Raw genomic sequence first — 72,089 nt, 5'->3', positions numbered from 1 at the left:
GGAGATGGTTTGTTAAAGAATGGTAGAAAGTGTAAGCAGAGTGAGCTGAAGACAGGAGGAGAAATGGAAGTGAATGAGGGCGAAGTATTGGAGGTGGGCGGTGTGAGGAAGTTATCGGAGACCAAGGTATGCACCGAGGGTCAGGAAAAAGATGAGTCTGTGACAGTAGGACTGAAGTTTAAGGAAAAAGTGGACTCTTGCCTTTTGGCTGATCCATTTGTGGTCTCACGGTGGGTGAAAAAAGAGTTGGGCAACATGGAATCGGTGAGGGTAACCAGAAGTGGTCGAGTGATAATTGTTTGTGTTTCTGTTGGTCAGAGGGAGAAGGTGCTTGGAATAAAACAAATAGGGGAAGGAGAGTAAATTGTTTCATTCTCAAGAAAAGGCAACCAATGAAATTAGTGATAACTGGGGTAGCAGTAAATATAAAAGTTGACCAGCTGAGGGGAAAGATTCCCGATGTTTGTGATGCTCGTCATTTGATGCGACGCAGGCATGGTGGTGAGAGTGGGGAAACAGAAGAGTCATTGTCTGTTTTTTTGAGTTTTGAAGTTGAGTCTTTGCCCGACAAAGTGAAGTTTGGATATATAAGTTATCCTGTATGAGTGTATGAGCCGAATACATTACGATGCTATAGGTGTCAGGTTTATGGGCATGTGGCAGCAGTGTGTAGAAGGGAGGTTCCTAGGTGTGAGAAGTGTGCAGAAGGGCATGAGACAAAGGAATGTGTAGCATTGGGGAAAGTAATGGTATGTGTTAATTGTAGAGGTGCCCATGGGACATGGGATCAGAAATGTCCCATGCAAGAGAGGCAGGTTGAGGTTTCCAGGGTTAGAGTAGTGCAGAAGTTGTCATATGCTGAGGCAGTGAAGAAAGTAGAGGAACATGGGTCAAGGGGGAGGAATCCTGAGAGGAGTGGTGTGAGTAGTAGATCTGTACCAGGAGAGGGATAGGCTAAAAAGTTATATAGGTTTCAGTAAGATTGGATTTTTAGCATTTATAGCAATGGTTATAAACTGTACTGCAGGGATGGAACGGAAGGTGCAGAAAAGTTTGAGGTAGTGGTGGCAGCTGGAAAAAGGTATTTTGGTGTGCAAGACTTGACAGAAGAATTACAGGGTGTGTTAAGTGGTGATGCCTCCCGGGTGGCGCAGTGGTTAAAGGTGCTGTACTGCAGAGCCAGCTGTGTCACCGGAGACTCTGGGTTCGCGCCCAGGCTCCCGAGCTTGTATGGGAGTTGTAGCGATGAGACAAGATAGTGGCTACTAAACATTTGGATACCATGAAATTGGGGAGAAAAAGGGCACAAAAAAAAGTTGATGATGGCTTGAAGTAGGAATAAATACAGTTAATTAGTGGAGCAATTTTGAAATTATAAAGTTAGATGATAGGGTATTTATTTCTCACATTTTTATTTTTCAAGCAAAGTATAAGGGAGTTGTACTGCAGTCTAGTAGGTGGCGGTAATGCAACAAATTGGATGTCAACCGCCGTTAAACTTCATAGAAGAAGAAGAAGTAAACGGAAGTGAACAGTGACCAGGAACAATTTCCACGTTAGCGTTTTTATTGTCGTTAATTATACGTTTATTAACACCATGGAACTCAAAATATGACTAATTGAACTTAACAGCATTACATACTCACCCCATGTAGTCTTTAATTCGCGTTGGAAAAGGGACTTGTTCGATTTACGTTATCTTGGTAACGCTAGCGGCTAACGTTAGCTAACAATGGCTAACTGTATGGTTTTTCACACTCAAATTGCCTCCATTATGGAGGTACTAGCGAATGCAGCCGTGGCAGATATATGTAAACTCGTAGATGACGACTATGCAGTGTTTCGTTTGGAAATAACTCAAAGCCAGAAAGAAAACAGGGCATTGCGGAGGAAACTACAGCTACTGGAACTGAAGACGGCACGGGAGCGCGCCGAGAGGACAATGCGAGAGCGCGTCGTCGCCAGTCGTCCCAGTAGTGTCAAGATCCTCGACCGATACAGAGGAATCGCAAGAGGTAAATCAGTGGAGGCTGCTGAGGGGAGGATGGCTCATTATAATGTCTGGAACGGTGCAAATGGAATGACATCAAACACATTGATACCGTTCTGCTAATTCTGCTCCTGCCATTACCACGAGCCCGTCCTCCCCAATTAAGCTGCCACCAACCTCCTGTGATGTTCATATATAACTTGGTACAGTAGCCCCATTCCCCTCTGTACATGTGTTCAGATGTGTTACCCAGAATTTGGTCTTGGTCAGTTTTTGGACAGTATGCAATAATTCCCCTGATTACTTATCCATCATATTCTAACCAGATTCTTGATTTACTTGTTAAAACTGTCAATAGTCTACAACATAGAGGTAAGCATTGACAGTACCCATTTTAACCACCTCTTTTCCCCCAATCACTCTATCAGGTGAAGGAAATCTCACTGGAGGCCACAGGAGCTTTGTGAAGCCAGCGGGACATAATACATGGAGAGATGACCGACCAATCACCGTTGATGAGGGGAGTGGAACCTCAACCCAGCACGTTATCATGATAGAGGTTAGTGTAATAGTATTACATCAAAATTAGAGTACATCAAATGTGGCCAGTTTATTTCAGAAAGGCTCCCCTCAGCTATTTATTTGCTTACATGTACATCCTAATTTATCTGCCATAGAGGAGCTTGTGAGACTTCCCTATGACATTGTTATCCAATAGCCTCCTCTCTTGTCAGTCTGCAGAGGCTGAAAGTCCTGGGGTCAAGCTGGATAGGTCTGAAGAAGAGGAAGACCCACGGCACAGCAGAGACATCAAGACTGGAGGGACTGGAGCGCTCCCTGTAGCCACGGAGGACCCCGCCCCAGCGCAGCCCAGGACCCGACACAGCATCACGGAGGTCAGTGGAACGCTGAACACCGTCCTCAAGTCAGAGACCAACACAGAGACTTTAACAGTAACACAAAGGCTTTTACACACAGGATCTGACCACAGGTCAGACTCGGAGAGACTGGGGCTTGGGGGACTGGGGTGTCCTCCTGCTCCAAGCTCAGAATATTTACTTTACAGTAACCCGAGCCCGAGGACGGTTCATTCCAATCCAGATTCAGGTGATGTGTTAAATGCTGACGATGATCCATGTTGTTCTTACACTACAGAGATGGACCCTGGCAACATATCCTTGGGTTTAGAGACACAGACTGATCTGTCTAGAGGAGACTGGAATCGGTACAGTAGTAGTGTGTACTCTGAAGGGTGCTTAGATAAGAAAAGGGAGGGTCTAGTTGTAGATGAAGTGACTGTGAAAGTGGAGGGCGACACTCCTCCCACATGGAATGCAGATAGTCACCTAGGCGATGGACACTCACAGGGCAGAGATTTCTTAGATTACAGGGAAAGCTTAGTGTCCACGTCGATGGGGCCTTCTGATTCACACGGGCGTATCCTTTTCGATCAGGTATTGAACTCAAACGACAGGGCTAGAGCCGAGACTCAGGGAGGGGGAGCCACATCAGGCAATAGTAAAGAGAAACGGTTCCTCTGCATGTTCTGTAACAAAGGCTTCAGCTGCGCCCAGAAGGTGGAGATCCACCAGAGGGTCCACACAGGAGAGAAACCATACAGCTGCCCCCAGTGTCACATGCGCTTCGCGCAGTCTGGCAGCCTGAAGAGGCACCAGAAGGTCCACACAGGGGAGAAACCCTTCAGCTGCCCTCAGTGTGATAAGAGGTTCTCCCGTCAGCACCTGCTGAAGACGCACCTGAAGGTCCACACAGGAGAGAGGCCGTTCGCCTGTACACATTGTGGGAAGAGGTTCTCAGAGAGGAGCTACCTCAAGATACACCAGAAGAAAAACCATTCCACTCTATAGCTTCTGAAGTGTTGATCACCTCCTGCATTAAAAACGACTATTAATTGTCATTGTTGTCAGCAGAAAAGATCCACAGATGCATTTGGATTAACAAGAGTAACAGATTTCAGTGTTGAATATTCCTGGGTAGAATATTCAACACTACGTAAAGGTAGACTCAGCGAGATGATGTAGATCTGGGTTCACCAACTGGCGGCTCGCGGTTCAGTTATCTAAGCAATTTAAAACGAATACATTCGTATTTGTTTTTATTGTTGGACATAAACACCAGCAAATCAGTTCCAATTGATTTTAATTTTGGAAATCTGTTCCTGAGTTTTCCCATGTTTAATAGAAAGATATGTGATCGTATACAAATTTAAGCAAGGTTTGAAATTATTATATTTTTGTCAAATATTATATCTGTTTGGGCTTCTTGCGGTCAATTTTCATTCTACAAATTATAATTATGTTCCGGCCCCTTGACCACCTGCAAGAAAGATATCGGCCCACAGCTGAATCAAGTTGATGATCTCTGACTTCGATGCACAAAGTAAACAGCAGTAGTGGGTCAATTTCCGCAATAACTAAGAGTGTTGAAGCATGAGGCTGAACAAGGAATAATGAGAGTAACAGATTTCAGTGTTGAATATTCCTTGGTAGAATATAGTATCCAGACATTGTGTGATATATAAGGCATATATAAGCCTAATGAGTCTGTTTCATATTGTGTTTGTACTGTACATTTGATGTTAAATCCATTACTTCCTTTCAACTACCCAAAAAATTCCCAATACACTTCTAATGAGAAAAGAAATGCAGTTAATCAAGTAAATACAGATTTGTTCCTGTGACATGTGTATGTGTGATTTTCATATGGTGTATTTAGAACTCGTTTATGTTTAATAAACACAAAATGTGACTTTTCATTCAAAGACTGTCATTGAAACTCTTTAGTATACATCACTTCTGATCTCACCATATTCTGCATAAACATGACGTTTTAATCAATATACATTTTGCACTTAATAAATATACCTACACATACCCACCACAGCAGGCTGCTGAGAGGAGAATGGCAAATGGAATGACGTCAAACACCTGGAAACCATGTGTTTGATGTATTTATACCATTCCACCTATTCCGCTCCAGTCATTAACACAAGCCCGTTTTCCCCAATTAAGGTGCCACCAACTTTCTGTGATACCCACACACCAACAAACACCTACTGTACACATCAGAATAGTTTTGTCAGGTTTGTCTGATGACTTTTGACTTATCATAGCTGACTTATTTTTACCCACATCATATTTATGTCCACCATGATGGGTTTAAGAACAATGAAGTCATTCTGTAACTACAGTATAGGACTCAAACTTAGTGGGGATGGGTAAACACTCCATGTTGAAAGTGTGTTTATTATCTGTGTGTACATACCTGAGGGAGTGTATGTCTGTGTAATCTGTATCACCTCTCATCCAGGAGGAGGAGGGTCCAGAAGTGCTGCTGGTGAAGGAGGAGGGGTGTGAGGAGGGTCTGGGGAACCTTGAGGGGACCATGGTCATGGAGGACAACCAGACTACACCTCCTCCTGAACCCACAGAGGAACCAGCTGAGCAGCACAGGACCACACACAGTCTCACTGAGGTGAGCCCACTGAACTACTGTCTGAATGGTTTTAGGTCAGCAGCATAGCCACAAAGCCACTCAGAGTATGAGTGCTGATCTAGGATCAGTTTAGTCTTTTAGAGCATAGTGAATAAGATTTATATGGAAGGATCCTAGATCAGCAATCCTACTCTGAGACTATGTGGATACAGGCCCAGGTTTTGATAATTGTGTCTTAAGTGTGGCACCATGCCTTTGAATTGTCAAACCATTAAAGAGTGTGTCATGGAAATTCTACACATGGGACACTCAAAGTCAATCTTAAATGAATCATTGTTTATTACCAGCATGCTGAGAGGTCAGTCAAACTTAGATGCATAAGGTATCAGTCTGAAGTGAGCTATACCGGGGCAGTCCCGTTAGTTGTCTTAAATATTTACGCAGGCAAGTTATATTTGCATGATTTAGCTTATTCATCATTCATAATTAATTCCTCATTAACGTTTGGTTCATTCATGTGACAGACAAATACCTCACGAGGCTTCTTCTGTACAAGCTGAGACCTTGAAACTGAGATATCCTTTCGTTCTCTAAACAAAGTTCTGAGTGTACTGCCAAATTGCAGATACTGATAGTGAGGATTTGTTCAGTCAGTCACTTGTATAAACACAGAAATTGGTTATTAGAAATGCACAAACATCTCTTCAGAGTGGGGCAGTCATCTAAGGCACTGCCTGGCAGTGCTAGCTGTACCACTAGAGATTCTGGGTTCGAGTCCAGGGTCTGTCGCAGTTGGCCGCGACCGGGAGACCCATGGGGCGGCGCACAATTGGCCCGGTGTCGTCCGGGTTAGGGGAGGGTTTGTCCAACAGGGATGTCCTTGTCCTGGCGACTCCTGTGGCGGACCAGGCAAAGTGCACGCTGACATGGTTGTCAGGTGCACAGTGTTTCCTCCGACACATTGGTGCGGCTGGCTTCCGGGTTAAGTGGGCATTGGGTCAAGAAGCAGTGCAGCTTGGTTGGGTTGTGTTTCGGAGGACACACGGCTCTCGACCTTCACCTCTCCCGTGTCCATAAGGGAGTTGCAGCAATGAGACAAGACTGTAACTACCAATTGGATACCACGAAATTTGGGTAAAAAAACTGTCAAGTAATCAAATTAACTAATGAGGTCTTGATGAATTTTGTCTTAAGTGTGGTACCATGCCTTTTAAATGAACAAACTGTTAAAGAGTGTCAAGTAATCAAATCAACTAACACGTTTCCATATTATCAAATAAATTTACCTGTTTGCATAGTACTCAGAGCAATCCCTAATTGCCCAATCAGAAAATGCTCCATAGCAGGGTGCTCATATCAGATTTCTTGATCCAACATCCTCACACTCTGTATCTCTTACAGTCAGTAGACATGGAGGATTGGAAGCCTGATCTGCTGCTGGTCAAAGAGGAGACAATAGAAGACGGACCAGATAGTATTGACCTGCCGAGTGGACTAAAGATGGGGGAGCAAGGTAAGGGTGAAATGCATATAGCCTACATACAGTAATAGATCTACACTGGGAATAGTGATGCACCTGGCTATTCTTTTTTTTCTTCATTCATAAATACAATTTATGTTTACATATAAAAACACACATTATAATGTATGATATATATAATGTATAACCAGGTGATTGACCAGGTAAAAAAACAACATACGTAAAGTTTTCTATGCCATGTAAAGTCTATTTTGTAACCTCTTCCTGCAGGTGGTTGGCTGGAGGCTAACAGAGGAGATTGGGCTCCCATCTTGGATTCCCAGACCCAGACCAGTGCAGTCAAGCTCCCAGGGAACAACATCACTGAGCAGGCCAGGACCAGAGGTGACATAGTGGAGGTCAGTGGATGGGACAGCGTCCTCAACTCTGGGCTGGGGAACAACACTGTTAACCAGAAACAGATAGTGGGACACAAAACAACAACCAATCTTAGTCTCCATGACAACAGACTGGCTGTGACCAGGGAGAGGCGTAGATTTGGTCTGCGGGGACGGGGAGGTGTCCATATGAGGCGGGAAAGAACAGACACAGACTCGGGTAGGGATGCTCCGCCCTGCTCCAATAGTTGTGATTCAGAGAGACTGATGCCTCAGGTTAACCCCCTAACAGGTACTGCCTTCAGCCTGCCTTCCATAGGATCTATCAACTGGAACATGGACCCTGCGACAACACAGACACCCCCTGGCCTTCATCCTCCTCACACTTTCCTAATGTTAAACCAGACCTCAGACAATGCCAGTGCCTCAAAACTAAATGGCAGCACCAGCCCATTGACAAATGACAGTAGTAGTGACGTTATCAGTAGATCCGGTGGCAAAGAGAAGCGCTTCCCGTGTTCATTCTGTGGGAAAGCCTTCAGTTTCCCCAAACAGGTGGAGATCCACCAGAGGATGCACACGGGGGAGAAACCATTCGGCTGCCAACTGTGTGAGAAGAGGTTCTCCCATCAGCACCACCTGAAGAGACACCAGAGGGTCCACACAGGGGAGAAACCTTTCAGCTGCCCTCAGTGTGAGAAGAGGTTCTCCCACCAGCACCAACTGAAGATGCACCTGAAGGTCCACACGGGAGAGAGGCCGTTTGCCTGTATGCACTGCGGGAAGAGGTTCTCTGAGAGGAGCTACCTTAGGATACATCAGCAGAAAATGCACATGGCCCATGTATAGAGGATAGTAACATGTTATGTACTAGCTAGTATGTTTGTAGTTAATTCTGTTGGTTTTGGATGTAGGAGGGAACTGGATGAGGTGAACTGAAGAAAGAATGAGTATGATGAGGCAGAGTAGATGATATGGTGATGGTTGGTGTGATGGTGTCTGTACAAATGCTTCACTGATGAAGAGTGACACATTTTCCCCCTTTAGGTTGATACTGGTGTTTTATAGTGAGATAACTATGGTGCCTTAATTAATGTTTACTTTATGTGAAGTTGTGTGTTATGTAATGTTGAGCCTTTTCCAATGTATTAAAAAAATTATAATATAAAGCGGGGTACCAGATTTACAGAAAAGGTCAAGTGTTACCATAGTGTAAAAGTTATTGTATTTGTCACATATCGTTTTGTGCAATAAAAGTACTATACTTCAAGTTGTCTTAGTGTATGATCATTTTGTGAAATTAAATACAAAATTGACTCTGTGCTGACTGACTTGGTTATTTTTGTATCATTGCAGGGACTGAGTTTCCCTTATCTCAGTCTAACCAGAACATTATACTTCATTATTGATTCAACACATACGGAATTGTTTTATAATAAACCCCAAAGGCTCCATATTGTTAGGTACTTCAATCACAGTGTTAGATATGGGCTTGACTGTGGTTAACATTTTATAATATCATGTTTCTGTGTGTACAGCAGAGTTTCTTATATAAACTTTTATGCTTTTCTGTACAATTTGTGTTTACAGTCTGCTGTCCATGAGGACCTGCTGATATCCGGTGTTGCTGGCTGGAGACACTGGACCTCTGAGGCGGCTGGGCACACACCCTGGCCCCGGATCAGTACCCTGGATCAGGAGCCGTCGCTCTTCCTTCCCGAGTTGGAACCAGGACCCAACCGTGAGGGACAGAGACTCCACCACCACACAGAGCACAACCAGTGGACAGGTGGATTGAATAACCTCAATCCTGGTGGTCATCAGAGAGACAGAGGCTCCAGTCAGGGATCCAGTCTGCAGCCCAGACCCTTCTCTTCACAGTCTCAGTGCAGGGATGGAGCAGGGCCTGGGGCTGATAGAGATAGACCCTCCTGTTCCTATGATACAAACACCACAGTGTCCATGATGAACAGAGAAGGTCACCCTGGGCTTCAGCCTTCACAAACAGTGGTGAGTGAACCCCTTGGAGGTAGTCTAACAGGAAGTCTGTCTTCTCCTTCAGGGTCTCATCTAATGCCTAATGACTGGGTTCATAGGAGGCCTGGGTCTAGCCTTCCTCAGTTACCTCCTGGTTACCCCACCAATACAGACAGGGTCAGGATGGGTGTTCACCACAAGAGGTACCTAGCCTATAACACGGCACCCAATCTCAACAACACCCAAACAATGGCTAGAGGTCAAGGAGGGAGCTCAAAGACTAACGACCTGAGTGTGGTGGCTCCTGCTTCTACCTCCTCTGGGTCACAACGTGGGAAGCAACGCATTAGGACGGACGCCGACAAACCGTATGCCTGCCCCACGTGTGGGAAGCGCTTCTCTGAGGCAAACTATGTGAAGCAACACCAGACCGTTCACACCAAGGAGAGGCCCTTCAAGTGTAAGCTGTGTTACAAGAGCTTCTCCTTCCTGAGTAACCTTATCAGGCATAGGGGTGTCCACAATGAGGAGGAACCCTTCAGCTGTACCCAGTGTCACATGCACTTTGCCCATGCTGGCAACCTGAAGAGGCACCAGAGAGTCCACACAAGGGAGAAATCCTCCAGCTGACCCCATTGTGAGAAGAGATTCTCCAGCCAGCACCAGCTGAAGATGCACCTCAAGGTCCACACGGGAGAGTGGCTGTTCGCCTGTACACACTGTGGGAAGAGATTCTCAGAGAGGAGCTACCTCAGGACACACCAATAGATAACCATTCCACTCTATAACATAGAAAGTAACCATACCACTCAAACCCTGAATTAAAGACAAACATGAAATGTCATTTTTGTCAGCTGATGCATTTGGAATAATGAGAGTAATAGTGTTGAATATTCCTGGGTAGAGTATTGCATCCAGACATTTATAAGCCTAAAAAGTCTGTTACATATTGTGTTTGTACTGCGTTGGATATATGATGTTCACAAATGCCATTCAACTACTTAATTTCTTTCCAAAGACACTTAATGAGAAAATAAATGTAGTTTATCATACAGATTTGTAGTTGAGACAGGTGTATGTTGGTGTATTTAACACTTGTTTATGTTTAATAAACACAAAATGGGACTTTTCATTCTAAGACTTTCATTGAGACTAGTATACATCACATCTGACCTCATCACACCAGTGGAGGTTCCTCAGAGGAAGGGGAGGACTTAAAAAAAAAAAAATTAAATAGTAAAACATTGAAAAAAGTTATCCTTTTTAGATAAGACTACTAAATATATTTACGCCATCAAATCATTGATTAAAACACACTGTTTTCTAATGGAATACAACTTGGCCGCTATGAAAGTGAACTGTGTTTACTGGTGATACGGGGTGTATTCATTCTGACCATTCTGTTGAAAAACGTTTCTTAAACGGAAGCAAATGGAACGAAACTGGGATAAACATACCTGAATTTGTCCAATGGAAACTCTCGTTTGCAACTGTTGGACGAATGATTACACATTAGATCAGCTAGATGCAGGGAAGAGTGTGCAAGGCGGTATTGAATGTGTCACTGTCTGTCCATGTGTAACTGTCTGTCACCTTAAATAATTCTGTCGACCTGTGTACACCTACTCTGTAAACTTTCATTCATAGGCTTGGTGGTAGCAACCTCATAATGGGTAAAGGGAAAATTTGAGTATCATGTAGTAGCCTAAACCTATCAATGTTACATTGAACTGGGTGAATGGAATATGAATGAAAGTCATCCAATATGCTGTAATAGAAATAAGGCCATGCTCATGAAGAAAAAAAAGACATTCTGAAGCCCACTCCCAACCCTAACCCTATAGTTCATATAGAAAATGCACTATTGGCTTCAGTCAAAGACTGCAGGGGATGCAGGGTTTTATTTTTTGTTGCCTGATATAGATATGTTTAAACTTATAACGTCCGACGTTTTGGTGTGCTATTAATCAACTTGTTTATAATTAGATACATTGTAGCTTTTCTTTTGCCATTATGTTGCCCTAGAATACTAACTATACCCTAGCTCAGTAGAATAACGTAATAGATCGATAGAATGAATGCTTCGATTTAGTTGACATTGGTGAAGACGTTTAGGTACTTGGGGAAAAAATTCATTAAATACATAACGGGACAGATTTTCTGTGTAAAATCTTCAAATTACATCAGTTTGACAGGTTGTCAGGAAAAATAAACCTGTGAAAACGGCCCAACGTGTTTCTGATAAGATTTCAGTTCGGCTTCGATGCATATTTGATGTGGTTAAAATACTATCAGTTTTTATGAGGCTTTTATGATGAAGACAGCGCCTCTACAGATGGTATCTAATTGAGCATTGCATTATCTCAAGATGCAGAAAGAAATTGCCTACGTTTGGTGTATCATTTTAGTGCAATACATACTTAATTCTGCAGGAGTTATTATGAAGGCTATAGCCCTATTCTCACGGGACTAGTATTACTAGAGAATCTCGGTTATGTATTTATTATTTATTTATGTCCGTTATCCCGGTGGACGATTCAGACGGGATTCGGTTTTTTTTGCCCCCTGTGATGCTTTCTTTTTTTTCTTCTATAAATTGACAGTTATGACGGAAGCCTATAGGTTTTTTTCTAGGCGTGAAGATTATTCAAGAAATCCAGGCGATGACAGGCTAGGCTGATAACTTGAGTTTGGTTCCCAAGTTTCTAAACCATACCAAACCATCTTTGGTAAAGTGTCGCCCTAATATTTGAATTGAGGAAGTGTGATCATAATCATTCGGATATTTTAGCTATCCGCAGTAGAATACGTCCTAAATGCCCCCAGCCTTTAGATGTCAGCTAAACAGATAATTTGCGCTTGACATACGTTTTTAGGCTATGGATGAGAAAGTGAATTTGTTCCAAAAGTTTAGCTCAGATGTATGCTACTTTGCGATCTATTAACAGCAAGTGTGGCATTAAATAGTCGCCATATTTTATATGATGGATTTGGTGATTTTCAATTCATTCGCACAAAACGTATAAACAAAGGCATTCACTGTAAAAGTCGATACATGTAGACCCTTCATATATAGGCCATGAGCAGCACTTTGCTCAATTTAACGAATCAGTTATTGTTTTCTTGCTCAAATCGCGAGAAACAACTGTCAAACTCAGACATTAAAAACACCGGGATGTTGATTCGCACGGGACGACCATTATTGGAGTTTGCAAAAAAACAGGTTGTTCTGGTTAGTCAATGTCCAGATTTTAGTTTCCATTTACAATTGAAGTCGTAAGTTTACAAACACCTTAGCCAAATACATTTAAACTTTGTTTTTCACAATTCCTGACATTTAATCCTCGTAAAAATTCCCTGTTTTAGGTCAGTTAGGATCACAACTTTATTTTAGGAATGTGAAATGTCAAAATAATAGTGTAGAGAGTGATTTATTTCAGCTTTTATTTATTTCATCACATTCCCAGTGGGTTAGAAGTTTACATATGTAACAGTACTCTTCTTGCGTTGTGTACAATCAGTCATCGACACGGAACTCCAATATGTAGCACCAGTCATGTAGCTTTATTCTGTTAGGAACGGCACAAAATTGCACGTCATGCAATGCACGTCTCACCATCCAACTCTGTACTCACGCACGCTGGTTTGGTGCTTGTTCACTGGGGCTAGTTACTAAAATAATACAATTACAATATACAATATAATATCTTTAACAATGTACCTGTTAGGAACGGCACAACATTGCACGTCTCACCATCCAAATCTGTACTCACGCACTGTATAAAATATTTTAAAAAACGCTGCATCTTTTATGTGAAGTTCGAATAACATTTACAAACAATTTTATATAAATTGTACATTTAAATCATCACTTGAGAGTATAAGAATCACTTTTGATGTACAGTGCTTGGCAACCAACAACTTACCGCTGGTTTGGTGCTTGTTCACTGGGACGATTCTAACTGGAACATCCCCCCTCGTAAGCAAGCTACGCAAACCAGCCAATAAGATGCCATGTTGAGAAGGTGAAAGCAAGACAAACTCAAACCAAAAACCCATTGGCTTAACAATAAAGTGGCCAAGGGGAATCACCAAATATTACCCTGTTACACATACACTCAATAGTATTTGGTAGCATTGCCTTTAAATGGTTTAACTTGGGTCAAACATTTCAGGTGGCCTTCCACAAGCTTCCCACATTAATAAATTGGGTGAATTTTGTCCCATTCCTCCTGACCGAGCTGGTGTAACTGAGTCAGGTTTGTAGGACTCCTTGCTCGCACATGCTTTTTCAGTTCTTGGCCACAAATTTTAGATGGGATTGAGGTCAGGGCTTGGCCACTCCAATACCTTGACTTTGTTGTCTTTAAGTCATTTTGCCACAACTTTGGAAGTATGCTTGGGGTCATTGTCCATTTGGAAGTCCCATTTGCGACCAAGCTTTAACTTCCTGACTGATGTCTTGAGATGTTGCTTCAATATATCCACATCATTTCCCCCCCTCATGATGCCATCTATTTTGTGACGTGCACCAGTCCCTCCTGCAGCAAAGCACCCCCACAACATGATGCTGCCACCCCGGTGCTTCACGGTTGGGATGGTGTTCTTCGGCTTGCAAGCCTCCCCCTTTTTCCTCCAAACATAACAATGGTCATTTTGGCTATTTTTGTTACATTTCTCCAAAAAGTACGATCTTTGTCCCCATGTGCAGTTGCAAACCGTAGTCTGGCTTTTTTATGGCGGGTATGGAGCAGTGGCTTCTTCCTTGCTGAGCGGCCTTTCAGGTTATGTCGATATAGGACTCGTTTTACTGTAGATATAGATCCTTTTTACCTGTTTCCTCCAACATCTTCACAAGGTCCTTTGCTGTTGTTCTGGGATTGATTTGCATTTTTCACACCAAAGTACGTTCATCTCTAGGAGACAGAAGGCGTCTCCTTCCTGAGCGGTATGACGGCTGCGTGGTCCTATGGTGTTTATACTTGCTTACTATTGTTTGTACAGATGAACGTGGTACCTTCAGGCATTTGGAAATTGCTCCCAAGGATGAACCAGACTAGTGGAGGTCTACAATTTTCATTCTGAGGTCTTGGCTGATTTCTTTTGATTTTCCCATGATGTCAAGCAAAGAGGCACTGAGTTTGAAGGTAGGCCTTGAAATAAATCCACAGGTACACCTCCAATTGACTCAAATGATGTCAATTAGCCGATCAGAAGCTTCTAAAGCCATTATATATTTTTCTGGAATTTTCCAAGCTGTTTAAAGGGACAGTCAACTTAATGTATGTAAACTTCTGATCCACTGGAATTGTGATATAGTGAATTATAAGTGAAATAATATGTCCCTAAACAATTGTTGGAAAAATTACTTGTCTCATGCACAAAGCAGATGTCCTAACCTATTTGGCAAAACTATAGTTTGTTAAATCAAGAAATGTGTGGAGTGGTTGAAAAACAAGTTTTAATGACTACAACCTAAGTGTAAACTTCCGACTTCAGCTGTAACTAATCTAAACAGTAGGCCACAGTTCCCTTGACATGCCATTGGCCTATTTGAAGTCCAGTTTTGTGACTGTCAGATTTGTATTCTTCACAATCATCACACGTAATATAGGTGACACTGCTATCATCCTCTTTTACCACTTCACCAAATATTTTCAGTATATTTTCACTTTTCTGGCCCTCCCATCTCTTTATTTTCAACTCTCCTTTCACAGCTTTTGTCTTCTTGAATTACACTTCGACAATGTCCTTTTTTCAACCCGCCCGCCACCCACCCAACAATATTTAATGACCCTAAATGATGTGCAGATTAGGAGTCAATCCACGCGTCACTAGTGGTTATGATATGAAGGTTTGTTTGGCTTGGAAATGTTTTTCTTGCCTGGTCACAGACAGCTGATGTGTTGTGCACTGAAGTCCACAAGCGGGAAAAGGTGAGAGGAGGAGAGCGTAGTGTTAAGTTGGCTGTATGTCCTTTGAGTGGTGGATCATTCTTGATACACATGGGAAACTGTTGAGTGTGAAAAACTCAGCAGCTTTGCAGTTCTTGACACACTCAAACAGATGCACCTGGCAACTACTACCATACCCTATTCAAAGGCACTTAAATCTTTTGTCTTGCCCATTCACCCTCTAAATGGCACACATACACAATCCATGTCTCAGGCTGAGTTCCTAATGTTTAGTACACTCAGTGTATGTATATACACTGCTCAAAAAAATAAAGGGAATACTTAAACAACATAATGTAACTACAAGTCAATCACACTTCTGTGAAATCAAACTGTCCACTTAGGAAGCAACACTGATTGACAATAAATTTCACATGCTGTTGTGCAAATGGAATAGACAACAGGTGGAAATTATAGGCAATTAGCAAGACACCCCCAATAATGGAGTGGTTCTGCAGGTGGTGACCACAGACCACTTCTCAGTTCCTATGCTTCCTGGCTGATGTTTTGGTCACTTTTGAATGCTGGCGGTGCTTTCACTCTAGTGGTAGCATGAGGCGGAGTCTACAACCCACACAAGTGGCTCAGGTAGTGCAGCTCATCCAGGATGGCACATCAATGCGAGCTGTGACAAGAAGGTTTGCTGTGTCTGTCAGCGTAGTGTCCAGAGCATGGAGGCGCTACCAGGAGACAGGCCAGTACATCAGGAAACGTGGAGGAGGCCGTAGGAGGGCAACAACCCAGCAGCAGGACCGCTACCTCTGCCTTTGTGCAAGGAGGAGCAGGAGGAGCACTGCCAGAGCCCTGCAAAATGACCTCCAGCAGGCGACAAATGTGCATGTGTCTGCTCAAACGGTCCGAAACAGACTCCTTGAGGGTGGTATGAGGGCCCGACGTCCACAGGTGGGGGTTGTGCTTACAGCCCAACACCGTGCAGGACGTTTGGCATTTGCCAGAGAACACCAAGATTGGCAAATTCGCCACTGGCGCCCTGTGCTCTTCACAGATGAAAGCAGGTTCACACTGAGCACATGAGACAGATGTGACAGAGTCTGGAGACGCCATGGAGAACGTTCTGCTGCCTGCAACATCCTCCAGCATGACCGGTTTGGCGGTGGGTCAGTCATGGTGTGGGGTGCTCTCCATAGGTAGCCTGACTGCCATTAGGTTGGGTTGTGCCGTGTGGGAGATCTTTGTGGGCTATACTCGGCCTCGGGGGGCTGTGCTTTGGCAAATTGGGTGGGGTTATATCCTTCCTATTTGGCCCTGTCCGGGGGTGTCCTCGGATGGGGCCACAGTGCCTCCTGACCCCTCCTGTCTCAGCCTCCAGTATTTATGCTGCAGTAGTTTATGTGTCGGGGGGCTAGGGTCAGTTTGTTATATCTGGAGTACTTCTCCTGTCCTATTCGGTGTCCTGTGTGAATTTAAGCGTGCTCTCTCTAATTCTCTCTTTCTCTCTTTCTTTCTCTCTCTCGGAGGACCTGAGCCCTAGGACCATGCCTCAGGACTACCTGACATGATGACTCCTTGCTGTCCCCAGTCCACCTGGCCGTGCTGCTGCTCCAGTTTCAACTGTTCTGCCTTATTATTATTTGACCATGCTGGTCATTTATGAACATTTGAACATCTTGGCCATGTTCTGTTATAATCTCCACCCGGCACAGCCAGAAGAGGACTGGCCACCCCACATAGCCTGGTTCCTCTCTAGGTTTCTTCCTAGGTTTTGGCCTTTCTAGGGAGTTTTTCCTAGCCACCGTGCTTCTACACCTGCATTGCTTGCTGTTTGGGGTTTTAGGCTGGGTTTCTGTACAGCACTTTGAGATATCAGCTGATGTACGAAGGGCTTTATAAATACATTTGATTTGATTTGATTCATTAGGTACCGAGATGAGATCCTCAGACTCCTTGTGAGACCATATGCTGGTGCGGTTGGCCCTGGGTTCCTCCTAATGCAAGACAATGCTAAACCTCATGTGGCTGGAGTGTGTCAGCAGTTCCTGCAAGAGGAAGGCATTGATGCTATGGAAGGCATTGATGCTAAGCATGAGGGTGGCAGCATCCTGTTGTGGGGGTGCTTTGCTGCAGGAGGGACTGGTGCACTTCACAAAATAGATGGCTTCATGAGAAAGGACAATTGCGTGGACATATTGAAGCAACATCTCAAGACATCAGTCAGGAAGATAAAGCTTGGTTGCAAATGGGTCTTCCAAATGGACAATGACCACAAGCATACTTCCAAAGTTGTGGCAAAATGGCTTAAGGACAATAAAGTCAAGGTATTGGAGTGGCCATCACAAAGCTGGCATCATTAAACTGAAGACTTATTTAGTTTATCAAATCAATTCTCTGTAATTATTATTATCAGGTAGATGTAATTAACTAGGAAGTCGGGGCACCAAGGAAAATATTCAGATTACAAAGTTATAATTTTCCTAATATAACTTTCAGATATTTTAATATCTGATCAATTAGTCTTCTAATTGGGGGACAAAATGGCGCCGTAGAGAGAACACTGTGTTTCAGCGAGCTCCTGTGGCATTCGTAAATTTATATTTTTACATTAATCTCCTAGCTTGAAAAAGTGGTAGATTTGGCTAAATAAGTTATCCTATAATGAGTCTTGACGGCTATTTCTCAAAAATTTCCGACAACATGCCCAACAGAACTACTAAGAACTCAACCAAAACCACCACCCCTGTAGATGTGCAGGAGGAGCTAGCTAACTTTAGTAAAGCTAACACCATTGCGGATCCAGGCACAATGGACCTGGTGATTCAAAAGATGACTGATAACATTACTAAAGTGATCGATGTTAAGACAAGAACGGTCTTGGAATCAATAGCAGGCCAATCAGCTGAACTACAGAGGGATGTGAAACGTTTTGATGAGGCGGAAGGAAGAATTGCTACAGTGGAAACTTCAACTACATCTATCTACATTTTTGATATTTTTTTTTATTTTGGACGCTAAGATAAAAGCACTTGAGAAACAGGTGCGCGAAATGAAGGAGCACATTAACGACTTGGATAATCGAGGACGCAGATGCAATATTCGTGTTGTGGGACTCCCGCAAAATTCTGAAGGGACACGTTCAGTAAAATTCTTTGAGGAATAGATCCCTGGCTACCTACAAATGGACACTAAGGCTGGTCGTGTGAAGCTGGACAGAGCCCATCATTCTCAAGCACCGAAACCCGGTCCCAACCAGCACCCACGACCAGTGGTAATAAAGTTCCACAACTTCACCGACAAGCAGCGCATCATGGATGCGGCTAGAATCATCGGCTCTGATGGTAGTCAACGTAAAGGTCCAAAGGTCTAATTCTTCAATGATTATTCCACAGCGGTTGTACGAAGACGCAAAGCAGGATTCAGTAGGATTCAGTCTAGATATTGAATGGTCAAGGTGCAATGGCAGGTAACAGACTGTGTGTATGTACATGGAACATTAGAGGGAGCCATAACCCCATTAAAAGGAAAAAGGTACTGTTTAAAAAAAAAATACAAAAAATATTGATATTGCCCTGTTGCAAGAAACTCATTTGGATGATAAGGAGCACCTGAAATTACAACAAGGGGGGTTTGGGCAAGTGTTTTTCTCATCATTTACATCCAGAAGTAGAGGTGTAGCAATTCTTGTGAAAAAGAACTTACCACTTATTAAGGTCTTGAATTGTGTGAAAGATACATTTGGTCGCTTTGTTATAATTAATGGTACTTTACAAGGGCAGAACATTTCCATAATGAATATTTACTTCCCCCCTGCCCACCCCTCTGATTTCCGCACTAAGATATTTCTAGACTTTTCAGAATTAAACTCAGACACTGCAGTGGTTGGAGGAGATTTTAATTGTTTGTTGAACTCCCTTGTTGATAAGTTTCCCAGCGGTATAGCTTCACTCTCTCCTCAAGCTAAGTCACTTAAAGCTATTTGTGATGATCTGGGGTATGCGGATGTCTGGAGAGCTTTTCATCCCTCCAACAGAGAGCTCACTTTTTTCTCTGCACCTTATGGATGTCAGACTAGAATAGATTACTTTTTTATGCCCAGGACGTCTTTGCAGTCTGTTTTATCCTCTAGGATAGGAAGCATAGTCATATCTGATCATGCTGAGGTGATCCTGGACATAAAACTCAACGGGGCATTCAATCGGTCAAGACATTGGAGGTTGAATACAACCATTCTTAAAGACCATACATTCACATCATATTTTATTACAGAGTTTAAAGCATTTTTATCTATTAACTCTCAATCAACAGATAACCCCTTGCTCCTTTGGGAAACCTGTAAAGCGTATGCCAGGGGTCTGATTATGTCATACACAGCTACTAAGAGACGGAAAAAGCATGGAAAGCAAAAAACGTTAGAGGGTGAATTTGAGAACTACAGAGAAGGACTACATTAAAACTCCCACTCCTGCCCCATTAAAGGAAATATCAGTCCTTAGATCAACGTTGGACTCTTTCCTAACACAGGATGCTGAAAATAAAATGAGATTTGTCAGGCAAAAGCTATATGAACATGGCGATAAGCCAGGAAAGTACTTGGCATACCTAGCTAAAAAGAGAGCTGTCTCTCAGTCAATTGCTACTATTACTGATTCTGATGGCAATCATTTATATAAAAATAAATTGATAAATGACTCATTTAAGAAATTTTATACAAACCTTTATGCCTCAGGACTGCCAAAGGATGCACCCAAATTAATGCGACTAAACGCGACTGAAGCGACTGGTCGCATCTACACTTCGGTCCGCAGGTAGTATAACTTTTCATTACATTTCATTATAGTACAACGGTTTGATTTGTCTAATCTTAGCAACTTCTTCTTAGCTAGCTACATAGCCGTCTTTGTATCAAAGATAATTGCGTAATTATCGTATTTCGTCGTCCTAACGTAGTCTACACTGCTATCTGCCCAGCAGCTAGCTAACGTCTACCGTCTACTAGCACTGTAGAAACTATTACACTCAACTGAACGACTCGATTAGTGTAGTGTTAGCTAGCTACATAGTTGTCTTTGCTGTCTTCGTATCCAAGATAATTGTGTAGTTTAGAGTGTGTAGACTTAGAGTGATTATCTTAATTTATCGAGGTTAGCTAGCCAGCTATTTGTCGTCCTTAACGTAGGAGATACTGCTAGCTAGCTAGCCAACAGCTAGCCAACGTCTACCGAATTAAACTTCAACAACCCGGTCAACATTCCGCTTCGCTCCACAGGTAGTATCACATTTTCATTTCACTTCATTACAGTACAACGGTTTGATTTGTTTGATCGTAGCTAGCTAGCTACATAGCCGTCTTTGTATCTAAGACAATTGTGTAGTCTAGAGCGATTTTCTAGGTTAGCTAGCCAGCTATTGTCGTTCTTTTAACGTAACGTAACGTAATCAACACTGCTGGCTAGCCAGCTAGCCCCCGAATAGCAGCACTGTAGAAACTATTACACTCGACGGAACGACTTGACTAGTGTAGTGTCAACAACGCAGCCACTGCCAGCTAGCCTACTCCAGCAGTACTGTATCATTTCAATCATTTTAGTCAATAAGATTCTTGCTACGTAAGCTTAACTTTCTGAACATTCGAGACGTGTAGTCCACTTGTCATTCCAATCTCCTTTGCATTAGCGTAGCCTCTTCTGTAGCCTGTCAACTATGTGTCTATCTATCCCTGTTCTCTCCTCTCTGCACAGAACATACAAACGCTCCACACCGCGTGGCCGCGGCCACCCTAATCTGGTGGTCCCAGCGCGCACGACCCACGTGGAGTTCCAGGTCTCCGGTAGCCTCTGGAACTGCCGATCTGCGGCCAACAAGGCAGAGTTCATCTCAGCCTATGCCTCCCTCCAGTCCCTCGACTTCTTGGCACTGACGGAAACATGGATCACCCCAGATAACACTGCTACTCCTACTGCTCTCTCTTCGTCCGCCCACGTGTTCTCGCACACCCCGAGAGCTTCTGGTCAGCGGGGTGGTGGCACCGGGATCCTCATCTCTCCCAAGTGGTCATTCTCTCTTTCTCCCCTTACCCATCTGTCTATCGCCTCCTTTGAATTCCATGCTGTCACAGTTACCAGCCCTTTCAAGCTTAACATCCTTATCATTTATCGCCCTCCAGGTTCCCTCGGAGAGTTCATCAATGAGCTTGATGCCTTGATAAGCTCCTTTCCTGAGGACGGCTCACCTCTCACAGTCCTGGGCGACTTTAACCTCCCCACGTCTACCTTTGACTCATTCCTCTCTGCCTCCTTCTTTCCACTCCTCTCCTCTTTTGACCTCACCCTCTCACCTTCCCCCTACTCACAAGGCAGGCAATACGCTCGACCTCATCTTTACTAGATGCTGTTCTTCCACTAACCTCATTGCAACTCCCCTCCAAGTCTCCGACCACTACCTTGTATCCTTTTCCCTCTCGCTCTCATCCAACACTTCCCACACTGCCCCTACTCGGATGGTATCGCGCCGTCCCAACCTTCGCTCTCTCTCCCCGCTCTCTCTCCTCTTCCATCCTATCATCTCTTCCCTCTGCTCATACCTTCTCCAACCTATCTCCTGATTCTGCCTCCTCAACCCTCCTCTCTTCCCTTTCTGCATCCTTTGACTCTCTATGTCCCCTATCCTCCAGGCCGGCTCGGTCCTCCCTCCCGCTCCGTGGCTCGACGACTCATTGCGAGCTCACAGAACAGAGCTCCGGGCAGCCGAGCGGAAATGGAGGAAAACTCGCTCCCTGCGGACCTGGCATCCTTTCACTCCCTCCTCTCTACATTTTCCTCCTCTGTCTCTGCTGCTAAAGCCACTTTCTACCACTCTAAATTCCAAGCATCTGCCTCTAACCCTAGGAAGCTCTTTGCCACCTTCTCCTCCCTCCTGAATCCTCCTCCCCTCCCCCTCCCCCCCTCCCTCTCTGCAGATGACTTCGTCAACCATTTTGAAAAGAAGGTCGACGACATCCGATCCTCGTTTGCTAAGTCAAACGACACCGCTGATTCTGCTCACACTGCCCTACCCTGTGCTCTGACCTCTTTCTCCCCTCTCTCTCCAGATGAAATCTCGCTTCTTGTGACGGCCGGCCGCCCAACAACCTGCCCGCTTGACCCTATCCCCTCCTCTCTTCTCCAGACCATTTCCGGAGACCTTCTCCCTTACCTCACCTCGCTCATCAACTCATCCCTGACCGCTGGCTACGTCCCTTCCGTCTTCAAGAGAGCGAGAGTTGCACCCCTTCTGAAAAAACCTACACTCGATCCCTCCGATGTCAACAACTACAGACCAGTATCCCTTCTTTCTTTTCTCTCCAAAACTCTTGAACGTGCCGTCCTTGGCCAGCTCTCCCGCTATCTCTCTCAGAATGACCCTCTTGATCCAAATCAGTCAGGTTTCAAGACTAGTCATTCAACTGAGACTGCTCTTCTCTGTATCACGGACGCACTCCGCACTGCTAAAGCTAACTCCCTCTCCTCTGCTCTCATCCTTCTAGACCTATCGGCTGCCTTCGATACTGTGAACCATCAGATCCTCCTCTCCACCCTCTCCGAGTTGGGCATCTCCGGCGCGGCCCACGCTTGGATTGCGTCCTACCTGACAGGTCGCTCCTACCAGGTGGCGTGGCGAGAATCTGTCTCCTCGCCACGCGCTCTCACCACTGGTGTCCCCCAGGGCTCTGTTCTAGGCCCTCTCCTATTCTCGCTATACACCAAGTCACTTGGCTCTGTCATAACCTCACATGGTCTCTCCTATCATTGCTATGCAGACGACACACAATTAATCTTCTCCTTTCCCCTTCTGATGACCAGGTGGCGAATCGCATCTCTGCATGTCTGGCAGACATATCAGTGTGGATGACGGATCACCACCTCAAGCTGAACCTCGGCAAGACGGAGCTGCTCTTCCTCCCGGGGAAGGACTGCCCGTTCCATGATCTCGCCATCACGGTTGACAACTCCATTCTGTCCTCCTCCCAGAGCGCTAAGAACCTTGGCGTGATCCTGGACAACACCCTGTCGTTCTCAACTAATATCAAGGCGGTGGCCCGTTCCTGTAGGTTTATGCTCTACAACATCCGCAGAGTACGACCCTGCCTCACACAGGAAGCGGCGCAGGTCCTAATCCAGGCACTTGTCATCTCCCGTCTGGATTACTGCAACTCGCTGTTGGCTGGGCTCCCTGCCTGTGCCATTAAACCCCTACAACTCATCCAGAACGCCGCAGCCCGTCTGGTGTTCAACCTTCCCAAGTTCTCTCACGTCACCCCGCTCCTCCGCTCTCTCCACTGGCTTCCAGTTGAAGCTCGCATCCGCTACAAGACCATGGTGCTTGCCTACGGAGCTGTGAGGGGAACGGCACCGCAGTACCTCCAGGCTCTGATTAGGCCCTACACCCAAACAAGGGCACTGCGTTCATCCACCTCTGGCCTGCTCGCCTCCCTACCACTGAGGAAGTACAGTTCCCGCTCAGCCCAGTCAAAACTGTTCGCTGCTCTGGCCCCCCAATGGTGGAACAAACTCCCTCACGACGCCAGGACAGCGGAGTCAATCACCACCTTCCGGAGACACCTGAAACCCCACCTCTTCAAGGAATACCTAGGATAGGATAAAGTAATCCTTCTCACCCCCCCCTTAAATGATTTAGATGCACTATTGTAAAGTGGCTGTTCCACTGATGTCAGAAGGTGAATTCACCAATTTGTAAGTCGCTCTGGATAAGAGCGTCTGCTAAATGACTTAAATGTAAATGTAAATGTAGTGATACTGGGTTGTGGGATGATTTTTGTAATGTTTTGTTTTTTTCATTAGTATTGTGTGTAGATTGATTACGTTTTTCCCTTATCCGTAATGTAATGTACTTTTTGTTTTTTTTACCCACCCCATCCAGTCGGTGGAGGCAATATTGCATTAGTTGTGGTATCCCATAAAACTTCAAAGGAGAAGAAATAAATGGAAGCGCTCTAGGACTTCACAGCTGAATCGTTACAGGGAATATTGAATAAAGATGTTCCATATATATGGCTACATCAGTTTGGCTGTTTCCACTCATGAAAACTTACGATACTAATATGGCTGTAGCCATATATAGATTTAGCATGAACTATCCCTTTAAAGTCTCCCAGTTTTCACCTCACCCAGTAGATGGCGGCAATACGTCTTTTATGTGTAGTCTGCCAAACAAAACTCAAAGAAGAAGAAGTAAACAGAATTCCCTGTCTCTATTGAATAGTTTTATCATCTGGAGACATAAATATTGCTATGGAAAATCAGGAGACTGGGTGTAGTAGTGTGATTTTGCTGGGTCTCTGCCTACTTAAAAAAAAAATCACCTTTATTTAACCAGGTAGGCCAGTTGAGAACAAGTTCTCATTTACAACTGTGACCTGGCCAAGATAAAGCAAAGCAATGCGACAAAAAAACAACACAGAGTTACATGTGGGATAAACAAAAGTACAGTCAATAACACAATATAAAAATCTATATACAGTGTGTGCAAATGGAGTAAGGAGATAAGGCAATAAATCAGCCACAGCAGCGAAGCAATTACAATTTAGCAAATTAACACTGGAGTGATAGATGTGCAGATGATGATGTGCAAGTATAAATACTGCTGTGAAAAAGAGAAAAAAAAGTCAACATAAACAATATGGGGATGAGGTAGGTAGTTGGATGGGCTATTTACAGATGGGCTGTGTACAGGTGCAGCGATCGGAAGCTGCTCAGATAGCTGATGCTTAAAGTTAGTGAGGGAGATATAAGTCTCCAACTTCAGCGATTTTTGTAATTCGTTTCAGTCATTGGCAGCAGAGAACTGGAAGGAAAGGCGGCCAAAGTAGGTGTTGGCACTGGGGATGACCAGTGAGATATACCTGCTGGAGCGCATGCTACGGGTGGGTGTTGCTATGGTGACCAGTGAGCTGAGATAAGATGGAGCTTACCAAGCAAAGCCTTATAGATGACCTAGAGCCAGTGGGTTTGGCGACAAATATGTAGCGAGGGCCAGCCGACGAGAGCATACAGGTCGCAGTGGTGGGTGGTATATGGGGCTTTGGTGACAAAACAGATGGCACTGTGATAGACTGCTTCCAGTTTGCTGAGTAGAGTATTGGACACTATTTTGTAAATGACATCGAGGATCGGTAGGATAGTCAGTTTTACGAGGGTATGTTTGGCAGCGTGAGTGAAGGAGGCTTTGTTTTGCGAAATAGGAAGCCGATTCTAGATTTCATTTTGGATTGGAGATGCTTAATATGAGTCTGGAAGGAAAGTTTACAGTCTAGCCAGACAACTAGGTATTTGTAGTTGTCCACATATTCTAAGTCAGAACCGTCCAGAGTAGTGATGCTAGTCAGGCGCGAGCAGCGATCGGTTGAAGAGCATGCATTTAGTTTTACTAGCATTTAAGAGCAGTTGGAGGCCACAGAAGGAGTGTAGTATGGCATTGAAGCTCGTTTGGAGGTTTGTTAACACAGTGTCCAAAGAAGGGCCAGAAGTATACAGAATGGTGTCATATGCGTAGAGGTGAATCAAGGAATCACCCGCAGCAAGAGCGACATTGTTAATATATACAGAGAAAAGCCAGAGAATTGAACCCTGTAGAGACCATAGAGACTGCCATAGATCCGGACAACAGGCCCTCTGATTTGACATACTGAACTCTATCTGAGAAGTAGTTGGTGAACCAGGCGAGGCCATCATTTGAGAAACCAAGGCTGTTGAGTCTGCCGATAACAATACGGTGATTGACAGAGTCAAAAGCCTTGGCCAGGTCGATGAAGACGGCTGCACAGTACTTCTATCGATGGCGGTTATGAAATTGTTTAGTACCTTGAGCGTGTCTGAGGTGCACCCGTGACCAGCTCGAAAACCGGATTACACAGAGGAGAAGGTAGGTTGGGATTCGAAATGGTCAGTGATCTGTTTGTTAACTTGGCTTTCGAAGGCTTTAGAAAGGCAGGGCAGGATGGATATAGGTCAGTAACAGTTTTGATCTAGAGTGTCACCCCCTTTGAAGAGGGGGGGGGCCGCGGCAGCTTTCCAATCTTTAGGAGTAATAAGGGTTGCAACAATGGCGGCGGATAATTTTAGAAAGAGAGGGTCCAGATTGTCTAGCCCAGCTGATTTGTACCGGTCTAGGTTTTGCAGCTCTTTCAGAACATCTAACTGGATTTGGGTGAAGGAGAAGCTGGAAGGCTTGGGCAAGTAGCTGCGGGGGGTGCAGAGCTGTTGGCCGGGGTTGGTGTAGCCAGGTGGAAAACATGGCCAGCCGTAGAGAAATTCTTATTGACATTCTCGAATATCGTTGATTAATCGGTGGTGACAGTGTTTCCTATCTTCAGTGCAGTGGATAGCTGGGAGGAGGTGCTCTTATTCTCCTTGGACTTTACAGTGTCCCAAAACTTTTTTGGAGTTAGAGCTACAGGATGCAAATTTCTGTTTGAAAAAGCTAGCCTTTGCTTTCCTAACTCACTGTGTATTGGTTCCTGACTTCCCGAGAAAAGTTGCATATCACAGGGACTATTCAATGCTAGTGCAGTATGCCACATGATGTTTTTGTGCTGGTCGAGGGCAGTCAGGTCTGGAGTGAACCAAGGGCTATAGTTCTACATTTAGTTCTACATTTTTTGAAAGGGGCATGCTTATTTAAGATGGTGAGGAAATTACTTTTAAAGACCTACCAGGCATCTTCTACTGACGGGATGAGGTCAATATCCTTCCAGGATATCCGGGCCAGGTCGATTAGAAAGGCCTGCTCGCAGAAGTGTTTTAGGGAGAGTTTGACAGTGATGAGGGGTGGTTGTTTAACCGTGGACCCATCACGGATGCAGGCAATGAGGTAGTGAACGCTGAGATCCTGATTGAAAACAGCAGAGGTGTATTTGGAGGTCCAGTTGGTCAGGATAATATCTATGAGGGTGCCCATGTTTACAGATGTAGGGTTGTACCTGGTGGGTTCCTTAATAATTTGTGTGAGATTGAGGGCATCTAGCTTAGATTGTCAGATGGCTGAGGTGTTAAGCATATCCCAGTTTAGTTCACCTAACAGAACGAACTCTGAAGATAGATGGGGTGCAATCAATTCACATATGGTGTCCAGGGCACAGAAGGGAGCTAAGGGGGGTCTATAACAGGTGATGTAAGATATAAGAGACTTATTTCTGGAGAGATTCATTTTTAAATTAGAAGCTCAAACTGTTTGGGCATAGACCTGGAAAGTATGACAGAACTTTGCAGGCTATCTATGTAGCCAAGCGGTCATAGGGTCCAGTGAACCGCAATAGATGAAACAGGGAAGTCGTTAGGTAGTTGTTACTACGCTAGGCGAGCGGGAGACACAGTATTCATAAAGTTAGCAGGCCGGGGCTAGCAGAAGCGTCTTCACCGACGTCCGGCAAAGGCCGGTTGAGGGCACATCAGACAGAATTCCGTCGGCAGACCAGACATGATGGATCGGCGGGGCTCCGTGTCGACAAAGGGTCCAGGCCAATTGGCAAAAGAGTTATTGTAGCTGGAGAAATTTTGTTTGCTAGCAGGGAGATGCGCTTGGCTCGAGGCTAACTGGTGTTAGCTTCGGGACAAGGGCGTTAGCCACTATAGCCACTCAGTAGCAGCTAGCTATCTGCGATGATCCGGTGCAAAGTTCCAGAGCTTACGGCAGGAATCCAGTGATGTAGTGGCTTCTAGTTGTGTTAGTGAAGAGTCCGGGAGGCATCAGCTGTGTAGCCGAGTGATCATAGGGTCCACTGAGCAGTCCGAGAGATGGGCCTGGCTCAAGGCTTGCTTCAGGGTTGGGCCACTCTGTAGCAGCTAGTTAGCTGCGGTGATCCGGTGTAATGGTCCAGAGTTTACGGCAGGAATCTGGTGATGTAGTGGAGAAAACCAGTCCGATATGCTTAGGGTTGATATTGCGCTGTGAAGACTGACAGGTATTATCTGACAGGTATTATCCAAGCTAAAAGCGGCTGGTGTCTGAGCTAAAGGTAAAGGCCGCTAGCAGTGGCTAACAATGACTAAATAGCTGGTAGCTAATTAGCTGGTTAGCTTCTGATGGCTTGCTTCTGATGGAGGTTCTAGCTATAAGGTCTAAAAATAGCAGATCCGTATCACATTGCGTGATGCAGGTTGCCGGAAGGTATATTTAATTTAAACATGAAAAAAAGTGATTGAAATACATTGAAATAAATACAAAAAAGATGGAGAGAAAACATAACATTTACACAGGACAACAACAAACACGTCATCACTGCCACGCCATCTTGGAACATACGGGAATGGGCAGGAATGTAATAGTAGACCACGTAGCCAAAAGGGCTTTAAAACTATATATAATTGATATTCCCACTCCACTGGGTAGAGGTGAAGCCGCATGCAGTGGAGGCTGGTGGGAGGAGCTATTGGAGATCAAGCTCATTGTAATGGCTGGAATGGAATAAATGGAACAGAGTCAAACATGTGGTTTCCATTTGTTTGATACCCTCAATTCATTACATTCCAACCATTACAATAAGCCCGTCCTTCTATTGCTCCCCCCACCAGCCTCCACTGGCCAAATGTAAGATTAGAGGCATTGTGATATATGTGTGGCAGAACAGGTGGGACAGCGAGTCCAAGACCGTCTAAAAGTGGGTGGACCAAGACTCAAAGATCATGTATGGCTCTTCTTTATTTTCTTAGTAATACAGGATAAGGTAGGACGGTTTAGTTTTTTCTTAATGTTTGTTTATTTATTATTTGAGTTTGTAAACTGTGATTGACTACACACTCCAGTAGGTGGCGGCATGCACCTCTAAGGGTTGTTTGTGGACCGCCATAACACCATAAACGAAGAAACCGTAGTAAAAAAAAAAGTGCCGTCACCAAGAGCAATTTCCATGTTAGCTTTTTAAATTATTGTTAGATGTTTAACACCCTGGAACTCAAAATAAGATTAATTTAACCGCATAGCATCACATGCTTACTCCAGCTATTCTTTAAATTTCCTTGGAGACAGGACTTGGATGTGAACTAGGTAACGCTAGCTAGCTGCTAACGTTAGCTAAAAATGGCTAACTGTATGGCTTTTCACAGTCAAATGGCATCCATCATGGAGGTGCTAGCGAATGCAGCCGTGGCAGAGATCTGTAAACTCGTAGATGACGACTATGCAGTGTTTCGTTTGGAAATAACTCAAAGCCAGAAAGAAAACAAGGCATTGCGGAGGAAACTACAGCAACTGGAAATTAAGGTGGCACGGGACCGCGCAGAGAGGACAATGCGAGAGCGCGTCCTCGCCAGTCCCAGTAGTGTCAAGATCCTCGACCGATACAGAGGAAAGGCAAAAGGTACATTTTGGTGGAGGCTGCGCGGGGTGTCTCCTTTTATATAGAGCTCAGTGCCTGTCGCCCCGTTCCCCTGTGCATATGTGTTGGGTCTTGGTCAGTTTTTGGATAGTATGCAACAATTCACCTGATTTAAAAATCAAATCAAATGTATTTGTCACATACACATGGTTAGCAGATTAATGCGAGTGTAGTGAAATGCTTGTGCTTCTAGTTCTGACAATGCAGTAATAACCAACGAGTAATCTAACTTAACAATTCCAAAACTACTACCTTATACACACAAGTATAAAAGGATAAAGAATATGTACATAAATATATATGAATGTCTGATGGTACAGAACGGCATAGGCAAATGCAGTAGATGGTATCGAGTACAGTATATACATATGAGATGAGTAATGTAGTGTATGTATACAAAGTGGCATAGTTTAAAGTGGCTAGTGATACATGTATTACATAAAGATGCAGTAGATGATATAGAGTACAGTATATACATATACATATAAGATGAGTAATGTAGGGTATGTAAACATTATATTAAGTAGCATTGTTTAAAGTGGTTAGTGATATTTTACATCAATTCCCATTATTAAAGTGGCTGGAGTTGAGTCAGTGTGTTGGCAGCAGCCACTCAATGTTAGTGGTGGCTGTTTAACAGTCTGATGGCCTTGAGATAGAAGCTGTTTTTTCAGTCTCTCTGTCCCTGCTTTGATGCACCTGTACTGGCCTCGCCTTCTGGATGATAGCGGGGTGAACAGGCAGTGGCTCGGGTGGTTGTTGTCCTTGATGATCTTTATGGCCTACCTGTGACATCAGGTGGTGTAGGTGTCCTGGAGGGCAGGTAGTTTGCCCCCGGTGATGCGTTGGGCAGACCTCACTACCCTCTGGAGAGCCTTACGGTTGTGGGCGGAGCAGTTGCCGTACCAGGCGGTAATACAGCCCGACAGGATGCTCTCGATTGTGTATCTGTAGAAGTTTGAGTGCTTTTGGTGACAAGCTGAATTTCTTCAGCCTCCTGAGGTTGAAGAGGCACTGCTGCTCCTTCTTCACGATGCTGTCTGTGTGGGTGGACCAATTCAGGTTGTCTGTGATGTGTACGCCAAGGAACTTAAAACTTACTACCCTCTCCACTACTGTCCCATCAATGTGGATAGGAGGGTGCTCCCTCTGCTGTTTCCTGAAATCCACAATCATCTCCTTTGTTTCGTTGACGTTGAGTGTGAGGTTATTTTCCTGACACCACACTCCGAGGGCTATCTTGCTCATAGACACAATATCATATTCTAACCAGATTATTGATTTACTGCATTTCCGGTTATTTACTAAATGAAAACAATGTGATGCATGGAACACAATTCATCGATCTATAAATAGTATATTAAGAAGTTGTGAAGTGTTACCTTACATCCTTGCCAATTCTAGACAGTGTCAATAGTATACAATATACCTAACCACCACTTTTCCCCCAATCACTCTCTCAGGTGAAGGACATCACACTGGAGGCCACAGGAACTTTGTGAAGCCAGCGGGACACAATACATGGAGAGATGACCAACCAATCACTGTTGACGAGGGGATAGGAAACACTACCCATCATGTTATAGAGGTTATAATAATAGTGTTACATCAGATTAGTTACTTTGTAAATCAAATGTGGACAGTTTATTTCAGAAAAGCTCCCCTCAGCTATTCACTTGCTTACATGTACATCCTTATTTATCTGCCATAGGGAGCTTGTGAGACTTCCCTACGACATTGTTATCCAATTCAACCTATGTACCGGTAATAACCTCCTCTCTTCTGTTGTCAGTCTGCAGAGGCTGAAGGTCCTGGGGTCAAGCAGGAAAAGTCTGAAGGAGAGGTGGACCCACGGCACAGTAGAAACATCCAGACTGGAGCGGTTGGAGCGCCCCCTGTAGCCACGGAGAACCCCACCACCTCCCAAGAGCAGTCCAGGACCCGACGCAGCATCATGGTCAGTGGAACGCTGAACGCCATCCTCAAGTCAGAGACAGACACCAAGACCTTAACGGGGATGAACCTACTGGGCTGTCCTCCTGCTCCACGCTCAGAGTATTTACTTTATGGCAATACAAGCCCAAGAACTGTTCTGTCCCATAGGGACTCAGGTGACACTTTACAGACTGTCAATGACCCATCCTGTTCATACACTACAGAGATGATACCTGGTGACATGCCTGTGGTATTAGATGCACAGACTAATCCAATGAAAGTGGACTGGAACCAGTACAGTAGTAGTGGATACTCTGAAGGGTCCCTAGATAAGAAAGGGGAGAGCCTGGTCGTAGATGAGGTGACTGTGAAAGTGGAGGGCGACGCTCCTCTGACATGGAATGCATACGAAACTCACTTAGGAGAAGGACACTCACAAGGCAACACCATTGACTTCTTAGACTACAGGGAAAGCTTAGAGACAAATCTAAATGTCATGACCCACTCCCCTTTACACACGTTTACACACGATACATTATCCATGTCGATGGGGCCCTCCGATTCACACAGGGAACAAATGGCCAAGGCGCGGGGAGAGGGAGCCACATCGGGCAATGGTAAAGAGAAACGGTTCCTTTGCATGTTCTGTAACAAAGGCTTCAGCTGCCCCCAGAAGGTGGACATCCACCAGAGGGTCCACACAGGGGTGAAACCCTTCAGTTGTACCCAGTGTCACATGCGCTTCGCCCAGGCATGCACCCTGAAGAGGCACCAGAGGGTCCACACAGGGGAGAAACCCTTCAGCTGTACCCAGTGCCACATGCGCTTTGCCCAGGCTGGTGACCTGAAGAGGCACCAGAGGGTCCACACGGGAGAGAGGCCTTTCGCCTGTGCACACTGTGGGAAGAGGTTCTCAGAGAAGAGCTACCTCAGGTTACACCAGCAGAAAAAACACTCCACTCTAACAAACACTTTTATATCAAAAGACAAAGATTCATTTTAGTTATCATCAGAAAATATCCACAGATGCATTTGGATATTCCTGGGTAGAATATTATATCCAGCTATTGTGTGATCTATAAGGCATAGTGTGTATATACAGTGCCTACAGTGCATTTTGGAAGTTATTCAGACCCCTTGACTTTTTCCACATTTTGTTACGTTACAGCCTTATTCTAAAATTGATTAAATTGTTGTTTTCCCTCAATCTACACACAATACCCCACAATGACAAAGCAAAAACAGGTTTATAAATGTTTGTATATGTATTAAAAATCAACTGAAATTTCACATTTACATAAGTATTCAGACCCTTTTTACTCAGTACTTTGTTGAACACCTTTGGCAGAAATGACAGCCTCAAGTCTTCTTGGGTATGACTCTACAAGCTTGGCACACCTGTATTTGGGGAGTTTCTCAGATTCTTCTCTGCAGATCCACTCAAGCTCTGTCAGGTTGGATGGGGAGCGTCGCTGCACAGCTATTTTCAGGTCTCCAGAGATGTTCAAATCGGGTTCAAGTCAGGGCACTGGCTGGGCCACTCAATGACATTCAGAGACTTGTCCCGAAGCCACTCCTGCGTTGTCTTGGCTGTGTGCTTAGGGTCATTGTCCTGTTGGAAGGTGAACCATCGCCCGAGTCTGAGGTCCTGAGCGCTCTGGAGCAGGTTTTCATCATCTCTGTACTTTTCTCTTTTTATCATTCCCCCGATCCTGACTAGTCTCCCAGTCCCTGCTGCTGAAAAATGGTGCCAGGTTTCCTCCAGATGTGACACTTGGCATTCAGGACAAAGAGTTCAATCTTGGTTTCATCAGACCAGAAAATCTTGTTTCTCATGGTGTGAGAGTCCATTAGAAGCTTTTTGGAAACCCCAAGTGGGCTGTCATTTGCCTTTTACGAAGGAGTGGCTTCCTTCTGGTCACTCTACCATAAAAGGCCTGATTGGTGGAGTTCTGCAGAGATGGTTGTCCTTTTGGAAGGTTACCCCATCTCTACAGAGGAACTCTGTCAGAGTGACCATCAGGTTGTTGGTCACCTCCCTGATGAAGGCCCTTCTCCACCGATTTCTCAGTTTGGCCGGGTGGCCAACTCTAGGAAGAGTCTTGGTGGTTCCAAACTTCTTCCATTTAAGAATGATGGAGGCCACTGTGTACTTGGGGACATTCAATGCTGCAGACATTTTTTTGGTACCCTTCCCCAGATCTGTGCCTCGACACAATCCTGTCTCTGAGCTCTACGGCCAATTCCTTCGACCTCATGGCTTGGTTTTCGCTCTGACATGCACTGTCAACTGTGGGACCTTACAGTCGTATGAAAAGGTTTGGGCACCCCTGACAATTTCCATGATTTCCATTTATAAATAATTGGGTGTTTGGATCAGCAATTTCATTTTAATCTATCAAATAACTGATGGACACAGTAATATTTCTGTAGTGAAATGAGGTTTATTGGATTAACAGAAAATGGGCAATATGCATCAAAACAAAATTAGACAGGTGCATAAATTTGGGCACCCCAATAGAAAATCACATCACTATTTAGTAGAGCCTCCTTTTGCTAAAATAACAGCCTCTAGATGCTTCCCATAGCCTCTAATGAGTGTCTGGATTCTGGATGAAGGTATTTTGGACCTTTCCTCCTTACAAAACATCTCCAGTTCAGTTAGTTTTGATGGTTGCCGAGCATGGACAGCCTGCTTCAAATCATCCCACAGATTCTCAATGATATTCAGGTCTGGGGACTGGGATGGCCATTCCAGAACATTGTACTTGTTCCTCTGCATAAATGCCCGGGTAGATTTTGAGCAGTGTTTTGGGCCATTGTCTTGTTGAAATATCCAGCCCCGGCGTAACTTCAACTTTGTGACTGATTCTTCAACATTATTCCCAAGAATTTGCTGATATTGAGTAGGATCCATGCGACCCTCAACTTTAACAAGATTCCCAGTATCGGCACTGGTCACACAGCCCCACAGCATGATGGAACCCCCACCAAATTTTACTGTGGGTAGCAAGTGTTTTTCTTGGAACGCTGTGTTCTTTTGCCGCCATGCATAACGTCCCTTGTTATGACCAAATAACTCAATCTTTGTTTCATCAGTCCACAGCACCTTATTTCAAAATGAAGCTGGCTTGTCCAAATGTGCGTTTGCATACCTCAAGCGACTCTGTTTGTGGCTTGTGTGCAGAAAAGGCTTCTTCCGCATCACTCTCCCATACAGCTTCTCCTTCTGCAAAATGCGCTGAATTGTTGAACGATGCACAGTGACACCATCTGCAGCAAGATGATGTTGTAGGTCTTTGGAGGTGGTCTGTGGGCTGATTTTGACCGTTCTCACCATCCTTCGCCTTTGCCTCTCCGATATTTTACTTGGCCTGCCACTTCTGGCTTTAACAAGAACTGTGCCTGTGGTCTTCCATTTCCTTACTATGTTCCTCACAGTGGACACTGACAGCCTAAATCTCTGTGATAGCTTTTTATAGCCATCCTCTAAACCATAATGTTGAACAATCTTTGTTTTCAGGTCATTTGAGAGTTTTTTTTGAGGCCCCCATGTTATCACTCTTCAGAGGAGAGTCAATGAGAACAACAACTTGCAATTGGCCACCTTAAATACCTTTTCTCATGATTGGATGCACTTGTCTATGAAGTTCAAGGCTTAATGAGCTCACCAAACCAATGGTGTGTTCCAATTAATCAGTGCTAAGTAGTTACAGGTATTCAAATCAACAGAATGATAAGGGTGCCCACATTTTTGCATAGCCTATTTTTCACATCTGATTTAATATCATAACTTAATATTGCTACACTAAAAATATTTGTCTGGACAATACCCCAGTACTCAGCTTTTATTAGAAAATTAATGGCATGCCACTGTGACCATTTTTTGTGACGACAGAGTAAATTATTATGCAGCCTTAGAGGGGTGCCCAAACTTTTTCATACGACTGTATATAGACAGACGTGTGCCTTTCCAAATAATGTCCAATCAATGGAATTTACCACAGGTCGACTCCAAGTTGTAGAAACATCTCAAGGATGATCAATGGAAGCAGAATGCAACTGAGCTCAATTTCGAGTCTCATAGCAAAGGGTCTGAATACTTGTGTAAATAAGTTGTTGTTTTTTATAGATTTGCAATCATTAAAAAAAAACGGTTTTCTCTTCATCATTATGGAGTATTGAGGATTTTATTTTTTATTTAATCCATTTTAGAATAAGGCTGTGAGGTAATGATGTGTAAAGTCAAGGGGTCTGAATACTTTCCAAAGGCACTGTAGCTCCTTTCATATTTGTTTTGATCCTGACCAGTGGTGGAAAAAGTACTCAAGTCATACTTGAGTAAAAGTAAAATATACTTTCTTAGAAAATGACTCAAGTAAAATTGAGTCACCCAGTAAAATAATACTTGAGTAAAAGTCTAAAAGTATTTGGATTTTAAATGTATCAAAAGTAAAAGTGTTAATTTCTAATTCACACATTCTTGTTTATTTATTTATTTAATGGGAGACAGGGGCTTACTACAAACAAAGCATTTGTGTTTAGTGAGTCCGCCAGATCAGAGGCAGTAGGGATGACCAGGGATGTTCTCTTGATAAGTGTGTGAATTGGACCATTTTCCTGTCAAAATGTAACAAGTGCTTTTGGGTGTTAAGGAAAATGTATGGATTAAAAAGTACATTATTTTCTTTACTATTGTAGTAAAAGTTGTCAAAAATAAATACTAAAGTACAGATACCCCAAAAAACTACTTAAGTAATACTTTAAAGTATTTTTACTTCAGTACTTTACACCACTGATCCTGACAAACTCCCCAGTCCCTACCAATGACAAGCATACCCATAACATGATGCTGCCACCACAATACTTAAATAGAGAGGGTTTCACTCTGTTTATTTGATTTGAGACAACCCTCTATTTTTTAAAATTCAGGCCAAAAATGTAATGTAAGTGCAATGTTGTTGATCTCTTTGTATTCAAGTATTGTGATGGCAGCATCAATTTATGTCACCGGCAGGGACTAGGGAATTTATGATAAAAAATAAATATGAAACGAGCAAAGAAACTCACCTCAGTCTTCTGAAAACCCTGGGATAGGGTTTTATTTTTCTGTTGGACAATTACACAGAGGTGTTGAGAGTTCCTGAGTGATCTAGTCTCAGTAGTGACTTAAATCAGCTTTAAAAAAATCGGAGACAAGGTTTGAATATGGTTGTCCAATGATTCCCAATTTTGACAACAATGGATATAGTGTTGTGCGAAGTCGGTAGAATCTTATTCCAAGTTATTCACAGCTATAATTGCAACCAATATGTACTTCCACAGGGTAGCCTAGTGGTTAGAGCGTTGGACTGGTAACCGAAAGGTTGCAAGTTCAAATCCCCGAGCTGACAAGGTACAAATCTGTCGTTCTGCCCCTGAACAGGCAGTTAACCCACTGTTCCTAGGCTGTCATTGAAAATAAGAATTTGTTCTTAACTGACTTGCCTAGTAAAATAAAGGTCAAATTAAATTTTAAAAATTAACTGATGGGGGTGGAGACTTGTCCATTTTTTTCTTAATTTGGTAAATGTTCTATAACTTTCTTTTACTTGAAAATTTGGAGAAGATTGTGTAGCTCTGCAGGAAAATGTAATTTAATTCCTTTTTATGTTTTAATTTTGAGTCAGCAAAATGTGAAAAAAAAGTTCAAGGTGGTGTAGACTTTCAATATGCACTGTACGCCTAAAGAGTCTGTTTCATATTGTGTTTGTACTGTGTAGGCTATAATGATGTTCACAAATGCCTTTTTTATTACTTCCGTTCAACTACTTGTTTTTTTCCCCCAGGACACCTTTTATTGAAAACATTTATGCAGTTTATCATGCAGATTTGTAGTAAAGACATATGTCATTTTCATATGGTCTGTTTAAAACTTGTTTATGTTTAATAAACACAAAATGGGACTTAATTCAAATACTTTTCTCATAGAGACTCTTCAGTGTACATCACATCTGATCTCATCCTATTCTGCATAAACATGACAGTTATAACCAATACATATTGAACAAAAATATTAACACAACATGTAAAGTGTTGGTTTCATGAGCTGAAATAAAAGACCCCAGAAATGTAATATATGCACAAAAAGCTTATTTCTCTAGAATATTGTGCACAAATTTCTTTACATCCCTGTTATTGAGCATTTCTCCTTTGCCAAGATAATCCAACATCCAACTGGCAGGTGTGGCATATCAAGAAGCTGATTAAACAACAATCATTCCACAGGTGCACCTTGTGCTTGGGGACAAAAGGCCACTAAAATGTGTGATTTTGTCACACAACACAATGCCACAGATGTCTCAAGTTGAGGGAGCGTGCAATTGGCATGCTGACTGCAGGAATGTCCCCGAGCGCTGTTGCCAGTGAATTGAATGTTAATTTCTCTACCATAAGCCGTCTCCAAAGTCGTTTTTAGAGAATTTGGCAGTTCGTCCAAACGGTTCACAACCACAGACCACGTGTATGGCGTCATGTTGGCGAACGGTTTGCTGATGTCAACGTTGTGAATAAAGTGCACCATGGTGGCGGTGGGTTTGTGGTATTTCCAGTCATAAGTTAGGAACACAATTGCATTTTATCGATGGCAATTTGAATGCACAGAGATACTTTGACAAGCTCCATTGTCATGTCATTCGTCAGCCACCATCATCTCATGTTTCAGCATGATAATGCACTGCCCCATGTCGCAAGGATCTGTACACAATTCCTGGAAGCTGAAAATGTCCCAGTTCTTCCATGGCCTGCATACGCACCAGACACGTCACCTATTGAGCATGTTTGGGATGCTCTGTATTGATGTGTATGATAGCGTGTTCCAGTTCCCGCCAATATCCAGCAACTTTGGACAGTATTTGAAGAGGAGTGGAACAACCTTCCACAGGCCACAATAAACAGTCTGATCAACTCTATGCGAAGGAGATGTATAAACTGCATGAGGCAAATGGTGGTCACACCAGATACGGACTGGTTTTCTGATCCATGCCCTTACCTTTTTTTTCATTGCCCAATGAGAAGATGCTCCATAGCAGGGTGCTCATATCAGATTTCTTGATCCAACATCCTCTCACTCTGTACCTCTTACAGTCAGTAGACTTGGAGGATGGGAAGCCTGATCTGCTGCTAGTCGAAGAGGATACAATGGACAACAGACCAGAGAGCATTGATCTGCTGAGTGGACTAAAGATGGAGGAGCTAGGTAAGAGAGACATACATATACAGAACATAATAGATATACTTCAATGGGAATAGTGATGCACCTGGCTATTTTTTTCCATAAAACTCCATATGTAGACTTTTCACTGCCATGCTTATAAAGTCTATTTTGGAATCTCTTCCTGCAGGTGGTTGGCTGTAGGCTCACAGAGGACACTGGGTGGCCATCTTGGATTCCTAGACAGGTTTAGCCAAGATCCAAGGGAGACAACATTACTGAGCAGGCCAGGATCAGAGGCTAAATAGTAGAGGTCAGTGGATGGGAAATGGTTCCAATCATTTTTCCACCATTCATTTTTGATTTTAGAAACACTTAAAATAAGGACAGTGTCGTGTAGGCTTACCGTGAGGTGACATTTTGATAACCATGTAAATCTCTCTCGGACAAGGTGAATTTTATCAATATATTCAGCCCTATTTACTCTCAGATTCTAAAATGCTAATTAGCATCAAAGTAGACATCATGCAAGACTACAAATCTCTGCAAAGCCTTCTCGAGCTGACACCTTTGCTAACTGGTTTGTGTCCATTTAAAACTTGCAGAAGACAGTGCACAGAATTGTAAATTTAAAGAAATGTAGTCAATTTATTCATGACTAAATTTAGCTAACATTAGATAGTTAATCCATAGATTCTTACCTTTGCCTCAATTCGGCAGTCTCGTCCAGATCATCATGGCATTTGTAGTTCTTTATGATAGCCACATTAGCAATTTATTTTGGAGGGTTAAATACTGGCAAAAATATTAAGTCACCTTGTCCTAGAGAGATTTAGTTATCAAAACGTCACGTCAGGGTAAGTCTACACGAAACACAGCCCTTATTTGTAGTGTTTCTTATATCCCCTATGGGGAAAATGAATGGTGGAAAAACAACTGAAAAAATGTACTTGTTTGACCGCTAGGTTATATGGGTATTATGACTCACACTGTGGTACTCTATATGGAACTGGATGAGGTGAACTGAAGAAAGAATGAGTATGATGAGGCAGAGTAGATGATATGGTGATGGATGGTGTCTGTAAAAATGCTTCACTGATGAAAAGTGACAACCTTGTCCTGTTGTTTGATGCTGGTGTTTTACACTGAGGAAATTGTAGTGCCTTAATTCATGTTTAATTGATATGAAGTACTGAAGATGTATGTAATGTTAAACCTTCTCCAAAGTATTCAAAAATTATTTTTATCAAAGGGAGGGTACCAGATTTACAGAAAATGTCAAGTGTTACCATAGTGAGAAAAGTTATTGATGAAGAATTGAAAAATGGTATGGCTGAGAGGGATGAGGCAAAAGGAATGGCAAATAAGTCTGGCTCCACAACCAATTTGCAAACTTATTGCAAATTGACAAATCATGTGACTAAACTGAATAAAAAGAAGTAACTACACTATGAAGCAAAGATAAATTAAATAAAGAATGATAGTAAAAACCTTTGGAGCACCTTAAATTACATTTTTGGGAAAAAAAGCAAAGTCAGCTCCATCATTCACTGAATCATTCATCACAAAACCAACTGATATTGCCAACTATTTTAATGATTTTTTCCATTGGCAAGATTAGCAAACTTAGGCATGACATGCCAGCAACAAATGCTGGCACTACACATCCAAGTATATCTTACCAAATTATGAAAGATAGGCACCGTAATTAAAAATTCTGTAAAGTTGTGTGGAAGAGGTAAAAAAAATGTATTGTTGTCTATCAACAATGACAAGCCACCGGGTCTGACAACTTGGATGGAAAATTACTGAGCATAATAGCGGACGATATTGCCACTCCTATTTGCCATAGTTTAAATTTAAGCCTACTAGAATGTGTGTGTCCCCAGGCTTGGAGGGAAGCTAAAGTCATTCCCTCATTCTAAGAATAGTAAAGCCCCCTTTACTGGCTCAAATAGCCAACCAATCAGCCTGTTGCCAACCCTTGGTAAACTTTAGGAAAAAATGGTGTTTGACCAGATACAATGCTATTTTATAGTAAACAAATTTACAACAGACTTTCAGCACACATATAGGGGAGGACACTCAACAAGCACGGCACTTACACAAATGACCGATGATTGGCTGAGAGAAATTGATGATAAAAATATTGTTGGGGCGGTTTTGTTAGACTTCACTTCGGTTTTTGACAGTATCGATCAGTCTGCTGCTGGAAAAACTTGTGTTATGGTTTTACACCCCCTGCTATATTGTGGATAAAGAGTTACTTGTCTAACAGAATACATAGGGTGCTCTTAAATGGAAGCCTCTTCAACATATTTCAGGTAGAATCAGGAATTCCCCAAGGCAGCTGTCTAGGCCCATTACCTTTTCCAATCTTAACACTTAATAAAGAGTTGCAGTTAGTTTCAGAGTGGGTGGCAAGGAATAAGTTAGTCCTAAATATTTATAAATCTAAAAGCATTGTATTTGGGACAAATCACTCACTAAACCCTAATCCTCAACAAAATCATGTGGAAATTGAGCAAGTTGAGGTGACTAAACTGCTTTGAGTTACCCTGGATTGTAAACTGTCATGGTCAAAACATATTGATACAACATTAGCTAAGATGGGGAGAAGTATGTCCATAATAAAGCGCTGCTCTACCTTCTTAACAGCACTATCAACAAGGAAGATCCTAGGCCATAGTTGTAGCACCTGGACTGCTGTTCAGTCGTGCCACAAAAAAGGACTTAGGAAAATTGCAATTGGTTCAGAACAGGGCAGCACGGCTGGCTCTTGGATGTACACAGAGAGCTAATATTAGTAATATGCATGTCAATCTCTCCTGGCTCACTACTTGTATTTATGAGAGGTATTGACATGTTGAATGCACTGCGCTGTCCGTTTGAACTACTGGCGCACAGCTCGGACATCCATGCATATGCCACAAAAGGTCTCTTCACAATCCCCCATGTCCAGAACAGACTATGGAAGGAGCACAGTACTACATAGAGCCATGACTACATGGAACTCTATTCCACATCAAGTAAATGATGCAAGCAGTAAAATTAGAGTTAAAAAACTGATTTAAAAAAAATCACCTCATGGAACAGCGGGGACTGTGAAGCAACAAACATAGGCACAGACATATGCATACACACACACGATAACGTACGCTGTCGTGGAAATTTCCTCCGTTTACCAAATCATGAGCGCAAACCACACACACAAGTCAGAGTTAGTTATCAAAGTCCATCTTTAATTATATAAGCTCTATAGCATTTTCTGTGACTCTCAACAGTTCAGTATCTCTACTCAAAAGTTGAGAGCCCCCACACAATGGCAAATGGGATCCTTTATAGCGAAGATCCACCCCCTCCTAGACGACATGACAAAACACAGGTCCCAGGAACTTACACAAAGAAAGACTTTAATTCAGAGAGGAGTATCCCCAAAGAAGACAGAGTTGGCTATAAATTATTGTTCAGTTTGGTCTCCTAAACAAAGCTCTTATCTCGTCCTTGGTACAAAATGGTACCAAGACATTACCCCCACCCTCTGATATATATAAAATTGTCATTTAGATAGAACCAATTCTAAATACAACCAATCCTGGACAAACTCACAGAGACACACTGACTGGCACACAGACATTGTGGAGCAAAAGATATGTTTACACATGATGATACTTTGACCTCTCCCCCCTCTGCGGCCCATGCAACTTAGTCTTGACATAGAACAGATAACTGCAACCTCGCCACAGTATTATACAAAAATACTATTCTTGATGAGAAGTAACTTACAAACATATGATGAATATAAAACATCTTACATATGTTAAAAACAAATTCTGATTATTCCACAACAACGCACACATGGATTTTGTACTGTAGATATGTGGTAGTTGTGGAGTAGGGGCCTGAGGGCAAAAAGTGTGTTGTGAAATCTGTAAATATATTGTAATGTTTTTTAAATTGTATGAACTGCCTTAATTTCGCTGGACTCCAGCTAATGGGGATCCATAATAAATAAAAATACAAACCACGGGGGATAAAAACTCCATCCCCACCACACAAAACAATGGACAGGTGGACTGAACAACCTCAGTCCTGGTGGTCATCAGATAGACAGAGGCTCCAGTCAGGGATCCAGTCTGCAGCCCAGACCCTTCTCTTCACAGTCTCAGTGCACGGATGAAGCAGGGCCTGGGGCTGATAGAGATAGACCCTCCTGTTCCTATGATGCAAACACCACAGTATCCATGATGAACAGAGCAGGTCACCCTGGGCTTCAGCCTTCACAGAGAGTGGTAGGAGACCCCCTGGTGGTTGGCTTTCAGGAGGTGCCTAGTGTCTCAGTTCATAGAAAGCCTGGGCTTGGACCTGGGTCTAGCTTTCCTCAGCTACCTCATGGTTACGGCACCGATACAGACCAGGTCAGGATGGGCATTCACCAGGAGAGGTACCTAGCCTAGAACACAACACACAATCCCAACAACATCCAAACAATGGCAAGAGGTCAAGGAGGGAGCTGAAAGACTAACCACCTGAGGGTGGTGACTCCTGCTTCTACCTCTGGTGTAATTGGGTCTCAACGTTGGAGTCGAGCATTAGGACGGACACAGACAAGCCGTACAGCTGCCCCACGTGTGGGAAGAGCTTTACTTAGGCGACCTATGTGAAGAAGCAACAGACCGTTCACACCAAGGACAGCCCCTTCAAGTGCAAACTATGTTACAAGAGCTTCTCCTACCTGACTAAGCTTACCAGACATAAGTGTCCACAATAGGGAGAAATCGTAGCATTGTGGCTTTAGCTGACATATTATAGTCATCATGTGAAGTGTCTTGGAGTAAGAGTTTTTTGGATTACTAAATCCCTCAGTTGAGCATCTGGGCATGACGTCTTTCTCACATTATATGTACTTGTTTGGTGTGCTGGCATAGCCAAAACCCTGTCATTGAAGTGGAACACTATATTTCCCCTCTAAATTTAGTTTTGCCTATGTTCTTTTTATAACAAATATAATGTCCCTCTTTTTAAAAGTATTTTAGGTAATTTATGGTAATCTTTCTAAACAAATTAAATTAGAGTTGTGCCTGTTGTCAGAGATAGAGGACTCATCATGGATATAATCCATTTTAGCATGGACATTGCCATTGAAGGCTTCCACCATTTTTAAAGTAGTCAACTGGGTAGGGATTCCTATGGGTGGGGATTCCTAGGAGTTAGGAGCAATCAGCCAATTAAGAAGAAAATGTACTACTTTAAAATGGCGCTGCCATAGACTAAAAACATGCCCATACTGTCACATACGCTATAATAGCACAGATACCAAGATGACGCCACGTTCAAAACAACTGGGAACTCTCAGACTTCACACTTCAGAGCGTTCAAGAAGACTGAGAACTCAGAATAAAATGAGCTCAGACTGGGAAAAATCGTTATGAGCGGTCATCCAACTTGGAATTCCAAGTCTGTGAACTCGGGCCTCTTCTAGTGCTCTGACTTTTCAACCTTTAGATCACTAACATCATGATTTGAGTTTTTTCCCCAGTTGTCTTGAAAGCACCACCAGTCCTCTATTTAGCTTTTTATTCTATTATTTGTGTACTTGTTTTAAATTTTACTGCATTGTTAGGAGCTAATAACATAAGCATTTCAATGCGCTTGCTATATCATTTGCTAAATTGTGTACACAAACCAATAAACTTTGATCTCCTGTTGTTCGCCCTTGCATCTGCCTTCACATTAGCTAGAATGTTCCCACCTGATCTCGCCTCCTCCAATCTATGAACAAGTCTTTCCATTTTTAGTAAGACTTGAATATCTTGTCAATATAATACACAATCGTTGAAGAGGTTGGATGTGTAATGTAATAAACAGTACCCCTTTTCCAGTGCTGTAAAGTAAGTAAACAAGATTTAAAAAATACTATAAAGTACTACTTGAGTCGTTCTTCTCTGTACTTTACAATTTATATTTGACAACTTCTACTCCACTACTTTACTAAAGAAAATATGTACTGTTTTACTCCCATACATATTTCATGACGTCAAAAAGTTATCCTTAAATTTAGAATGCTCAGACAGGACAGCAATATCGTCCAATTCATGCACATATCAATACAAGGGGTTGACATCCCTACTGCCTCTGACCTGACGGAATCACTAAACACAAATACTGCATTTGTAGATTATGTCTGAGTGTGGGAGTACTGTCTGGTTTGCTTAATAAGGAATTTGATATATAGCATTTACTTTTACTAAAGTATGGAAATTGAGTGCTTTTTCCATCACTGTATATTTTAAAGAACAGCGCAAATACCGTTTTTATTTAGCCACACCCTTTGACCTATGACGCCAACCAATAACAATTTATATTCCGTGTAAACAATGACCAAGAACTATTTCCACGTTAGCGTTTTTCTTTAGACGTTTATGAACACAATGGAAGTCAAAATATGACTAATTTAACTGCACAGCATTGCATATTTACCCCAAGTAGTGTTTAATTCGCGCTGGAGACTGGACTTAGTTGATAGATGTTATCTAGGTAGGGCAGGCTGCTATGGTTTTTCACACTCAAATAGCCTCCATCATGGAGGTGCTAGCGAATGCAGCCGTGGCAGAGGTCTGTAAACTCGTCGACGACGACTATGCAGTGTTTCGTTTGGAAATAACTAAAAGCCAGAAAGAAAACAGGGCATTGCGGAGGAAACTACAGCTACTGGAACTGAAGGTGGTCCGGGAGCGCGTACTCGTCAGCCGTCCGAGTAGTGTTAAGATCCTCGACCGATACAGAGGAATGGCAAGAGGTACATTTTGTAGAAGGTCGAGGCTGCGGGGCCTGTCGCCCCATTCCCCTCTGCGCATGTGTGACTTTAGATGCATTAACCGAGAGAGGAAGAGGCGAAGCGAGAATTTTTCTCAACCCCAAATCTGTCCACGAAAATAAGCCCAGAAAGGCTTATTTTTGTATGGAGGTAAATGAGTGTCGAATTTGGTCAACAACATTTTTTTATGGCTAATTTGCTACTTGAGGCATATTTGATCAATATAAGTTTCATAATGGTTAGGTTGTTACCAAAGCACTGATAGTGGCATTTCTGCAAATTTGGGAAAAAACGCCTTTATGTCATAGTTTTGCCTGTTGTCATTGAGATAGAGGACTCCTCATGGATATAACCTGTTTTTATCATGGACGTTGCCATTAAGAGTTTCCACCATTTTAAAGTAGTCAACGGGGTGGCGATTCCTATGAGTTGGGAGCAATCAGCCAAAGAGGAAGAAAATAAATTGACTGCTTTCAAATGAAAGGAAAGGGGGATACCTAGTAGATGTCGACCGATTATGATTTTTTAACGCCGATACCAATACCGATTTATTGGTGGACCAAAAAAGCCGATACCAATTAATCTGACAATTTTTAAAAAAATTTGTATTTATTTGTAATATTGACAATTACAACAATACTGAATGAACACTTATTTTAACTTAATATAATACATCAATAAAAATCCATTTAGCCTCATAAATAATGAAACATGTTAAATTTGGTTTAAATAATGCAAAAACAAAGTGTTGGAGAAGTAAAAGTGCAATATGTGCCATGTAAAAAAGCTAACGTTTGAGTTCCTTGCTCAGAACATGAGAACATATGAAAATTGGTGGTTCCCTTTAACATGAGACTTCAATATTCCAAGGTAAGAGGTTTTAGGTTGTAGTTAGTATAGTATTTATAGGATTATTTCTCTCTATACCATTTGTATTTCATATACCTTTGACTATTGGATGTTCTTATAGGCACTATAGTATTGCCAGTGTAACAGTATAGCTTCCGCCCCTCTCCTCGCTCTTAACTGGGCTCGAACCAGGAACACATCGACAACAGCCACACTCGAAGCAGCATTACCCATCGCTTCACAAAAGCCACGGCCCTTGCAGAGCAAGGGGAATAACTACTCCAAGTCTCAGAACGAGTGACGTTTGAAACGCTATTAGCGCACACCCAGCTAACTAGCTAGCCATTTCACATCGGTTACACCAGCCATTAGGCTGATAGGCTTGAAGTCATAAACAGCGCTGTGCTTGCAAAGAGCTGCTGGCAAAATGCACGAAAGTGCTGTTTGAATGAATGCTTACGAGCATGCTGCTGCCTACCGTCGCTCAGTCAGACTGCTCTATCAAATCATAGACTTAATTATAACATAATAAAACACAGAAATACGAGCCTTTGGTCATTTAATATGGTCAAATCCGGAAACTATCATTTCGAAAACAAAATGTTTATTATTTCAGTGAAATACAGAACTGTTCGGTATTTTATCTAACGGGTGGCATCCCTAAGTCTAAATATTCTTGTTACATTGCACAACCTTCAATGATATGTCATAATTACTTAAAATTATGGCAAATTAGTTCGCAATGAGCCAGGCTGCCCAAACTGTTGCATATACCCTGACTCTGCGTGCAATGAATGCAGAAATTACAGGGTCCATCTCAAATTACACAATTTCACCTGGTTAATATTGCCTGCTAACCTGGATTTCATTTTGCTAAATATGCAGTTTTAAAAATATATACTTCTGTGTATTCATTTTAAGAAAGGCATTGATGTTTATGGTTAGGTACAGTCGTCCAACGATTGTGCTTTTTTCGCAAATGCGCTTTTGTTAAATCATGCCCCAGTGTTGCATCGACTGTATGCAATGCAGGACACGCTAGATAAACGAGTAATATCATCAACCATGTGTAGTTGTAACTAGTGATTATGATTGATTGTTTTTTATAAGATAAGCTTAATGCTAGCTAGCAACTTACCTTGGCTTCTACTGAATTTGCGTAACAGGCAGGCTCCTCGTGGAGTACAATGAGGCAGGTGGTTAGAGCGTTGGACTAGTTAACTGTAAGGTGTCAAGATAGGATTCCCCCGAGCTGACAAGGTGAAAATCTGTCGTTCTGCCCCTGAACAAGGCAGTTAACCCACCGTTCCTAGGCCGTCATTGAAATTAAGAATGTGTTCTTAACTGACTTGCCTAGTTAAAGAAAGGCGTTAATTAATAGAAAAAATTAATCTGCAAAATCGCCGCCCAAAAAAAAACAGATTTCCGATTGTTATGAAAACTTGAAATCTGCCATTCCAATTAATTGGTCAACCTCTAATACCAAGTCAGTAGTACAACTGAATGCCTTCAACTGAAATGTGTCTCCGCATATAACCCAACCCCTCTGAATCAGAGATAGCCTCAATTGCCCTGCCCATGCTGTCACAGACTCTATAATGGCACAGATACAAAGATGAGTAGTCTATACAGTGGGGAGAACAAGTATTTGATACACTGCCGATTTTGCAGGTTTTCTTACTTACAAAGCATGTAGAGGTCTGTAATTGTTATCATAGGTACACTTCAACTGTGAGAGGCAGAATCTAAAACAAAAATCCAGAAAATCACATTGTATGATTAAGTAATTCATTTGCATTTTATTGCATGACATAAGTATTTGATCACTTTCCAACCAGTAAGAATTCCAGCTCTCACAGACCTGTTAGTTGTTCTTTAAGAAGCCCTCTTGTTCTTCATTATACCTGTATTAACTATACCTGTTTGAACTCGTTACCTGTATAAAAGACATCTGTCCACACACTCAATCAAACATACTCCAACCTTCCACAATGGCCAAGACCAGAGAGCTGTGTCAGGACATCTGGATTCAATTGTAGACCTGCACAAGGCTGGGATGGGCTACAGGAGAATAGGCAAGCAGCTTGGTTTGAAGGCAACAACTGTTGGCTCAATTATTAGAAAATGGAAGAAGTTCAAGATGACGGTCAATCACCCTCTGTCTGGGGCTCCATGCAAGATCTCACCTCGTGGGGAATCAATGATCATGAGGAAGGTGAGGGATCAGACCAGAACTACACGGCAGGACCTGGTCAATGACCTGAAGAGAGCTGGGACCACAGTCTCAAAGAAAACCATTAGTAACACACTACGCCGTCATGTATTAAAATCCTGCAGCGCATGCAAGGGCCCCCTGCTCAAGCCAGCGCATGTCCAGGCCAGTCTGAAGTTTGCCAATGACCATCTGGATGATCCAGAGGAGGAAAGGAGAAGGTCATGTGGTCCGATGAGACAAAAATAGAGCTTTTTGGTCTAAACTCCACTCGCCGTGTTTGGAGGAAGAAGAAGGATGAGTACAACCCCAAGAACACCAACTCAACAGTGAAGCATGGAGGTGGAAACATCATTCTTTGGGGATGCTTTTCTGCAAAGGGGACAGGACTACTGCACCGTATTGAGTGGAGGATGGATGGGGCTATGTATCGCGAGATCTTGGCCAATAGCCTCCTTCCCTCAGTAAGAGCATTGAAGATGGGTCGTGGCTCGGTCTTCCAGCATGACAACGACCCGAAACACACAGCCAGGGCAACTAAGGAGTGGCTCTGTAAGAAGCATCTCAAGGTCCTGGAGTGGCCTAGCCAGTCTCCAGACCTGAACCCAATAGAAAATCTTTGGAGGGAGCTGAAAGTCTGTATTGCCCAGCGACAGCCCTGAAACCTGAAGGATCTGGAGAAGGTCTGTATGGAGGAGTGGGTCAAAATCCCTGCTGCAGTGTGTGCAAACCTGGTCAAAAACTACAGGAAATGTATGATCTCTGTAATTGCAAACAAAGGTTTCTGTACCAAATATTACGTTCTGCTTTTCTGATGTATCAAAAACTTATGTCATCCAATAAAATGCAAATTAATTACTTAAAAATCATACAATGTGATTTTCTGGATTTTTGTTTTAGATTCCGTCCCTCGCAGTTGAAGTGTACCTATGATAAAAATTAGAGACCTCTACATGCTTTGTAAGTCGGAAACACTGCCGATTTTGCAGGTTATCAAATACTTGTTCTCCCCACTGTATATCTCTATTGACTAGAATGGTCCCACCTGATCTTGCCTCCTCCCGTATATCTTCAAGGACATGTATTTATATTAACAAAGCTGTCACTCTAATATTTTGTCAATATAATAGACAATCTTTGGTTAACCAGAATTGGATCTTGGTCAGTTTTTGGATTGTATGCAATAATTCCCCTGTTTACTTAGCTATCTTGCACAATGACACAATATCATATTCTAACCAGATTCTTGATTTACTGCATTTCCTAGTATTTAATCATTGAAAACAATAAGATGCATGGAGCATAATCAATCTATGAATAGTATATCAATCAGTTATGCGAAGTGTTACCTTATCTAGAATTCTCAAACTGTCAACAGGGTGTAGCGTTGAGCATTGACAGTAGCTAAACTAACCACCTCTTTTCCCCCAATCACTCTCTCAGGTGAAGGACATCTCACTGGAGGCCACAGGAGCTTTGTGAAGCCAGCGGGACACAATACATGGAGAGATGACCAACCAATCAGTTTTGATGAGGGGAGTGGAACCTCAACTCAGCACATTATCGTGATAGAGGTTAGTGTAATAGTATTACATCAAATGTACAGTACATCAAATGTGGCCAGTTTATTTCAGAAAGGCTCTGCCATTGGGGAGCTTGCAAGACTTCCCTATGACATTGTTATCCAATTCAACGCATGACCAGTAATAACCTCTTCCCTTCTTGTGTCAGTCTGCAGATACAGAGGCTGCAGGTCCTGGTGTCAAGCAGGAGAAGTCTGAAGGAGAGGAGGACCCGCGGCACAGCAGAAACATCCAGACTGAAGTGGCTGGAGTGCCCCCTGTAGCCACGGAGGTCTCCACCTCCGTCCAAGTGCTGCCCAGGACCCGAGGTAACATCACGGAGGTCAGTGGAACGCCGAACGCCATCCTCAAGCCAGAGACAGACACCGAGACGTTAACTGTAACACACAGGCTCTTACACACAGGATCTGACCACAGATCAGACCCAGAGAGACTGGGGCTGGGGAGACTTAGCCGTCTTCCTGCTCCTGGCTCAGAGTATTTAGCAGTATTTCACCAGAGCCAGAGGATGGTTCATTCCCATGGAGAAAGTGATGGTGACGCGTTAAACACTGGCGGTGAGGATCCGTCTTGTTCTTACGCTACAGAGATGGACCCTGGCAACATATCCTTGGGATTAGAGACACAGACTGATCTGTCTAGAGGGGACTGGAGCCGGTACAGTAGTAGGGTACCTGAAGGGTGCCTAGATAAGAAAGGGGAGGTTATAGTCGTAGATGAGGTGACTGTGAAAGTGGAGGGCAACGCTCCTCCCACATGGAATGCAGATAGCCACCTAGGAGACGGACACTCACAGGGCAGAGATTTCTTAGATAACAGGGAAAGCTTAGACACAAATCTAAATGTCACAACCCAGTCCCCTTTACACGCGTATAGGGAAAGCGACTTAGAAGGCCCCACCGATGTTGACACTAATTCACACGGCCGCATCCTTTTCGATCAGGTATTGAACTCAAACGACAGGGCTAGAGCCCAGGCTCGGGGAGGAGGAGCCACATCAAGCAATAGTAAAGAGAAGCGGTTCCTCTGCATGTTCTGTAATAAAAGTTTCAGCTGCTCCCAGAATGTGGAGATACACAAGAGGGTCCACACAGGGGAGAAACCCTTCAGCTGTACCCAGTGTCATATGCGCTTTGCCCAGGCTGGCCACCTGAAGAGGCACCAAATGGTCCATACAGGGGAGAAACCCTACAGCTGTCCCCAGTGTGAGAAGAGGTTCTCCCGGCAGGACCAGCTGAAGAGCCACCTGAATGTCCACACAGGAGAAAGGCTGTTTGCATACAAACGCATTGCGGGAAGAGGTTCTCAGAGAGGCTCTACCTCAGGATACACCAGCAGAAAAAACAATCCACTCTAGAACATAGAAAATAACCATTCCACTCAATAGCTTCTGACCTTTAGATCAAACCTTGCATTAACAACATAGGAATTTACAGTAGAAAAAAAATCCACAGATGTATTTGGAATAACAAGAGTAACAGATTTCAGTGTTGGATATTCCTGGGTAGAATATTGTGTGATATACAGTGGGGTCAGAAATGATTGACACACTTGATAAAGATGAGCAATAGTGACTTTGTAAAATAAAACATTCATACTGAGCTATATTGTATGCAATTCTTTAAAAAATCAAAATATAATTTATATACTATATTATACTAATAAAATTGCTCAGTGAAAAATATTTTGTTTAACAAGTAATACTTTTTTTCAAAAGGTAGGGTTCAAAAGGATTATCATAGCTAAAGATTCTTATAGATAAAGTAGTCAAAAGTTTGATATTTGGTCCCCTATACCTAGCACTCAATGTCTAAATCAAACTTGTTGGATGCATTTGCAGTTTTGGTTGTGTTTCAGATTGTGTGCCCACTAGAAATGAAAGGTAAATAACCTTTTACTGCAGTGGGCTAAATCAGGGTCACACAGTGTTTGTAGGTAATCTTAGACAAATCTACTTTGAAACAAAAGTATTCTCCTCACTCACATGGTTATGGGCTTTAAAAAAAGAAGACACTTGTACCATGTCTGATATAGAGTTGAAATGTATAAATGTTTGCCTTTGCATCACAATATTATACTTTATATACATCAAAGAGGACTGAAATATAACAAAACCGTTTGAAATAGAAACAACGGATTTGACTTTATTTTTTATTTTTAAGAATGTCAATTAATATTCCACCCAAGAGGTCACTAGAGGGCGATTTGGTCAGTTGACTGCAGAAATGAAGCATTGTGTCCCATATTCATAGCATGCCATGACTACATCAAGCTTGTGACTCTACACATTTTTTGGATGCATTCGCTGTTTGTTTTGGTTGTGTTTCAGATTTTGTGCCGACGATAAATGAATAGTAAATAATGTGTTGTCATTTTGGAGTCACTTTTATTGTAAATCACAATAGAATATGTTTCTAAACACTTATACATTCATCTGGATGCTACCACGATTACGGATAATCCAAAATTAATCGTGAATGATGATGAGTGAGAAAGATACAGAGGGTCAAAGACCCCCAAGACATGCTCACCTCCTCTATTATTGGTAATGGTAAGAGGTTAGCATGAATGGGGTTATGATCTTTGACCCTCTATCTTTCTCACTCATCATCATTCACGATTCATTTAGGATTATCCGTAATCGTGGTAGTATCCACATTAATGTTGAAGTGTTTAGAAACATATTCTATTGTTATTTATAATATAAGTGAATCCAAAATGACACAATACATTATTTACCATTTATTTCTATTGGGCACAAACAAAATATTTTCCCCAAGACACTTTTAATGAGAAAATAATGCAGTTTATCAAGTTCATGCAGATTTTTAGTTGAGACCTGTATGTGTGGTTTTCATATGGTGTGTTGAGATTTAAAAACATGTTTAATAAACACAAAATTGGATTTTTCATTCTGAGATTTTAATTGACACTCTTTAATATACATCACATCTGGACCCCTATCCACAAAGCATCTCAGAGTAGAAAATCGGTCATAAATGCTGAGAAGAGAGACATTTTACTCCTACTCTAATGGGTAAAAATAAAAGCTATGCATGAAGCACTTTAAGTTATTAGAGTCCCACCTTGTCGACCGATATTTAGAAAACCTAATTGTCCTAATCAGTTAACAGCAGGTGTCTTGATAATAGAAAAAGGTAAAGAATCTGTGGTTTCTTTGACGTGGTTCTTTGGCGTGGTTTCTTTGCATGTAATGGCTGTGCTCAATGCAATGGCACTTATAAATGTAGATCCTTTAAACAGGGAAATCGATCCCAATCAAAGGTGTTATTACCTGCTCCACTAAGGCAGTTATTTATCTTAACTTGTTCTTGTGGTAAACAATATGTGGGTAAAACAAAGCACGAATTGAAAGTACGTATCTCAGAGCATCGTAGTAGCATTATGTGTAAAAACTTTACTTACCCAGTTGCGGCCCACTTCTTGAAGGCAGGCCACTCGATTTCGTTTCTGCGTTATATTGGCATCGAACATGTCACCCTCCCTAGGAGAGGGGGTGACCTTGATAATTTATTGTTAATATGGGAGGCTGCCTGGATCTTTAACTTAAAGACCCTTGTTCCCTTCGGTCTCAACGTAGACTTTGATCTGAAGCCATTCTTGTGATTATTGTGACTTTGCCATTAATTGTTTGTAAGCTTGTGTAGTCTAAATGGAATTTATGATCATATGCTATCCATTTGTTGTTTGTATGCTGTTCTTTGTATGCCATTTTAATATTTGATAATTAACCAATGATATTAGGCCACTCTTGGCCATGATTACAGACACCTGTGTATTTTGACACTACATAAATGAGTCATCTCCCAGTGTTTGTGATTATACCCTGATGAAGACAGCTTGGCTGTCAACGTTGGTAAATACATTTTTGCATCTGAGCTCCTAGAGTGTGCGGCTCACTTTTATTTTCAAGTTTTCAACTCCGCTAGCCAGCACCTCGCCTAAATAGGTGTGCGTTTATTTTTCTTCTAGATTCTTTGGCATGGTTAAAATAATGTTTTTATATTTCTAAATGATCAATTCATAAATAATCTAGACCTACAGTACCATTCAAAAGTTTCGACACACCTACACATTCAAGGGTTTTTCTTTATTTGTACTATTTTCTACATTGTAGAATAATAGTGAAGACATCAAAACTGTGAAATACACATATGTAGTAACCAAAAAAGTGTTAAACAAAACAAAATATATTTTATTTGAGATTCTTCAAAGTGGCCACCCTTTGCCTTGACAGTTTTGCACACTCTTGGCATTCTCTCAACCAGCTTCATGAGGTATTCACCTGGAATGCTTGAAGGAGTTCCCACATATGCTGAGCACTTGTTGGCTGCTTTTCCTTCACTCTGTGGTCCAATTAATCCCAAACCATCTCAATTGGGTTGATGTCTGGTGATTGTGGAGGTCAGGTCATCTGATGCAGCACTTCATCACTCTCCTTCTTGGTCACACAGCTTGGAGGTGTGTTTTGGGTCATTGTCCTGTTGAAAAACAAATCATAGTCCCACATGCGCAAACCAGATGGGATAGAGTATCACTGCAGAATGTTTTGGTAGCCATGCTGGTTAAGTGTGCCTTGAATTCTAAATAAGTCACCATCACACCTCCTCCTCCATGCTTCATGGTGGGAACCACACATGTGCAGATCATCCGTTCACCTACTCTGCGTCTCACAAAGACACAGCGGTTGGAACCAAAAATCTCAAATTTGGACTTCAGACCAAAGGACAGATTTCCACTGGTCTAATGTTCATTGCTCGTGTTTCTTGGCCCAAGCAAGTCTCTTCTTCTTATCGGTGTCCTTTAGTAGTGGTTTCTTTGCAGCAGTTAGACCATGAAGGCCTGATTCACGCAGTCTTCTCTGAACAGTTGATGTTGAGATGTGTCTGTTACTTGAACTCTGTGAATAATTTATTTGGACCGCAATCTGAGGTGCAGATAATTACTGATATCTGACTCTAATGAACTTATCTTCTGCAGCAGAGGTAACTCTGGGTCTTCCTTTCCTGTGGCGGTCCTCATGAGAGCCAGTTTCATCATAGCACTTGATGGTTTTTGCGACTGCACTTGAAGAAACTTTCAAAGTTCCCGAAATGATCCATATGGACTGACCTTCATGTCTTAAAGCAATGATGGACTGTTGTTTCTCTTTGCTTATTTGAGCTGTTCTTGCCATAATATGGACTTAGCCCTATTTGGTAAAATACCATCTTCTGTATACCACCTCTACCTTGTCACTACACAACTGATTGTCTCAAATGCATTAAGAAGGAAAGAAATTCCACATATGAACTTTAAACAAGGCAACCTCTTAATTAAAATGCATTTCAGGTGACTACCTCATGAAGCTGGTTGAGAGAATGCCAAGAGTGTGCAAAGCTGTCATCAAGGCAAAGGGTGGCTACTTTGAAGAATCTCAATTATAAAATCTATTTGGATTTGTTACACTTTTTTGGTTACTACATGAGTCCATATGTGTTATTTCATAGTTTTGATGTCTTCACTATTATTCTACAATGTAGAAAATAGTACAAATAAAGAAAAACCCTTGACTGAGTAGGTGTGTCCAAACTTTTGACTGGTACTGTACATGCAAAACAGTATCTCTTACGCTTTTGACAATGATTTCACGAGGCCTTTTTTCACAATATATACATTCTTATAACCGCTAGGCTAATAAATAAACTTGTTTTTCTTTCAATTATTTAATTACCTACAGTACAGTCATGTTATATCTTTGGCGCGCAATATCACGTTCTTAAAAATGATGCCTAAATTGGGCATTTCTATATGGGCAATTGAAGGCATCTCGGGCTTATGTTAACTTTGATTGTGTTCAATAAAAATGATAGACCTTCTAAAAGTTGTATGCAACATTATCGGCAAGTGCCTTGATGACTACTGTGCCAAAGCGATTTAGAGTTGTTAAACGGGAGTGGCGAGGATGTTGGTATAAAGGTTATATTACCCAAAACTGTGCTTTTAACAACCAGCAGAATTGATTAAAAATGTTATGCATGCTAACATATTAGGCAAGCATACAAATAAGAAAAGTTATCGTGTTAAGCGAAAATATTCAAACATTTTATCATTGCAACATTTGAACGCCCACAGAAGTAGAACTCCACTTTTTAGAGGTGAAAAAACGACGACCAGATCTTACCCTTGATGTTGCACAACGATTTAAGTCAATAAGTCATTGTTTTATTCAAAGTATGATATTTTTGGGCTTGAAGTGACAAATCCGAACTGCCCATGTTGTGCAAATCAGTGTGAATGTGGTGCATTTTCCTATGATATGACATACAAATTATTTTCAACCTACATTTAATTTCAGGGCCAGGTTTTATTTAACGTCTCTTGGGTAGGGGGCAGTATTTTCGGATTTTTGGATGAATGAAGTGCCCAATGTAAACTGCCTGTTACTCAGGCCCAGAAGCTAGGATATGCATGGTAGTATTGGATAGAAAACACTAAAGTTTCCAAAACTGTAAAAATAATGTCTGTGAGTATAACAGAACTGATATGACAGGCGAAAACCTGAGGAAGATCCATCCAGGAAGTGGGCTATTTTTGATGTGGGTACTTTTCTATTGAATGCCAATACAGTATCTGTTGGGTTTGGACCCATGTTGCAGTTCCTATGGCTTCCACTAGATGTCAACAGTCTTTAGACATTGTTTCAGGCTTGTATTCTGAAAAAAGAGGAAGAATGAGACCATTTTCTATGCAGAATGAACCACAGCTGTTTTGCTCGCCGTTCGTTGTTTTTCCTTTCTATTGAAGACGCTATTGTCCGATTGAAATATTATAGATTATTTAGACAATAGTCAACCTGAGGATTAATTATAACATTGTTTGACATGTTCCAACGAACTTTACCGGTACTATTTGGATGTATTCATCTGCACGTCGTAACCTCCTTTGAGCCAGTGGATTGCTGAACAAAACGTGCCAACAAAACAGAGATTTTGAGACATAATGAACATGTATTGTGTAACGTGGACTGTTGTGACTGCAAACAAATGAAGACAATCAAAGGTAAGTGATTAATTTTATCGCTATACAAATGTTTGTATGCTTTTGTAAGCGGGGCGCTGTTCTCAGATAATCTCATGGTATGTATCCGCTGTAAAGCCTTTTTGAAATCTGACACAGCAGCTCGATTATCAACCACATGGAAATCCCCACACCCAATTCGTGAATATGTATAAGTAGCCTTTATCATTCTTTGGAGGTGGAACCTAAACCTGCATTTCCTCTCTAGGACAGGAAATTATGTTGAAATAGTGGCGGCAACTTCCTCTGGAGGGGGGGTCCTTTGATGTACAGTCACATTCACCGTAACCTCTTCCCCAGGCTATTGCTCACAGCACATAAAAGGAAGTGTCTGGGGACGAGATTACATCACGGTAGTTGTCTGAGTCAGAGAGGAAGAGGTGACATGAGAGGATTTACTCCACCCAAAATCTGTACACGTTTGGGGTTTGAACTGGTTCAGGGAACAGAAACGAAAAACGGAAAATGACAACATTTTTTGAGGAACAGAATAAGCATACACCCGACAGTGCTTTATAACCAATATACACTTTCTTAATAAATATACCTACACACTAATAAACATCTACTGTACATGTCAAAATAGTTTAGTCAGGTTTGTCTGATGATGACTTTTGACTTATCATAGCTGACTTATTTGTACCCACAACAACATATTTATGCCCACCATGATGTGTTTAACAACAATGAAGTCATTCTGTAACTACAGTATAGGACTCAAACATAGTGGGGATGGGTCAACACTCCATGTTGAAAGTCTGTTTATTATCTGTGTGTACATACCTGAGGGACTGTATGTCTGTGTAATCTGTATCACCTGTTTCTTCTAGGAGGAGGAGGGTCCAGAGGTGCTGCTGGTGAAGGAGGAGGGGTGTGAGGAGGGTCTGGGGAACCCTGAGGGGACCATGGTCATGGAGGACAACCAGACTACTCCTACGCCTGGACCGACAGAGGATTCAGCTGAGCAGTACAGGACCACACACAATCTCACTGAGGTGAGCCCACTGTAAACTACTGTCTGTATCCACAAAGTGTCTTAGAGTAGGAGTACTGATCAACACTCCTTCTCTGAGACTCTTTGTGGATACGGGCCCAGGTCTTGATTAATTTTGTCTTAAGTGTGGGACCATGCCTTTGAATTATCAAACCGTTAAATGGGTAGTTGGGGATTTTGGCAATGAAGACTGGAACACTTCCATTCTTTGTGCTAAGCTAGTTAGCATTACTGGATGCAGATACATAATAATGGTATCCACGAGTTCATCGGACTCTGGGGAAGTATAAGAGTGTCTGCTAGATGACTAAAATGTAAATGTAGATAAAAGGCATTGCCAAAATCCTGAACTATCCCTTTAAAGAGTGTCATGTAATCAAATCAACTAACACTTTTGCGTAGTATGAAATCAACATGTTTGCATTGTACTCATAGTAATGCCTCATTGCCCAATTAGAATATGCTCCATAGCGGTTGCTGATATCAGATTTCTTGATCTCACTCTGCATCTCTCACAGTCAGTAGACATGGAGGATGGGAAGCCTGATCTGCTGCTGGTCAAACAAGAGACAATAGAAGACAGACTAGAGAGCATTGATCTGCTGAGTGGACAAATGATGGAAGAGCAAGGTAAGGGAGACATACATATACAGAACATAATATAGAGAGATATTCTAGAGAGATGGGCGCCTCGCTTCATGTTCTTAGGAAACTATGCAGTATTTAGTTTTTTTATGTATTATTTCTTACATTGTTACCCTAGGAAATCTTAAGTCTTATTACGTACAGCCGGGAAGAACTATTGGATATAAGAGCAACATCAACTTACCAACATTACGACCAGGAATACGACTTTCCCGAACCGGATCCTCTGTTTGGTTCACCACCCAGGACAATGGATTTAATCCCAGTAGCCGAACCAAAACAATGGCGCCGCAGATGGAGCGGCCTCCTGGTCAGGCTTCGTAGATGTGTACATCGCTCACCGCTCCCGAGTATACTACTCGCCAATGTCCAGTCTCTTGACAACAAGGTATACAAAATTCGAGCAAGGGTTGCCTTCCAGAGAGACATTAGAGATTGTAACATTCTCTGTTTCACGGAAACCTGGCTCACTCACGATATGTTATCAGAGTCGGTACAGCCATCCGATTTCTTCATGCATCGCACCGACAGAAACAAACATCTCTCTGGTAAGAAGAATAGGGGGGTGTATGCCTTATGATTAACGATTTGTGGTGTAATCATAACAACATACAGGTCCTCAAGTCCTTTTGTTCACCTGACCTAGAATTCCTTACAATCAAATGCTGACCGCATTATCTACCAAGAGAATTCTCTTCGACTATAATCACAGCCGTGTATATCCCCCCCAAGCAGACACCTCGGCGGCCCTGAAAGAACTTCATTGGATTCTATGTAAACTGGAAAACATATCATGAGGCTGCATTTATTGTAGCTGGGGATTTTAACAAAGCTAATCTGAAAACAAGGCTCCCTAAATTTTATCAGCCTATCGATTGTGCGACTCGAGCTGGCAACATACTGGATCATTGCTACTCTAACTTCCGCAACGCATACAAAGCCCTCCCCTGCCCTCCTTTCGGCAAATCTGACCACAACTCCATTTTGTTGCTCCCTGCCTATAGGCAGAAACTAAAACAGGAAACACCCGTGCTCAGATCTGTTCAATGCTGGTCTGACCTTCTGTCATCATGAAGTGCTTTGAGAGGCTAGTCAAGGATCATATCACCTCCACCCTACCTGATACACTAGACCCACTCCAATTTGCTTACCGCCCCAATAGGTCCACAGACGACGCAATTGCAATCACACTGCACACTGCCCTAACCCATCTGGACAAGAGGAATACCTATGTAAGAATGCTGTTCATCGACTACAGCTCAGCATTTAACACCATAGTACCGTCATTAAGCTCGACACCCTGGGTCTCAACCCCGCCCTGTGCAACTGGGTCCTGGACTTTCTGATAGGCTGCCTCCAGGTGGTGAGGGTGGAAACAACATCTCCACCCTGCTGATCCTCAACACTGCGGCACCACAAGGGTGCGTTCTCAGCCCTCTTCTGTACTCCCTGTTTACCCATGACTGCGTGGCCATGCACACCTCCAACTCTATCATCAAGTTTGCAGACGACACTACAGTGGTAGACTTAATTACCAACAACGACGAGACGGCCTACAGGGAGGAGGTCGGAGTGTGGTGTCAGGAAAATAACCTCACACTCAACATCAACAAAACAAAGGAGATGATCGTGGACTTCAGGAAACAGCAGAGGGAGCAACCCCCTATCCACATCGACGGGACAGTAGTGGAGAAGGTGGAAAGTTTTAAGTTCCTCTGCGTACACATCATGGACAAACTGAAATGGTCCACCCACACAGACAGCATCGTGAAGAAGGCGCAGCAGCACCTCTTCAACCTCAGGAGGCTGAAGAAATTTGGCTTGTCACCAACAACACTCACAAACTTTTACAGATGCACAATTGAGAGCATCCTGTCGGGCTGTATCACAGCCAGGTAAGGCACCCGCACCGCCCACAACCGTAAGGCTCTCCAGAGGGTAGTGAGGTCTGCTCAACGCATCACCGGGGCCAAACTACCTGCCCTCCAGGACACCTACATCACCCGATGTCACAGGAAAGCCAAAAAGATCATCAAGGACAACCACCACCCGAGCCACTGCTTGTTCACCCCGCTATCATCCAAAAGGCGAGGTCAGTACAGGTACATCAAAGCTGGGACCGATAGACTGAAGGCCATCAGACTGTTAAACAGCCATCACTAACATTGAGTGGCTACTGCCAACATACAGACTCAAATCTCTAGCCATTTTAATAACTAATAATTGGATGTAATAAATGTATCTGTAGTCACTTTAAACAATACCACTTTATATAATGTTTACATACCCTACATTACTCATCTCATACAGTGGGGAGAACAAGTATTTGATACACTGCTGATTTTGCAGGTTTTCCCTACTTACAAAGCATGTAGAGGTCTGTAATTTTTATCATAGGTACACTTCAACTGTGAGAGACAATCTAAAACAAGTGTTGGTAATCTCATGCCCCACTGGAGCCACTTCTTCTTGTTTTTAGCTGATATGAGTGAAACCCGGTGGGGTCGGCTGCTGGTCAAAACCAATCTGTTAAAATCAATAAATGACAAACTGGGTATACTTGAATTAGTCAGTAAGGATATTAAAGAGTTGAAGGCAAGCCTCGAGATGAGTGATGAAAAAGCTGCGACATTGGAGAAGGAAACAAACAAGCTAAAAGTGACAGTCAATAAGATTGAAACCGAAGTCAATTAACTTAAAAAGGAGAACACCGTTCTGAGAGAAGCCTTACTTGAATTACATGTCTTATTTATTTATTGTCCTATCATGGTGGAACGGTTTTAAAATAAATAATAAATAAATAATACATTTTATTTATTTATTGTCCTATCATGGTGGAACGGTTTTAAAATAAATAATAACTAAATAATACATTTAATTATTTATTGTCTTATCATGGGGAACTACATTTTTAAAATAAATTATATATCAAATGTATTTATTTATGATCCTATATTCATGGATATACCCTGGACACCCACCTGAATGACCCAGATAATAAGGAGAAGTCCCTAATTGCTTTATGGGCCTGCTGTAAGCGGTCTGTATGCAGCCAAAATGTGGTCTGAGACCTAGAGTATCACTGCCCCCTCAAGATTCTGAGCCTGCTTGGCAGGGTTGGTCCTGCAAAACCAAAGCCCCCTAAAGGGAGAGCATACTATACGAGGAAATTCTCAAAGCTGCTAATGAGAACCTTAATGACCTTGTACCTTGCCGGTGGGGATTCCGGTGGGGTGCCCCCACCCAGGCAGTGGCAGTGCTGGCAACACTAGCTGCAGTAATGGCAACACCCATGGGGAGTGGGTCATACTCGGACATTCAGAGGGGGGGTATATTATTGTGGCCCCGGTGGCACAAAATCAAAAGTCTGACTACATGGAGATGTTTGGGAATATGGTCAATACGGGGGACCGTGTTGTGGGTGTTTCAGGGAAAAGGTGTACATTTGACCTCAATCATCTAGAACGTGACAATAGTTAATAAACTCTCTCCATTTCTGCCCATTTTTTTTGCACAATCTTGCAGGCCTTCTCATACAGCTGCAACTGTATATGCATTCGTAAAACAAGACCTTTCTTGAGTTGGGCTCTGGGATGGTGCAACTGTTGAGAATGTGAGCCTATGGTTGTGTGGGGGGGAAAGTTTGAGTGTGTGAGTGTATGTGCATATCCCACAACTGTTGCGAATGAGAAAAAGATGTTAGGGACAATATAGGATGATTCACAATAATTGTTTGCTAATATAATAATTTCTTGTAATAATGTAATTTTGGGAATGACGAGACTGGTGAGAGGTAAAATTCTTTGCATTGGGATGACAGGCATTGGGATGACAACCCAATTCGGGATGAGGAGGGCAATAGCGGGTGGAATAGTGGGGACCAATTGGAGGTTTACTTAATAGCAATGCAAATATCATGGTACAGCTATATAGACACTCAATCATCATGTTACTTTTTAATTGTACGTTTACAAACATATATTTTGATAAATAGAATTGAAAGTTGTCTCATTATAGTAAGTGGTGAAATAAGTATAGCCAGTTACAATTGTAATGGCTTAGCAGATAATAAGAAAAGACGATCAGTATTTACCTGTCTAAAAGAGAAGGAATATAATATCTATTGTTTACAGGAAACTCATTCAACAATTTTAGATGACGTTTTGTGGAAAAGGGACTGGGGGGTGAGATATATTTCTCCCATGGGCAAAGAAATTCAAAAGGGGCGATGGTTTTAATTAACAGTAATTTTGATCCAAATGTGCAAATTGTCCAAACAGATCATCATGGTAGATGGATTATTTAAAATATGTTATTGGACAATAAACAGATATGGCTTATTAACCTATACGGTCCAAGTAATGATGATCCAAGCGTCTTTGAAAATATATATAAGAATTTATCAACTCTACGAGCAGCACTAGACTCTATTATTATGGTGGGAGATTTTAATACGGTCTTATTTCTCTATGGACCGGAAAGGATGTATGTGGGCCCTGTATTAAAGAACATACATGGTTAAAGAAAAGTGTGATAAATAAAAACATATACCAATTTTGTTTAAGGACCAAAAAACTGACAGCTGTGCCATATAAATTGTAAAATAGTAGGGAAGAGATTCGATGTACCCATTCCATGGCACATGGTTTATGAATTCATACGCAAAACAACGCCGGATTCAAAACTTCAATTTTTTCAATTTAAATTACAATACAAAATTCTTGCAACCAATAGAATGTTATATATATGGGAGATACAATCTTCCCAACTCTGCAGATTTTGCTGTGAGGAGGCAGAGTCATTTGATAATTTATTTTGGTATTGTCCATATGTAGCTCATTTTTGGTCACAGGTCCAGGAATGGCTGAAGAATTACAACATTTGCCTAGAACTAATGCTGCAGATAGCAATCCTGGGTGATTTGAAAAGCCATAGTCAATCAATCAATAATATAATTATTTTAGCAAAAATATATATTTTTAATTTACAATCTGTAGAAGCTATGAGAATAGAAAGGTTCAGTACTTTTGTTAAGCATCACAGCACAGTTGAAAAATATATGGCAAATAGAAATGGATGATATTGAGAGATAGATGGGAGGGGTTGAATGAAGCTGAAGGGTGGGACTAATGACAAGATAACCAATGTAAAACATAGGGGTCTGTAAAATGTATATAGGTTCAGAAATTTTGTGAAATTGCAGTTACAAATAGAAATAAAACTGGAAATAGAGGAAGGACTAAAAACAAACAAAATATAACTATTGTAAAATAGATTGTGTCTGTAAAATGTGTATAAGATGTAGAAACTGAAGGTAGAAGCGTAAGTGTTTATTAGTTTACTCCAATTGGGGGAAGGGTGGTAGGGTTTGCGGGGAATAATAAAGGTATTTTCTTTCAAAAAAGTATGTATATCTATATAGGTATGTGTGTGTATGTATTTATATGTATGCATACGTGTATGTATATGGATATATATTTACCCCCAAAATATGGGGGAATAGAAATGATGCAGACAATTACATTGATGGAAGCAGCAATCTTTCCTCAACATTAAGCTGATCCACCCCTTAAAAAGTCGCTAGAGCGCGATGGGACAAGGGTGGCCAAACCCTCCCCTAACCCGGACAGCGCTGAGCCAATTGTGCGCTGCCTTGTGCGCCACCTACTGACCCGGGATTGAACCCGGGTCTGTAGTGATGCCTCAAGCACTGCGATGCAATGTCTTACACTGCTGCGCCACTAGGGAGGCCCCCGTTTTGCCCATTCTAACGTTCAACAGTAACTGAATGCATCTATGCCTGTTTGCCTGCTTTATATAGCAAGCCACGTCCATGTAAATCACTCTCTGTAGGAGCAAACCATTTTCGTGGGGGGGGGTGTACCTAATAAAAACACATTATAATGTATGACCTTAACCAGGTAATTGACAAAAAAAATGATAAGTAATAAAGTTCTCTCTGCCATGTTTGTAAAATCTATTTTGTAACCTCTTCCTGCAGGTGGTTGGCTGGAGGCTAACAGAGGAGACTGGGCGAACATCTTGCATGCCCAGACCCAGGTGAGTGCAGCCAAGGGCCCAGGGTACGACATCACCGAGCAGGCCAGGACCAGAGGCGACATAGTGAAGGTCAATGGATGGGACAGCGTCCTCAACTATGGGCTGGGGAACAACACTGTTAACCACAACCAGAAACAGAGAGTGGAACACAAAATAACATCCGAACTTAGTCTCCATAAAAGACTGGCTGAGACCAGGGCGAGACGTAGATTTGGTCTGCAGGGACAGGGCGGTGTCCATATGCAGCTGGAGAGAACAGACACATACTCGGCAAGCAATGCTCCCTCCTGCTCCTATAGTTGTGATTCAGAGAGACAGGTTGACCCCCTAACAGATTCTGCCTTTAGCCTGCCTTCTATGGGATCTATCAACTGGAACATGGATCCTGAGACAACACAGACACTACCTGGCCTTCATCCTCCTCACACTCTCCTAATGTTAAACCAGACCTCAGACAATGCCAGTGCATCAACCCTAAATGGCAACACAAGCCCATTGACAAATGGCAGTAGTAGTGACGCTATCAGCAGATCTGGTGGCAAAGAGAAGCGCTTCCCTTGTTCATTCTGTGGGAAAGTCTTCCGTTTGCCTAAACAGGTGGAGATCCACCAGAGGATGCACACCGGGGAAAAACCGTTTGGCTGCCACCTGTGCCGGGCCAAATTCTCCCACTCGTCCAGCCTGAAGAGGCACCAGAGGGTCCACACAGGGGTGAAACCCTTCAGCTGTACCCAGTGTCAGACGCACTTTGCTCAGGCTGGTCATCTAAAGAGGCACCAGAGGGTCCACACGGGAGAGAGGCCGTTCACCTGTACGCACTGCGGGAAGAGGTTCTCAGAGAAGAGCTACCTCAGGATACACCAGCAGAAAATGCACAGGGCCCATGTATAGAGTATTGTGACATGTAGTTAGTTTGTTTGTAGTTAATTCTGTTGGTTTTGGATGTAGTGGTGAACTGAGGAAAGAGTATGATTAAATAGATGATATGTTATGCCTGCTCCCGCTTCTCCTCTCTGGCGTTTGAGGGCAACAGGCTGCCCATCATTGCGTACACTTGTCACCATCATTACGCACACCAGCATTCGCTGGACTCACCTGGGCTCTGTTACCTTGTTGATTGCCCCTCCTATATCTGTCTGTTCCTCGGTTCGATCCCTATGTCAGCATTACTGTCCGTGTTTCATTAAATGTTCACTCCTTGTACTTGCTTCTCGTCTCCAGTGTCTGTCCTCACAGAATGCTGACACCCATATTTGAAACATCAAGGAGGTTTTTGTTTTACTGATAACATTGGGTATGGGTGATGCTGCTGTAGGAACCAGGGGTGCCTCAGCTGGCTCGTTGGGCTTCCACGCTTTAGCTGGCTCGAGAGGTTTCCTTGCCTCGGTTGGTTCGGCTGACGCCCATCCCACATCATGCCTCAGTCAGCTCGTTGGGCTCCCACGCCTCAGTCGGCTCATCAGGCTCACATCTCCCTTCATGCCTCAGCCGGCTCGTCGGGCTCCCACGCCTCAGTCGGCTCATCAGGCTCACATCCCCCTTCATGCCTCAGTCGGCTCATCAGGCTCACATCCCCCTTCATGCCTCAGCCGGCTCGTCGGGCTCCCTCGCCTCAGCAGGCTCGTCCGGCGCCCATTTCTCGGACGGCCCGTCAGGACTCATCTGGACTCCATTACTTTGTTGATTGCCCTTCCTAAATTTGTCTGTTCCTCTGTTAGATCCCTGTGTCAGCATAATTGTCGTTTTTGTTTTCCCCTGTCCAGACGCTGTCTGTATTCTGTTCCTGTCCGTGTTTCATTAAATGTTCACTCCTTGTACTTGCTTCTCATCTCCAGCGTTTGTCCTCACGTTATGGTGATGGTTGGTATCTGTAAAAATGCTTCACTGATGAAGAGTGATAACCTTTAGGTTGATACAGGTGTTTTATAGTGAGATACAGATGGTGCCTTAATTCATGTTTACTTGACATGAAGTGGTGAAGATGTGTGTAATGTAATGTTGAACCTTTTCCAAAGTATTTTTAAATACATTTTAATCAAAGCAAGGGTACAAGATTTACAGAAAATGTAAAGTGTTACCATAGTGAGAAAAGTTGTTATACATGTCACGTATCGTTTTGTGCAATAAAAGTACTGTACTTAAGTTATGAGTACATTACCATTTTGTTGAAATAAAATACAAAATTGACTCTGTGCTGACTGACCGGGTTATTTTTGTTTTTTAGAAGTTGTGTAGAGTATGCCCAGTATTACCATTACAAGGTTCCATCATACTTTTTTCAAGTCCTTTTTTATGAAAAAAAAGTGAATATATATAGCATTATTTAGGATAGAAGCTTATACTCAACAAAAAGAAGAAACCGTATTCTTAAGCCAAGATCAATTATATAAAGAATGATGGATAAAAACTGGAGTACTTTAATTAAATGAAATTATGGGCAGAAAGACAGAATCAGATGGTTTATTCATCACAAAACTATTTGAATGATTACTCCATTAGCAAAGTGGGCAAACCTAGGCAGGAAATGGCAACAACGAAAAGTGAGCCATCATATTCATACATAAAAAAATAAAAAATAATGAAAGAAGCTTTGTAAAGTTATTGTGGGAGAAATTGAAAAAATATTGTTACCAGGGCAGCGCAATGCCGTCGGGAGTATGCCAAATAAAAATGTTTTCACTTTTTCAAACAGCCCATTTAAATTTTGCAACGGGGCTATACATTTGGGTGATGTTTTTTTCTCGTCTGAGTAGCGTCGTTTCATTGCCCCAAATAAAATGAAACCATCACGTGTTCAGCGAAATTGCAACACAATGTCAAATCACATGAGCCCTTACTCTCTTGCGGGAATTCCACTAACAGTCCGTATGTAGTGTTGCCAATTTAGCGACTTCGTCGCTATATTTAGTGAGTATTCAGCCCCCTCAAGCGACACATTTTCAAAAGAGCGACTAGCGACAAATATAGCGGCTTTTTCTGGTGATATTTGAGACTTTTGGAGACGATGACGTGAGGCACGTAATCGTTCTTACACTTCTCAACGGGTGCTGCGGGTGCTGCGGTGGGCCCCACCCCGTCCCAAAGCACTCACTGGCGGCCCAGTCCTCGCGCTGCAGTCAGGGCAGGAGAAGTTCACCCCTCCGCGTCCAGACTCCAAATGAATCGCGCATGCGGGAAGACGCCGCAGGCTGATCCCGCCCTGGTTTACATAAAAAAAATGTTTTTTACCCGAATTAGGGCCAGGCTCGTTACCATAATTTCTCACATTGCCATTGACAGTTTTTTCTATTGTCTCTTTTTGGTCCATTTAGATTGTTAATGTAGATTGTATACAAAAACATTTTTTTTAAATGTTATGTTTTACTGTGACTTGTTGTAGGCTCCTAAGTGGACCATAAGGTTAAAAACCAAACCAAATTAAGAAAACGAAACTAAAAAACATGTAATAAAATACATTTAAAACTAAGTAACTCCGCCAGAGTTTCTCTTTTGGGTCACTTTTGCCGGTCCCAAGCCCGGAGTGTTGGAATCAACAGAAGAAAGTTAATTTGTAGTACATTATTCTTCTCTCCTACAGCGTCCATCAGAATTACATACACATGGTCAATTATGCAAATTAGGTGAAGGCGCCATTTAGTGACTTTTAGGACAGCCAATAGCTACTTTCCTTACTGAGGAATTGGCAACACTGTCCGTATGTAGCCAAAAGTAGCTGCTGCTCATCCGGTTTTGCTCGAAAATTGATAAATGGTTCAAAAAAAGAAAGACTCGTCCATAGAGACACATACCAGCTCTACCGGTAGTACTGCTACTACCAGCAGTACTACACCTGCACCTATGACACAACTTGTTTTGCTTCCACGAGCACATCCAATGCTAGCATCAGTAATTCTACATTTGTATCTAGACCAGCTAGCATGGTGTTAGAGTTGCGTCAATTCGAATCTGGTATCAGGATATATATGAAAATGAGTCACCGATTGTATACTATGTATTTTTTATTAGCTAAGCAATAAGTGGTATTTGCAATTTTCGTATATCCGGTTCTCTGTCCCACCTCGCTGGGCAAACAGAGAACTGACTTGTTCCTGACAAAGGTATTATAATATACTCTTGATGACAGAAGTGGTTCCTGCTTCTGAGCCGGCCTGTCAGAGTAGAGACTGGGCGTGGTTTAGACTCACCCAGCCTATCGTTGATTGTTGGCGCAGAGGCTGGTCCCAGCCCCCTAAGCACTTCAGTTGATAGATGTTACTGTTGCTGTGAAGAATATCTATGAGCTCATGCTCAATACCGTTATATCGCACCTGGCTCCTGTTATCTAACAAAAGACAGTTTATTCTCGCAACACTACGTTCTGAATGTGCCCCCCCAACTCATTGCACAGTTCCTGTCTTCATGTTATTCTGTATTTTTCCATCATGAGAAAGGCCCATGGCCCTGAAACTGTTAACAATGTCTCAAGTCAGGTATGTTGCATAACACGTACATCCACACAAGCCAACAGCAGATAATATTCAATCACATATATGGTAACGGGCTATAATGCATAACACAGAATCCTCATAATGGACACTGACAGTTGTGAATCTGATGCAGCCCGAAGAGCTACTGCCCCCTCACCCGGGAAAGGACCGAACAAAAGACAGGGACGTTGGACTATCGAAGAGGCGCAAATAGGATGAGAACTACATTGATTTGGGGTTCACATATATTTTCCTTAGCCACAGTGTATTATATGTGCAAAAGTACTATCTCACAACTCGATGAAACCTTCACGCAGACATTTAGAAATGAAACATGACAATTTGAAAAATAAGCCACAAGTTTTTTGAGCAAGAATTTCGAATAATAAGACATGTATAAAAGCAACAGATATCATTAATAAGAAGAGGCAAGAAGCATATTATATGGTGGGCAACCGAGTGGCTAGGACAGGCAAACCCCATACGATTGTGGAGGACTTAATTCTTCCTGGTGCCTCGGATATGGCTGGGACAATGCTGGTTGAAAAGGCCAAAATACTATACAGACAATGCCTTCATCAAACAACACTGTCTCACGACGCATCAGTGACATGGCAGGAGATGTTTTGAAACAATTACTGCTTCGCATACAAGCCAGTAAATTCTATACGTTACAGATGGATGAGTCAACAGACGTGGCAGGCCTGGCACAGCTACTGGTATATGTCCGTTACGTTTATGGGGGGTCAATTAAGGAAGACATCCTCTTCTGTACAGAACTGGAAACCAGGACAACAAGAGAGGATATTTTTAAAGTACAAGACAGCTTTGTGACATCAAATGGACTTTGGTGGTCAAGATGTGTTGGTATCTCTACAGGGAGACATAGTGGAGTGGTAACGCGCGTGCAAGCAGTTGCTTCCAACGCCACTTGATAACTTTGTTAAAGCAAGGCTCCAGAACTCTCGTGTATTTTCTGCATTATGCAATGATATGGGCAGCGGCCATGTAACACTTTTACAACATGCAGAAGTGCGCTGGTTATCAAGGGGCAAAATTTCAATTTACAAAAATAAAATGACGTTTTTGTCTTTTGAGCTTCTAGTTATGAAATCTATGCAGCCTACTCAATCACTTTTTATAGCTACTGTTTACAGGCCTCCTGGTCCATATACAGCGTTCCCCCTTCTGATGACCAGGTGGCGAATCGCATCTCTGCATGTCTGGCAGACATATCAGTGTGGATGACGGATCACCACCTCAAGCTGAAACTCGGCAAGACGGATCTGCTCTTCCTCCCGGGGAAGGACTGCCCGTTCCATGATCTCGCCATCAGGGTTGACAACTCCATTGTGTCCTCCTCCCAGAGCGCTAAGAACCTTGGCGTGATCCTGGACAACACCCTGTCGTTCTCAACTAACATCAAGGCGGTGGCCCGTTCCTGTAGGTTCATGCTCTACAACATCCGCAGAGTACGCCCCTGCCTCACACAGGAAGCGGCGCAGGTCCTAATCCAGGCACTTGTCATCTCCCGTCTGGATTACTGCAACTCGCTGTTGGCTGGGCTCCCTGCCTGTGCCATTAAACCCCTACAACTCATCCAGAACGCCGCAGCCCGTCTGGTGTTCAACCTTCCCAAGTTCTCTCACGTCACCCCGCTCCTCCGCTCTCTCCACTGGCTTCCAGTTGAAGCTCGCATCCGCTACAAGACCATGGTGCTTGCCTACGGAGCTGTGAGGGGAACGGCACCGCAGTACCTCCAGGCTCTGATCAGGCCCTACACCCAAACAAGGGCACTGCGTTCATCCACCTCTGGCCTGCTCGCCTCCCTACCACTGAGGAAGTACAGTTCCCGCTCAGCCCAGTCAAAACTGTTCGCTGCTCTGGCCCCCCAATGGTGGAACAAACTCCCTCACGACGCCAGGACAGCGGAGTCAATCACCACCTTCCGGAGACACCTGAAACCCCACCTCTTCAAGGAATACCTAGGATAGGATAAAGCAATCCTTCTCACCCCCCCCCTTATGATTTAGATGCACTATTGTAAAGTGGCTGTTCCACTGATGTCAGGTGAATTCACCAATTTGTAAGTCGCTCTGGATAAGAGCGTCTGCTAAATGACTTAAATGTAATGTAAATGACTTAAATGTAATTGAGTTCCCTGAATTCCTATCGGACCTTGTAGTCATAGCAGATGATATTCTAATCTTTGGTGACTTTAATATTCACATGGAAAAGTCCACAGACCCGCTCCAAAAGGCTTTCGGAGCCATCATCGACTCAGTGGGTTTTGTCCAACATGTCTCTGGACCCACTCACTGTCACAGTCATACTCTGGACCTAGTTTTGTCCCATGGTATAAATGTTCCTTTTTGATACTGTCGCAAAGCTAACTAAAAAGCAGCATTCCCCGAGAGAGGATGGCTTTCACTTCAGCAGTAAAAAATTCATGAACTTCTTTGAGGAAAAGATCATGATTATTAGAAAGCAAATTATGGACTCCTCTTTAAATCTGCGTATTCATTCAAAGCTCAGTAGTCCTGAGTCTGCACAACTCTGCCAGGACCTAGGATCAAGAGAGACGCTCAAGTGTTTTAGTACTATATCTCTTGACACAATGATGAAAATAATCATGGCCTCTAAACCTTCAAGCTGCATACTGGACCCTATTCCAACTAAACTACTGAAAGAGCTGCTTC

General features: G+C 42.7%; 2 protein-coding genes and 1 long non-coding RNA gene across 7 annotated transcripts; 2 read left to right on the top strand and 1 right to left on the bottom strand.

Annotated features, from left to right (window-relative positions):
- The first annotated feature begins 1,732 nt into the window (after positions 1 to 1,732).
- On the top strand, positions 1,733 to 10,400 carry LOC135506903 (neurotrophin receptor-interacting factor homolog). Of its 2 annotated transcripts, XM_064926330.1 has the most exons (7): positions 1,733 to 2,015; positions 2,419 to 2,549; positions 2,725 to 2,886; positions 5,321 to 5,485; positions 6,848 to 6,959; positions 7,197 to 7,324; positions 8,894 to 10,400. In XM_064926330.1, the coding sequence occupies exons 1-7, from the start codon at positions 1,733 to 1,735 to the stop codon at positions 9,908 to 9,910; spliced, it is 1,998 nt and encodes a 665-aa protein (XP_064782402.1). In that variant the 3' UTR covers positions 9,911 to 10,400. The 2 variants fall into 2 exon arrangements, with proteins under 2 accessions (XP_064782402.1, XP_064782403.1); XM_064926331.1 differs by lacking the exon at positions 8,894 to 10,400 and having other exon boundaries at positions 7,197 to 8,567.
- Positions 10,401 to 28,988: 18,588 nt separating this feature from the next.
- LOC135506898 (gastrula zinc finger protein XlCGF48.2-like) lies at positions 28,989 to 67,116 on the top strand. Of its 4 annotated transcripts, none has more exons than XM_064926326.1 (6): positions 28,989 to 29,539; positions 50,006 to 50,136; positions 50,294 to 50,467; positions 58,056 to 58,220; positions 58,738 to 58,849; positions 64,866 to 67,116. In XM_064926326.1, exons 1-6 carry the CDS (start codon positions 29,260 to 29,262, stop codon positions 65,813 to 65,815), a joined length of 1,812 nt encoding a protein of 603 aa, XP_064782398.1. In that variant the 5' UTR covers positions 28,989 to 29,259; the 3' UTR covers positions 65,816 to 67,116. The 4 variants fall into 4 exon arrangements, with proteins under 4 accessions (XP_064782398.1, XP_064782397.1, XP_064782395.1 ...); XM_064926323.1 differs by lacking the exon at positions 28,989 to 29,539 and adding an exon at positions 45,237 to 45,483; XM_064926324.1 differs by lacking the exon at positions 28,989 to 29,539 and adding an exon at positions 49,490 to 49,522.
- On the bottom strand, positions 42,081 to 45,250 carry LOC135506900 (uncharacterized). The gene is made up of 2 exons (XR_010450573.1): positions 45,165 to 45,250; positions 42,081 to 43,137 (listed from the first exon to the last, which is right to left on the bottom strand). It is a non-coding gene; the product is annotated as an uncharacterized LOC135506900 (long non-coding RNA).
- Positions 67,117 to 72,089: the final 4,973 nt, after the last annotated feature.

Source organism: Oncorhynchus masou, chromosome 20 (genome assembly GCF_036934945.1).
Source record: "Oncorhynchus masou masou isolate Uvic2021 chromosome 20, UVic_Omas_1.1, whole genome shotgun sequence".
Classification (NCBI taxonomy): Eukaryota; Metazoa; Chordata; class Actinopteri; order Salmoniformes; family Salmonidae; genus Oncorhynchus; species Oncorhynchus masou.
Note: the sequence above shows the minus strand (reverse complement) of the source record. Positions and strands in the feature narration are given on the sequence as shown.

What these genes read in the sequence shown, in the direction of transcription:
- LOC135506898 (XM_064926326.1), top strand. Translation starts at nt 29,260, where the DNA reads ATGGCTAACTGTATGGCTTTTCACAGTCAAATGGCATCCATCATGGAG. An exon ending in ATACAGAGGAAAGGCAAAAG is followed by an intron (nt 29,540 to 50,005) that starts GTACATTTTGGT and finishes TCACTCTCTCAG; the next exon opens with GTGAAGGACATCTCACTGGA. An exon ending in AGCACATTATCGTGATAGAG is followed by an intron (nt 50,137 to 50,293) that starts GTTAGTGTAATA and finishes TTCTTGTGTCAG; the next exon opens with TCTGCAGATACAGAGGCTGC.
- LOC135506903 (XM_064926330.1), top strand. Translation starts at nt 1,733, where the DNA reads ATGGCTAACTGTATGGTTTTTCACACTCAAATTGCCTCCATTATGGAG. An exon ending in CCCGACACAGCATCACGGAG is followed by an intron (nt 2,887 to 5,320) that starts GTCAGTGGAACG and finishes CCTCTCATCCAG; the next exon opens with GAGGAGGAGGGTCCAGAAGT. An exon ending in ACTAAAGATGGGGGAGCAAG is followed by an intron (nt 6,960 to 7,196) that starts GTAAGGGTGAAA and finishes CTCTTCCTGCAG; the next exon opens with GTGGTTGGCTGGAGGCTAAC.